General features: G+C 37.3%; 2 protein-coding genes across 2 annotated transcripts; one reads left to right on the top strand and one right to left on the bottom strand.

Moving 5' to 3' along the window:
- The first annotated feature begins 4,722 nt into the window (after positions 1-4,722).
- On the top strand, positions 4,723-23,773 carry LOC140166387 (GSK3-beta interaction protein-like). The gene is made up of 2 exons (XM_072189838.1): positions 4,723-4,946; positions 22,631-23,773. The coding sequence occupies exons 1-2, from the start codon at positions 4,731-4,733 to the stop codon at positions 22,820-22,822; spliced, it is 408 nt and encodes a 135-aa protein (XP_072045939.1). The 5' UTR covers positions 4,723-4,730; the 3' UTR covers positions 22,823-23,773.
- A 10,178-nt stretch (positions 23,774-33,951) lies between these two features.
- On the bottom strand, positions 33,952-39,473 carry LOC140166386 (uncharacterized). The gene is given in 2 exon segments (XM_072189837.1): positions 33,952-36,902; positions 36,904-39,473. Coding segments are annotated over 2 exon segments (2,592 nt in total). The 5' UTR covers positions 39,260-39,473; the 3' UTR covers positions 33,952-36,666.
- Positions 39,474-53,297: the final 13,824 nt, after the last annotated feature.

The following is a 53,297-nucleotide window of genomic DNA, read 5'->3' as shown; positions in this document are numbered from 1 at the left end:
TTGCCGCCCCTTCCTCAACAGCCCGAAAAGGTTGACCCAATTTTTTTCTCGGTCGTTTGAAAAAGTGAAGAGCAAAAAAAACATTTTTCCCCCTTTTTTATTTACTAATTCTTTTTGCCGCCCCTTTCATTTATGCCGCCCCTGTTTTTGCCGCCCTTTCTTCTTCCGCCGCCCCTTCATTTTGGCCGCCCCTGCTTTTACCCCGAGGGGCTGTCGCCCCAAAAGCCCCCCCCCAAAAAAAATACGCGCATGCAAACATTATCAGAGCGATAGAGCAGAGGAAGGATTGATGGTTGATGGGGGGGTGGAACATCGAAAATTTTTGGTGGATAAGCTCCCCCGGAATTTTGAGGTGATGGGTCCTTGGGACCTGACGGCGTACCGATAAAAGGGAGTTGGCTTTCTGGTTGAAAATCGCCTGAAAAACCTTTCAAAGCTGAAATTATCAAAATCAAGGGTCTTTCGGAGCTCTATTTTGGTTAAATATAGGGGGTCTTTTGGAGCTGCGAAATCCAAAAAGGGGTGCTTTCCAGGGGAACATACACGTACGATATGATTTTTTGTAAGCGCACTTTATGTGACAAATACACTGAGCTTTATATAATTTATTAAGGGATCTAGAATGAGCGTTTATGGCGTTTCGACAGTATTTTTTGTGGGATATGAGAGCACCTCAGACGTATCGAATTGCATTCTGAATACGAAGCATGTCTTTCTGATATCAAATAATTTTCATTTTTGAAATTCACGATATAATACAAATTTTATGACAAATTATTAAAATTTGATATTTTTCAAATTTTGATATAGCAGTCCTCGAAATAAATTTTATAAATCTAATGATATATTCTTAAAGTGTATAGCTGGAAGGAAAAGCCGACGATCAATTGAAAATTTTGACCTTTTATATTGAAGATATGGATTTTTTTCCCCAAAAGACCTTTTTTGTTGGTGTTTTGGGGAAAAAAATCCATATCTTCAATACGAAAGGTCAAAATTTTCATTGATCGTCGGCATGCATCCCACCTACATACACTTTAAGTATAAATCATCAGATTTATAAAGTTTACTTCAAGTACTGTTAAATATCAAAAATATCAATTTTTAATGATTTGCCATCAAATGTGTATTACATTGCGAATTTCAAAAAATCAAAATTATTTGATATCAGAAGGACATTCTTCGTATTCATGTGCAATTCGATATTTCTGATGTGCTCTAATGTCCCACAATAAATACTGTCCAAACGTGCATACCCCTTCCCTTAAGCTCCATTGACAAATATAAGAGTTCAAATTCCTTATTATTTTCTTTATTTTTAATACCTATTTTCTTATCTTTTAGGCCTATATGTGAGCTTCCGACAACTGCCGTGTTACGATGTGATGGGTCACATTTGTAAGCGTTTTTAAGCATTGTTCATCGAATTTACAGCTAGCCTAGCCTATGACAAAACAGGCGAATATAGTAAACTTTTCACACAATATTTGGCCATTGCTCATTGAAATTAATCTAGTATATGGACAATGTAAGTGTGGGGCTTTTTAAACTTGCTGCTTTCTTTACGTTGTCAACGTTTTTTTGGTGGATATCTTTATGAAATATATACACACACCCCGGGACACACACTATGATTGGGGGTAGCCGTTCTTCGACAATGGGATTATCTAAATTTTCATAGGCCTACGTGCCCCCGTGTCGAAAAGGTTTGGCTACAAAACGATTCTCATTATGCATCTACGCACATTTTCCACTTTTCCACCCGAGTACACAGATTTTTCCAAGCACAGTGAGTAGGCCCCTATAGCCTCTACAAAGTCTGTGTTTATACTACACGGTTGGGCGCATAGCATCATAAGAGCTGCCGTGATCTAGCTGGAGACTAGTGGAAATACGGTATCTGTGATTGTTTTTTGTCAAAACCCCGAATGTTCCCTTCACCCAATCAGAAAAGTTTTTTATAACATAGTTACGAAAGCTAGCCTAACACTTCACGCTAAAAACACTATTTTTCATTCCGTCAACAGATGACGCAATTCAACGTTCATAGCAACGCGAATGTGAAATATCTGCTGAATGAAAACGACCCATTGAAGCCTATTTTTGACCAAGATGTACCGTAAAATGGGGTAACTTTGGGCACTTTTCAGAGTTTTTAAACCACTGCTTCCAAACAAAACCAATTATATTTCTAATTAACTTTTTTTTATGACAATAGGGTTCCCCTCTTCACTTTGAAGTTGAAAAAGATTTGTTAATAATTTTGTAAGGGTGCCCTAGGGGTTAAAAATAGCATGACCAAAGTTACCCCGCATTTGGGGCAACTTCGGTCAGAGTTACATTCCATGAAGGAAAAAAAATCAGAAAAATTGATCATCGCGCGCTGTATATGGGCAAGTTTTTTTTGTTGTGACATTTGATCCCTTGTAAAATTAATCAAGCACACATCCTGGCTCACAATAACGATTTTTATTTTTTCTGAAAAAAAAGTAAAAAAATGCTCATTTTTGGTCAAAAATTGAGGTATTTCAGTAGCCGTTTTGATGTTAGAAGTATAGGGGCTACTAAAAACTTGAAAAAACATGTTTCGCGACAGCCCATAGAACGGTACCGGTATATGTGTGGTATATACCACAAATGAGGACGAGGCTGTTACTTTTTCATAACATCTAAACAGAATATTTTTAGGCCTAAAATTTCACCGGGATTATGAGAAAAATATTATGAGCTTTCTTCTGATGCCCCGAAATCTCCATTTGATAGGAAAAAAAGGGGGGGTGATGCTGTCGATCAGGTCACCCATCTTTAAATCCGTGGTAGGATTTTGGTATGAGAGGGGGGGGGGGGGCAGAGCGCCAAATTTTCGTCTCCATTTTTGGGGAAAAGCTAAATTTTCGTCCTCACTTGTTAATTTTGGGTCCCACGTTACTCTTTCACGTCACTAATTATTTTTCATCCCTGAAAATTTCCCCCAGCCGGCTACGCCATAGGTTAGAAACCGAGGACAGATTGGTGTTTACTCTTTCATTTCGCGGAGGGGGGAGGGAGTCATACCTTCTTGGTGATATTTCGAGATATGTCCATTCAGACCAAAAGGTTAGTCAGTAAGTAAGGTTTAGTAAAATAAGTAACATAAAATTATACCGTATTGTTTGATGCCATGGCATACCGGTATACATATTACAAAGCAAAGTTGAACACGGATGGCGCTATTTCTGAAATCTGTTGCATCTTTACTGAAGGTGTAAAATGAGTAACATAGCAAAAAAATGGTCAAGCTATACTTTTGAAACTGAATAGAAGGCCCTGTTAACAATTAACATAATGATGTTAATTTGAACATAAAGCTATTACACTAATACTATAGAATGAACCGTAGGCCTACATGTAAATATAGGCCTACAAAGTTTCGCGAAAAGAGTGCAGTGACAAAAAAATGAGAGAAAAAGTGCCCCTCTGATTAAAAAATGAAAGAGAAAATCAGGAGGGCAAAGGAAAAGAAAAAGGGCAAGGAGCCCCTTTTCTAGCACATTGTAACAATGGGCGAAAATCAATATACCATTTTTTTTGCGCTACGTGCGCACAGGCCCTTTTCTGGAAGCTCGAAGACATACAGTCTCTATGTATTGTATGATGCAACTGCAATTTTTTTCGTCTGTGCCCCCAAAATTCAGTATTTTGCCCCCCCCCCCCTGACCAAGAAAGCTGGCTACGCCCCTGACTCAGGTGCACGACAGTGGAATGGCGAGGTGACCTGTTAGCGATTGGTGGAAGATGGTGACTCTTGTAGCTTTCCTGCGAGTTTCTAACAGGTCCCAGTCTAGGCTTTCTTCATGATGTTACACTACTCAGCCTTAGTCAGTCACTAGGCCTACATACAAATCTTGCACTTCTGTTTTGCACTGCTTCTATCTTTTGTGTGAGTTCTTTAGGATCCCAAACTGACCCACAATACTCTAGACGTGTCGTAGGCCTATAGGCCTACTAGAGATTTATATGCGGGTTCTTAATTTCTTTTTCTTTTCTTAATTCCTCGTGTGTGTCAAGTGTGTCGTGTGTCTTCTCAAGTTTCACAAAAAAGAAATTGCCAAGTGCAACTCCCGGGGGGGGGGGGGGAGCACTCACATGTTAAGGTGGTATGGGTATGTGCGGCGGTCAAGGGTCCCTTTTTCAGGCTCTCCGGCAGTTCCTTAAGCCCCACATTTGAATCTGCTCAAGTTCTTTGAGCCTCTGACAATTGTAGCTCTTTAAGCTCAAATTTGGAAAAAAATTAGAAATTTTTAGCTCAACAGCCTATAATTTGGCCCAAATTTCAGTTCTTCAAGCCCCTATTTTGCCCGAAAATCAGTTCTTAGTTCCCAAAGTTCGGCGCTCGCGCCGCACACCCCTACCAAAATTTAAGTTGAGTGCCCCCCCCCCGGGGTGCAACTCTACTAGGGGCCTACTAGTCTTATTACAAGACTGCCCTACCCCAACCCTAAACCCTCAAACTCCGTAAACGAGGACTGGACTCAAGTCTAGCAAGTTGCACCCTATTCGGTAATTGTACCAGAAAGAAAGAAACAATGAGTTAAAAAAAAAAAAAAAAACGATTTTGCTTGGTTGGAGCCGGGGGTTGGAGACTATAGGTATATTAGGCAGCCAGGGATATTAGCCGACACCCTAGCCGACACCCTGTGACCGTAAATATAACTTAAATAGCGCCACCACCCGACTTGTCAACATACAAAATGGCAGCAGACGACGGAGGTAACATGGATTCTAATTTTAGTGAAGAAAAACTCATGAAAATTGAGGCTCAAGCCGCTGTAAGAGAAATCAGTTTTGCTGTAGAGTTTGTAGAGATATCGACGAAGCTACCAAACACAGATGAACGTGCCTACATGAACATAAGAACGAAAGAAGGGACCAAGTTTTGTGTCGAATTGACTGTACAAGGATATCGGGTAAGCTTAAATTTTATACTGGTCGCATGTCACAAATAGGGGCATTCCTTTAGTCCTTTACTTCAGGGTTTTTTATTTTTACATGTAAATGATGTAATAGCTGCCTTCTGCACTGGTTAGGGTTAGGGTTATAACACTGTACTTCCACAAGGCAGCTATAACATAAATAAAATAAAATTAGAAACTCCCAAATAGGTCACCCAAAAAATGGAGGATCCGTAACATGAAAACGCTTTCTTCACACTTCAAGTTTGGTTTATTCCAAAAGTATAATACCTATTGTAGAAAGTTTGGTGTCATTTTGTTGATAATTATGTTCTTTGTCAAATACAAAAAAAACCAAGCCAAGTCAATTGAAATTGGACATATACTTTGAGATTTATACTTCAATGTAAGATGTGTCAATGGAGGAGGATCCGGGGCGGGAGAGCATTGTGAAAATATGGCCAACTTTAAACCGTTGTATCTTAAAAAGTACAAGTAGCATGGACCACAAATTGCACATATCATCCTGGATTGTAGATCTACCTCATAGTAGATCAAATGTAACAACAGATGTAACTAGTTAAAACACATTTGCTAGTCAGCCAAATTACATAGATATTTAAAAGAACAGGCAGGTCAAGGAAACCTACATAAATATGTTGTCTATACTTCACTTGACCCCAATATATGATTTTTTATGGTGATGAGAGTGAGACACTCGCACATGGAATTTTAGAGGGGTTTTGATAGCAGTTCCACATAGAAAAGCTGCTATCATCTTGAGACTAAGATCTAGAAACACCACCGAAATGCTGTTTTGTTCTAGCTGAATCTTTTTGATGAAAGTCAATCTTTGACAAGATGTAACTTTGCTACAGAAAGTGCTATGACAAAAAGGTTTTCAGTTTTGGCTTTCTTTACTAGTCAAGGGCTTTAATTTGATATATAAAATGATGCAGTTTGATGGCATATTTGAATTCACCTGGCATAGGCCTACCTATAATAAATTGCTTAATTTTTGCTAATTAAGACAGTTTTCCCTAGTATATGTTACTCTACAAAGTGTGCACGTAACGCTCCGACATTTCTAAGTGGCTTAGAGACCGTTCACAAACACTTGTAAGGGGGGCCTGATGCAAAAAAATATTATCACGAAAATTTTTCGGGGCCCCCTTTACAGACCTCAGAAATTTCAGGGCCCCCCCTTTTTGACATGAAAATTATCGGTCAACCCCATAGAAAAGCATATAAACTCAATTTTCCCAGAAAAATTTGTGGTCATTTTTTTCAAGGCCCCCTTAGGAGGGTCAAAATTTTCAGGGCCCCCTTTTTGCATCAGCCCCCCCCCTTAACAAGTGAACGGTCCCTTATTATTGAATAAATAAAATATTTAACTATTTTTAATGATATTCATTATGACAATAATAAATTAATTACGGTAATAATGATTACTGCAATTTCCCCGATATGTCAGAGGTCTTGAAAGTGTCCCAAAACTGCTCTCAAAAACCGGAAGTTACAATGGCGATTGGGCTTATTTAAAAATAAGACAACAAATAAACACAAATCCCGACAGGCACAAATATACTAGTATACTGTTTAAAAGTAATTATCTTGTCTATTTTGGGTAGTTTGAAATGGTTTACAAAACATATAGCACTGCCATATGATATTTTGGCTATTACACTGAACTTTTAAACTTTTACTTTGAGAGTGGAATCGGTGGAAAATTAGTATGAGATTTAAAAAGTGCCTGCACATCAGCCCTCGAATTAACCCACGGTACCCATGGCATTTTGCCGTGGATGCCCATCCCCACTGCCGTAATGCCCTCAAAATATGTCCTTCACCCAAGGCAGTGACTTGCCGTGCCCTCTAATGAAGTTGCCGTCGGTACCCCAGCCCTGCCCCTTCATTATAAAATCATCTATCAGACTGTTTTGTGTGTGTTTTCTTCACTTTTGAGAAATTGCCTTGGTGCCCTTCTCAAATTTCCAACAGTTGCCATGATGCCCTCTTGAAATATTACAAACTGCTGTGCTGCCTTGCCTTGCCTTTTCAGTGAAAATCCAAGAAATCCAAGGCAATTATCAACTTGCCCTATAAAAAAAGTTGCCATGCCCCTTCAGATCCTTAATTTGAGGGCTGCTGCACCCCGTGCTGCACATTAAAAGTTTTGTAAAATGAGTGCTTGTCCTTTAGGTGAGAATATACAAAAAAAAAGCTCATTTACTAGACATGTTATACACTATACCATGACCTAATAGAACTGGTTCCAGTTCCTCAAAAGGGGGGAGGTGCATGCAAAGCGTGCAAAATTTTGTAATGTCAGAAGGGCTTGACACGGTCCCTCCACATTGAACAAGTGCTACCATGACCCAGTACCATGATGAGCAAGTATTGAGTCCTGCCCTACTTGTTTTTTCCTATATTCCCAACTTAAAGCCATAATAAGTGATTTGCTTCACGGCATTTCTTGAATTTCTATTTTTTCATGATTGTAATACCCAACGGTGTACTAAACTACCATGTGAAACTGAAAGAGTAAAATTTTAAGTTCTTTAAATCTAGAGCTCTCCATTTTTATTCCGACTTCAACGATCGAGTGATGGCTAAATACATCGCGTGCATGTGTATCATTGAATCAGTAATAAACTGTATGAATATCGCTATTTGTCTTACGACTTGACATATTACTTGCCATGGAAAACTTGTTAAATAACAAGTATATATTTGTTGCACAGAAGCAGTCTGTTGTGAACACTTGTCATATCATGTCATTTTCTGATCTTCACAAGGTGCTCTGATTTACTTGTGTTCAGTCCGGGTGTTCAGCTGATTAAAAATAATTCACACATGCAATGGATACAGTCATCCAAATGTTTAACTGCCTTCAATTTGGTTTCAGAAATTGTTTGGCCAGGGATGTTGCATGAGTCATTTGATTGGGGGAGGAGAGGGGCACTGAGCTTGATTGATGGATCACCGTCGGCAGTTTTTCTGCAATTTTCAATGGGATTTTTCAAAATGTTCACTTTGATGGGGGAGGGGGCATGTCAGTGCCACTATGAGTCATAGTATGACATTATACACACTGTGGGAATTAATCCTTTTTTGTCTAATTGTTGATTGGCAAAATCCATGAAAATACAGCTACTGGAAAATAGTATGAGAAGTATTCATAGTCTTGGATCCATAGAACTTTTGCTCTCGGAATGTGGTAATTACTGTGACGTCTTGCTATAGAAGCTGCCTGCCCATCAGGCAATTAGTATAAAATATGAATATCATCTCACAGCCATGACAGCTGTGATCTTGATAGGCACAGCACCCATGGACATTAAAGCGACAATAAAGAGTTATCGTATTCATAACCAGTAAAATGTCATTCTATATAATATGTATATGTGTTAGAATTCCTTGTGTTGATTTGCAAACTGCTCTAGTTTCTGGCAAAACCTGGCGGTGGTGCCACAAGGTCCAGGCACAGGCCACAGGGTGTGTCCTGGGTGGGTGGGTGTCATTTCTCTCCTAAACCTGGGCTTTGCCGTCCAGTTATCTAACAAAGGGTTAGAAAAATCACACTACATGTAGTATTTTGGGCAAAATTGTGCCAAATATTTAAAAGGCAAATTTCTGATTTTTGCCCCATCATATTTCACTTCTGGCCTCCCGTTCCCACCCCATGGAAATACTTAGTATCTCTGGTGCCTTCACTGGCAAAACCACCAGCCCAAATACTACCTTTATCATGATCATTGTTGTTGTTGTTGTTGTTCTTTTTTTTTGTTATTGTCATCATCCCCTCCGCAGGCTTGGAAGTTCACTAAGAAACTTACCCGAGTAGATATTTTACTTGGCCTGCTCTTTGCACACATTTATTCTAATATGGTAGGTACCCAACAAACACAAAGTGTTTTCGACATCATCAGGACTGCCTTTTGAAAATGAGAGAAAAGCTGTAGAATGCTCTTCTGGTCTCTTCAAGAAGAGCTTTTAGAAGAGTTGTTTGCACATGTGGCCATTAGGCCCCGTATCCATAGGCTGTTCCCTTGTGGCATGTGCCCTTGTTCCATGTTCACTTGTTCCCATGTGACCTTCCACACAGACAACGTTTTGTTTTGTAGCGGCCACTAAGCAAAACAAAGGTTCAGTTGTCTGTGTGGCAGGTCACATGCATAGCGTAGATCCCGGGGGGATGGGGGATTTATCCCCCCCCCCAATATTTTGTCAGGGGGGATGGTCCATACAATCATCCCCCCCCCAATGTTGACGCCTAATAATGGGTTTCTGACCAAATTAACCTCATATTTGCCCATTTTAGCCCCCAAAGTGCAAATTTTGCGTGCTTCATGCACGCATTTATTCCACTTTTACACCATATTTCATCAGTTTAGCTTCAAAATAGCAAAATTTTTCGCACGCTTCGCGCGCATTTGTACAATAAGCTTATGTCGCCAAAAGATGCTACATTTACAATACTTTCAGAATTTTTTCCAACTCCATCCCCCCCAATGTCAAAAAGAAATCTACGCCACTGGTCACATGGGAAAAAGTGAACATGGAACAAGGGCACACGCCACAGGGGAACAGCCTATGGATACAAGGCCTTAGAGCATTTAAGAATTATCTACAGGAGCTATAAATCACTCTTGCAAAGGCAACTTAGACGAGTGAACGCTCTCACTCTTCTCAAAAGGCAGTCCCTGCATGATGATCATTTGTAAAAGATTAGAAAAGGTTGCTAGAAAACATATAAAGGGTATATAAAGGGTATAAAACGTTTTCATATCAATTACATTTACATTGAACACTTACAGCAAAATATTCTAACAAGTCATAACATTATTTTTAAAAGCGTTGAATAACATTTGGACATTTTAAAAATGTTGTTGTAGTGTGTTTTCATACAAAACATTTAAAAACGTTTTCATAACCTTTATATAACCCAACATTTAATGTTAACAAAATGTTTTTACCAAAACCAAAACCCAAAATATAACCCATTTAAAATGTTTTGTGTTTGCTGGGTAGTCACTCACCAGGGGGTATTTCCTTTTGAGGGACACATTTTGAGTTTATTCATCATTTTTCGCCAGCCCATCGGGCTGGTACCTATTTCTGGGATGGTGTTTGTATGCTCAAGAGATTATTTTTATTGGTATTGGAATGACTTTTGTTTAAAACTTTTTGTGGTTGAATTTTTTTAAAAATATTTTAATTCGATTTGTAAGGAAAAGTAAGTATGTTTTGCCGTTTCAATGAATGAAAACGAGTGAGTATTACCAAAGTTATGTTTGAACTAATTATGACTTTAAAAGTTCTAGGTATAGGCCTAAATGTAACAATAATAGTTAATATATAGCATCATATGGTCAGCAGAAGAAAATCTGACATCACCTATGATGTCATATCAGTGTCCTTGACCGGGGTCCTTACTCCACCACCACCGACCCGCGTGCCCTCCTCTTCACACCAGCTCTCTCCAACCAATAACCTCAGTCTATCCCCGGATCATATCACAGATTCTCAACAATCTGTGATCTGATCATATGGACCATATTGATGTGAAAGTAGTTATCTATCATATCCTGTGTCGTTTTATGGATAAAAATGACTCAAATGGTTGCTATCATAAACATCAGTTTTGTCTTTTCAACGGGAAAAATCCGATGCAAAATAAAGTTTTTAGGGCCTAGCTATAATATGGGCATAATTTATGCATGTAGGCCTATTGAACAATGTACCCCATTTGACATGCACTTATAGATAAATAAATTGTCTTACTTTATTAATTTAATAACTTCTTTATTATAAATAAAATGACACATAACTATTTGATTCATAAAATTACATTCAACAAAATGATTGAAGAGAAAACACACAAGGCACTATAGGCAGACTGTTTTAGAATGGAGTATGTAAGATGCCATGTCCATAGCTTCGCAGGAGTTTCCGATTAGCAATCAACATGATCAGCACATTCAGAAAAACACAGTTTAAGGGGGTACTACACCCCTGCCCAATTGTGTGCCTATTTTGCATTTTTCTCAAAAATTATAGCGCATTGGGGACAAGTAAGATATGTATATTATAGGGGCAAGGACTAAAACTACTGCACTGGAAATTTTATTTCAGCACAGACAACAGTTGTGGAGTTACAGTCAAAAATGAGGGAAAACCAATATTTGATCAATAAATCAAACTACTTGCTTTGAGTTGCTGAATTTTCAGTACAGTAGTTGCAGTCCTTGCCCCTATAATATACATATCTTACTTGTCACCAATGTGCTATCATTTTTGAGAAAATGCAAAAATATGCACAAATTGGCCAGGGTGTAGTACACCTTAAGAGTGAAGATTGTAGTGAGTAACCAGTCCTTTATAAATGTGCTGGCCACTATCTATTATAATATAGTAGGCTTAAACTATACATTGCTAATTAATTAAGTTATTTTAAAATAAAATGTACATGTAAGTTAACTCAAAAAAAACCAACAACAACAACAACAAAAAACAAAAAAAACAGACCAGAACAATTTGGAGTAATGAATTAAAAGAGTTGACATGAGATTAGGAATTAATGTTTTCTGCTGTTTCAGTGTGCTTGTTCTCATCGTTGATGGTTTGGTGGACTGTCATGTAGATGTAAGCGTGATCCTAAAAATGCCTTTCACATTGACCAAAACTAATTACAAGACCTCTTCTACATTGAGGCTGGCTTTCCCTTTTAAAGGGAATTTTATTTAATCTACTTGCCTGGCAGGCAGACATGTCAGTGTTTGTGGTTACCCAACATCCAGTTTTGGTTCAGTCTCGGTTTGCTAGGCAAGGGATTCTGCAATGCATGTCCTCCTCCTCAACATCTGAAGCAGAGGTGTAATTACCCCCCCCACACTGCAAAAACGTCGGTGTTAAAAGTAACACCGGGTGGTGTTCTGAGAGGTCCACACTTTTCGGTGTTAATGAAATACTGCTAAGTGTTATTTTGACACTACGAAGTGTTATTTTGACACTGTATCCTGGTGTTAATTTGATCCTTTTTCCGGTGTTAATTTCATATTCAACACAGCTGGGTGTTGATTTGATCCTTTTGCCTGAATTTCTTATCAACACCACTGTGGTGTAAATTTAATACTATTTGGTGTTGATTGAACATATTTAACACTGCGGCGGTGTTCTGAGAGGTCCATACTCTTTGGTGTAGAAGTGACACTGATACGGGTGTTGAAATTATCATCTTTAATCATTGTTAACATCTTAATCAATGAGCGTGAATTGTTTCTGTTGGTTTCCACTCAAATAATAGATCACTTAGATCTACAAAAAAGTGCCCGGGATGCAGTGCACATTTAAGATTTTGTATTAACACCACCGTGGTGTTATTAATCTAACACCGTAAACTAACACCAGAAGCTTCAACACCAGCTAGGTGTTGCATATTCAACACCAGCGTTTTTGCAGTGCATCAGCCCCTAAAATGAGTTGATGTGTTGGATGCTCGGTTGGATGCAGTGTTCGAAATATGCCTCAAAAAGTTACAGGCCAGCCGGGCTTGACCTTAAAAAGTTACTGGCCAGCCGGGCGCGCCAGCAACTAGATGCCAGTCAGAAAAGTTACCGGCCAGGCCAAAAAGTTACAGGCCAATGGCCGGCTGACCGGCCCTATTTCGAACGCTGGTTGGATGTATGTAATGTATATGTTTCATGTAAGATCAGTATATATTTCAGGCCCCTCCAACCTCCCCCCTGACTGTTCCATCAATTGCAAAAGTCTACTTACTAGGCCTGCACAACTAAGTCGCCAATAGTCGAGGTCGGGACTATTTGACGAGAGTTGTAACTACAAATAATGATTGCCAATTGGCGACTATTCCTGAAAGTTCAACAAGCAACAAAATTGAAGTAAAATTGAGTTCTAAAAGTCAGTGCTCAAAATTATTGTCTAAGAACTTGTGCTACCTACCGCCTTGAAAATCTTTGAGAAAGCTAGTTATAAATTTACCTATTACAGTGGCGTGCATGGTGGCGCCCCAACCCGGGGGCTGAAGAAAATTCAATTTTGCCGCCCTTCCTCAACAGCCCGAAAAGGTTGACCCAATTTTTTCTCGGTCGTTTGAAAAAGTGAAGAGCAAAAAAACAATTTTCCCCCTTTTTTATTTACTAATTCTTTTTGCCGCCCCTTTCATTTATGCCGCCCCTGTTTTTGCCGCCCTTTCTTCTTCCGCCGCCCTTCCTGTTGGCCGCCCCCTTCTTTTACCCCGAGGGCCTGCGGCCCCAAAATCCCCCCCCCCCAAAAAAATACGCGCATGCAAACATTATCAGAGCGATAGAGCAGAGGAAGGATTGATGGTTGATGGGGGGGTGGAACATCGAAAATTTTTGGTGGATAAGCTCCCGAATTTTGAGGTGATGGGTCCTTGGGACCTGACGGCGCATACCGATAAAAGGGAGTTGGCTTTCTGGTTGAAAATCGCCTGAAAAACCTTTCAAAGCTGAAATTATCAAAATCAAGGGTCTTTCGGAGCTCTATTTTGGTTAAATATAGGGGTCTTTTGAGCTGCGAAATCCAAAAGGGTGCTTTCAGGGAACATACACGCACGATATGATTTTTTTGTAAGCGCACTTTATGTGACAAATACACTGAGCTTTATATAATTTATTAAGGGATCTAGAATGAGCGTTTATGGCGTCCCTACATGTTGGTTGCTATGGCAACGGCGGCCATCTTGGATTTTGAAAGGATGTAGTTTGACGCAGTTTTTCAACACCTTAACTTGATTAATGTTAAAAATGAAAAAACGGATAGCTAAAGAGGGTCGCGGTTAGAGGTCATCAAACCGAGGTCACCCTGGGTTCAAGGTCATGTGGGTTAAACGGGGTCAAACATTATCTATAAAATTATAGAAAACACATGTCGCAACTATCTAATAAGTTAAGCTAACTATTCAAACCAGTGGCGCATCGTGGCGCTTCAACCCGGGGCTGAAGAAGAAACAATTTTGCCGCCCTTCTTTAACAGCCGAAAAGGTTGACCCAATTTTTTTCACGGTCGTTTGAAAAGTGAAGAGCAAAAAAAAAAAAAAAAAAAAAAAAATTTCAGGCGCTAGCGCCCTAAAAGCAACCGTTCTTACAAATTTTATATATGCTTTTTCAATTTTTTGCGCCCTTTATTATTTGCTAATTGTTTTACCGCCCCCTTCGTTTTTCGCCACCCCTGTTTTTGCCGCCCTTCTTCTTCCGCGCCCTTCGCTTTTTGCCGCCCCTACTTTGACCCGGGGCTGGCGCCCAAAGCCCCCCAAAATACGTGCATGTATTACTCCTTCCTGTGTAAATTTGTCCTGTAATCGGTCAACTGTCTACTGCACAAAGAGTGTATGTTTTCACTTGTGAACAAAAAAAGTAAGCTTGAACTTCCAAGCAAATTTTGACCTTTGATAGTCACCAATAGTCTATTTGTGTGGCAATTAGTTGACTACTAAAAAACCCTATGTCGTGCAGCCCTACAACTTACAATCCTTTGTATTGGTAGACTAAAGATCAAATTCAAAGTGAATATCTCACAATGCCCTGAAGTTTATCTTTCATAATATCTCTGTGTCTTGACATGTTCAACATTCCATTCATGAGCTTCCAATTATCTTCTGAACTAAATATGCCCTATAAATATGTACATGTTTCCATATTTATCGAAGAAAGATGACATACACACGTGCAGTTATGTTGATCATTTGAAAGCTGTAAATTATGCTCTATTAGTGGTGAGAGAGAACACTTACTATATTGACATATTAAATGGGCAGGTTCAAATGTTTGATATAGTTTCATTTGAAACTTATTCATTGCATCTCTACATCCATACTGCATTTATGGCTCAGTGGACACAACATTAGTGCTTGGGAAGCTTTGGGAGCACTGCAGTTTTATGATGACAAATAAAACATAACATTCAGATTTTTTTCCTCATGAAAACTTCAAAGAGGAAGCCCTACCAGCAGTTCTATGGGGTGAACCAAAACCTGCCTGGTTATCAAATTAATCAGTGACAATGTTATCTTTGAATTTGACAGGTGCTAATTGATACAATAACATTAAGACATCAATTACCACCTGTCAAATTTAGAGATAACCTTGTCACTGATTAATTTGATAACCAGGCAGGTTTGCTTCACCCCAGAACTACGTTGAAGGCATGATTTTTGTAGGGAAAGGCAAGTTTCAAGGGGGAAAATTTGACAAAATTGACAAAACAGGTTTAAAAATCCAAAATATAATGATACCCAGATGTCCTGTTGCGTTACTGAGAACCACTTTTTGGCGACTATTTTTCTTCAGAGTTCTGCCTATAGAATTTGGTTTACCTCAAGTTTAGTAGTGACGTCAATGCTTGTGATTTTGCCACAAGTGTGCTGAAAACCCACCCCTGTATGTGTGCGTGACATGTACACTCATTGCATTTAACTTTATTTAGGCTTGCGATTTTATACTACGGCAAGCAAAATACGCACATACAGGGTCAGAATTTCGTTTCACAGTGCGAGAATCAATCTTGATTCTTGCAGAATATATTTGCGGGAATCATTTGATTCTTGCAGATCAACTTCTGTGTAAACTATAAAAGTTTGTGAGAATCAACTCTGATTCAGGCAAATCTGTTTATGAGAATCTTTGCGAGAATCAATTTGCGGATTCTCGCCGAAAATTCTGACCCTGACATACCTCACTACCGAACTTGAGGTGAACCAAATTATAGAGTTATTATATCATTAGCATGCCTGTATCTCTATAAGGCCAAAAAAAATTGTTTGGTTGCTTTTCCGAGACAAAAATTTGGAAGGTCGGTAGGTCGATCCTTTTTTTGTTTTTGTTTCATGGACTCTTCCTTGATTTTTCCTTCATTTTGAAAAGGTGGCAATTGACAAATGCTTGATCATTTTATGGTAAAACCAAATTTTGTGTTTTTGGACTGGATTTAAATGGATATTCTTCTTGTTTTACAATAAAATATGCATTTAATAAATAAAATGAGTCAATAACAAATATGAAAGTCCTTGATTCTGTCCAAATTTAAGGTTTCTTCTAAAAAAGTGATTGAAAATTTTTTTTTAAAAACGACCCAAGATTTCCAATTTTTTGGGTCGGTCGGTTGAGGGCATCCAAACATATTTTGTTAAAGCCTAATGCAACCTTGAATATTGTCACAGCCTTGTATTTTTAGTATGAGAATATTGCAAATAATAATTTTGCTTTTTAAACATATTTTGTATTAACGATCAAGTTTCCACAGGCTCCCAGTATGACTTTACTGGGTCAAGTGCAATTTTGCAATTTTAATGCTAAAGTGGGTCAAAATGGGGTTCCCTGACCAATACGATTGTATCTGCACTTTAATGCACAGAGATCTATTTTTTTTTTGGTAAGTCCCATAACCCCTGTGTGTCCCCCAAAAGGGTCGCGACCCAAAGTTTGGAAATCGCTGATCTAGGTGGTGCTTAACTGGTGTCCCCTAAGGTGCCCAGGGCATGTGCCCTCCCTTTCCTCGTAGGAAGCAGAAGCAGGGGGACACTGCATCCCCTAAACATGCTAAAACATTGCAAAGATGTCTCTCCCTGAAAATCAAAACAAACGAAAAAATAAAGCAATAATTGCCCTGTACATTGTAGTCTTTTTTAGTACGTTTTGGGCCCAAATAAGGTTGAATTTCAAATATTGTGCACGTTTCGCAAAATAGCAAAAACACACCTCAATTGAGGATAAATGGTGTGAAATTGAAAATTTTCGCTCTCAGTCAAACTGCAACAAAATATGATCATCCCCTGACCCCCCTAAATTTTAATGCTTCTGCCGCCACTGCCCCTAGCTATGCCATGGCAATTCATGTCATTTGGCAGAACATTCAGTAACATTTGATTGGATGGTGAAATTAGTTTACAAAAAGGGTAATAGTCAACTGGTCAATCTAAAAATCAATTTTATCTCATTCCTATCGTCAACCGTTAAAATATATTTCAATTCAAGAGAGCAGTGTGTATCATTCAAAAACAGGATGAGACTGATGAGTTCATTCCCATTCCTAATTAATAATGATCATGTAGACAACCTTGCCATGATTTCCACATTTATGTCAAAGGAAGAGTAATTAACTACTTTGGACCATTCAATCTGAAAACTTCAGGAGTCTTGAGGAAGGAATCTGAATATTTATTTTTAATTATGAGAGGAAATTATTAAGTTTTAAATGGAGAAAATTGGGAAAACATTGGGGGCCTGGCAAGGGGGTATCTGGAAATTTTGAGGAGACGCCAGGGGGAATGTGGAATTTTGCGTCATTTTTTTTCTTTGTTTCTCCCATTCCCCTGGCGTAAATATTGAATGGTTCCTATACATTAACTAAGAAAACAAAGAAATATTGTTCTTTATAAAGGCACATTGACATTCATTTAGAGTATCATTGACAAATGGGTAATCTATTTCATCCAATATGATGATGAAGACAAACCAAATAAATTATGCACATATGCTGTAATTAAAGTGAAGCTAATTAGAACAAGAGAAGTTAATTTAATCAAAAGTCCTTTGGTTCAATCAGTGTTCAGCAGCGGTGGTCTTTATTCACGTTACTGTAATAAGATTGATGCAAATTATACATTCCAACAAGGTCAAATTGTTCATATGCAAGAAACTATTAACTCTCTTCACGCGGGTGTCGACTGCAAAAGTTTCAAAAATTTTTAAAAATTCAAAAATTTCAGTAATGTAAATTGTCATGACAATATTTAGAATAAGCATGAAAAATGCATTAAAATGAGTACAAACAAAATTTTTAAAAATTCAAAAATTTCAGTAATGTAAATTGTCATGACCATATTTGGAATAAGCATGAAAAATGCATTAAAATGAGTACAAACAAGCCTAGTATTGGTCCAGTAGTTTTTAAGATAGCCCTTGATATTTTGAGAAAATATTTCAAAACTTGAAGCGCATGACTAGCACGCAGAGCATTAAAGATGTTCATCAATACGTCTGTATAGTAATTAAACTATATTTTCATACAGCTTTTTAAAACATGTATGTCACAAATAAAAAATTTTTTACTCTTTACCTAGCTGGGGTTTTCAACCCCCGAGCTAGGTACTATTTTGCTATCCGATTCTTCTTTCTTTCTTCTTCTTCTTCTTCTTCTGGCAACAAACTTCAAAATGCTTCTCCTCCTACATGTTACACCCTACAATTACGTAACTTGCACATATGGGCAATTCCAAGCAAAAGTGGACATGACTCAAAAAAATGAAATTGCCAATATATATTTCTTTTAACTTTTATATTATTCCAAACAGATGTAAGGTTCAAGTTATAAACTTTTTTCGGCATTTTTCTAACATTTTTTTTTTTTTTTTTTTTAGTTTCTTTGGAGAGTGTATTTTAAGTGAAAAACTCCTGTTCAACTTACATATTTTCCAAGTGGGCCTATTTTATTAAACATGGGCACTTTTCTTTTAAATTTGATACATTTTATATCTCTGAAATATGGTCTTCAAGAAAAATCCAACACATTTTAAATAATCCCCCACTATTTTTTTTCTTTCATTGCGTTTTCATAGCACTAAATATGGCGTAGCACGAGTTACCGAAAGATGCATTTTTTATGTATTTTCAAAATGTTGGCAATGTAATTGATGCCACTTATTATTTTCCTTCTACTAGTAGTGCCTTGAGTAAAAATAAGAAATTAATATACAAAACACTATCCATCACATAATAATGACCCATTAAAAACTGTAGCACGAGTTACCAGTAGCACGAGTTACCGATGTAGCACGAGTTACCATAGCCCACTTCCCCCTGTACCAGCAAAGGTAATGCAAAATCTACCACTTGGCAGCAATAGAGGATCTCCCAACTATATGAATATGCATTTATATGTGACCATGGTATTGGTAATGATCTGTTTACCTCCGTTCTTTGCATTCTCATCGCACTCGACGCTCCTCAGCTCGTGTTTCGGAAACATGCTTTAATTTATATATTTTCAAAATGTTGGCAATTTAATTGATGCCACTTATTATTTTCCTTCTACTAGTAGTGCCTTGAGTAAAAATAAGAAATTAATATACAAAACACTATCCATCACATAATAATGACCCATTTAAAACTGTAGCACGAGTTACCAGTAGCACGAGTTACCGATGTAGCACGAGTTACCATAGCCCACTTCCCCCTGTACCAGCAAAGGTAATGCAAAATCTACCACTTGGCAGCAATAGAGGATCTCCCAACTACATGAATATGCATTTATATGTGACCATGATATTGGTAACAGCTTTCTAGCAGCAGTGTAGCCAGTGTGGTGGGGGGGGAAGGGGGGCAGCCTGCCCCATGACAAACTAGAATTATGCAGTTCGTAATTAAGGTGCCCACACACACACACACACAAAAGTGTGTAAATAACAAAGGTTTGTAAATAAAAAATAATATGCAATATGCAAATAAGCTCATTAATATTCATAAATATGCAAATAACATGACACAAAATTATACAGCACATCAGGCCACCATATCCAACCAAACCAAGTTTGAAGTTGATTGGTTATTGTGTTTATAATGCTGCAAAGTGGATTAATGAAAATGTAGGCAAAATTTGTAAATAAGCTCATTAATATTCATAAATATGTAAATAACATAACACAAAACTACACAGCACATCAAGCCACCATTATTCTATCACCATACCGGTACCAAGTTTGCAGTTATTGTGTTGGAGCTGTACAGTGGATTAATGAATTTGCTTCCGCCCGGACAGCCAAACAAAGAAAGAAAGAAACAAACAACCAGGCAACCACACATGTGTGCGGGCCAAAAATTAAAGAGAAAAGTGACCTCCTGTCGCAGGAAAATTAAAGTAAAGATATGGAAGGCAAAGATAGAGATAAGATTCAAGGAGCCAGTTTCCACCCCGATCATGTGCCAAAATAGTGTAAATTTATTTATACCAAATTTTTGCACACACCAATAAAGTCCTTTTTTTTAAGCTCAAAGACTTTACATTGTACAGAAAAAAAAAAAAAACATGCTATTTAGCATATATCCCACTATCAATACCTGGTCAAAATGATGCAACCAAAATTTTAGCCCTCCACCCCTAGGATCTAGCCTAAGAACCAATCAATTAATATGGGCTTCATGGAAGAACAGAGGATACCTTAAAACATCCACTGAATGAGTAACCGAGGCAAAAGAAGAAATAAAACAAACAAAATAGAAACTGGAAATCCTGAGATTAACAGCCACAGTGACATTGTTGATACTGAGATTTGTATAGTTCTGAGATTTGTATTGGAAATTGGTTTGTTGTTGAGTGTAATGAGGCTCATTTTCCAGCTTAGTGAAGTGATTGAAATCGGGCAAACTAGAGTATTTGCACCAAGCAGGAAATGGTCTCAACCAAAAGATGACCAAACATTCTATAACTCAGAAAGCAATTTTTAAAAACTTACAGAGCAAATAACCATGAACATTAAAAGTTTTGTGAGGGAATTTAGAGTCAAATAACATGGAAGTAAAAGTTTTATCAATTGTTGACTGTTCAATTTAACTGTTTAAATTTAAGCCCTAGAATAAAATATCCAAACAGGATCAAGCAAGGCGTATGTAAGGCTGGGATGTTTGTATGTAATGTGTGTGGTACATTGCATGCTGGTACATACACTGAATAGTGTTATTTGTACATAGATGGGTTATTTGGGGGGTTATTTGTACATAGATTGAGTTATTTGATCATTACACCAGTTGTTGAGGAATTGTTATCAAAAAAAATTGACATTTAGATGAACAATACCATTTTATATATGGCGGACAAACTGTAGCACGAGTTACCGTGTACGAGTTACCATGTTTTTTGCCAGTCAATGTAAAACTATGAGGGGCACAACTTTTTAAGGTATACCAAAACAAACCTTATTATAGCAATTACTTATCATATAATCAATAAGGCTTTAGTGTTTTTGTTTTAGCACACCATCAAAATAAAAATGAGTGATTTTTAAGCATGTCCTCTGCTCGTATACGAAGTTACCGATTTTACAGCTGTCCCATACATACAAAAGTTGAATTAGCAATACTATGAGGATCTAGCCTTGAATGTTGGGTATTAAAATACAAAAAATACAGATTCCAATCAAATCAATTTAAAAGCTGGAGCACAAAGTATGTAAAAGGACGCCATAAAGTGTAGCACGAGTTACCGTGGAATTGCCCATATGTATCGGCTATATCCAGTGCCCATAGGTTGCAAACAGAATTGGGATCAAAGGTCATTAAAGGGGCATTTTTGGTATATAACCAAATACCTTCAAAATGCTTCTTCTGCCACATATTACATAGCACAATGACGTCACTTACACATGTGCATCGGCTTTACCCAGCGCCCATCACTTGCACACAGAATTGGGGTCAAAGGTCATTAAGGGTGTAAACTCTTGCAATTGCATTATCTGGACATCTATAACGGGGTATGGGGCTTAAACTCAGTGACAACAAATCTCATGACCAGGGGAACATTTTGCAGGCATCAGGTCAAAGGTCATGCAGAGGTCAAATTTTAGAAATGCATTTGCTGGACATCTGTACGAGGTTCAAACTCGCTGACAACAAACTTAATAACCAAGGGAACATTTTGGAAAATTTTGCGGGAGTCAGGTCAAAGGTTATCTGGGGTCAAACCTTTTAATTTTATTTTCTGGACATCTGTAAGAAGTATGGGGCTCAAACTCAGTGACCACAAATCTCATGACCAGGGGAACATTTTGCAGGGGTCAGGTCAAAGGTCATGCAGAGGTCAAATTTTAGAAATGCATTTTCTCTGGACATCTGTAATGGGTACGGGGCTTAATGCCAAGGGAACATTTTGGAACACTTTGCAGGGGTCAGGTCAAAGGTCACCTGGGGCCAAATCTTAGAATTTCATTATCTGGACATCTGTAAGGAGTACGGGACTCAAACTCGGTGACAACAAACCTCATAACCAGGGGAACATTTTTGGAACATTTTGCAGGGGTCAGATACCTCCACAACACCAACACGCCCAGCTAGGTTTGTGGTCTATGACCACCTTTTGCCACTAGTTTTTATTTATATCACTATGATTATTTGCAATTTTTGAATATCCCATTCCCATCATGGTTTTTGTCAAAATTGTTTTTGAATGTCACCATTGTTTATCACCGACAGGAAGGAAATATCATATCATTGACAGAAAATGTAATATTATTTGTGTTGTGTCAGGAAAAGGCAACTTTGAAGAGGGAAATTTTTTGAAGAATTCTCAAAAATGGGCTAAAAAGCACAAATAGGACCTAAAAATATTAAATATCAGGGCAGCCAGGGGGCGGGGGAGCCTTCTCACAAGGGGGTAGCGATGTGTGCATCAAGTTGAACTCTTGCACAGGGCCTCAATTTCGTGCCAGTTTGCGAGAATCCAAAAACATCCGAGTTACTGCATGATTCAATGAAAGAAGTTGATTCTCGCAACAAATGTTAAGAGAATCATTACGAGAGTCGATTCTGTGATTCTCATCGTATCTGAGGCCCTGCTTGCACCACCACTGCAATACAACCACATAACCACACCCAAGCCTTATTATAATCCACACCCTAAAACAGTATGGAATAATAATATTTTGTGTTCTGTTATCATCCTTACAGATTGTTGGGAGTCAATTTGATAATACAGATGACACCACAGATGTATCAGATTCCATATTCTATGAAACTATCTATGCACTCCTAGACCAACACAGTCCTAAATACCGCCTAACTTTTGGTGAGACGTTAGCAGGAAAACTACAATGTCTTCAACAAGTACAAGGAAATGAAGAAACAACTGAAGTCCAATGATGATTGTGAACTTGGCGGAGATGTGGGTCATTCAGGCAGTGGATGGAGAACTTTTGGGTCAACTCTGTATTCAAGGGTGACATGCACAATTGTTCCCAAAACCCTAAATTTGTTATCAATTTCAAGGACATTTTGACAAGTTTTTACCAAAAGCAAGGAAAAAATAATGTATAAATATTTTTAAAATTCATAATTGAAGACATTTTTATTAAATTACCCCAATTTTAATATTTCATTTTATTATGATGCAGGCAAATTCCAGTCAGTTTTGTAGACAAACGAACGAGTCTGTTGACAAACAAACAAGTCTGCAGACATACTGAAAATGTATCTTTACTCTACCAAGAAAATAGGAATAATCATGCATAGTCAAATAGTCAATGTGAGTTGACTCCAATGTAGCACACCACAGGAAAAGTCCCATGCTTTGTATGCAATGAGAATTCTCGCATCTTCATGAGGGTCTATTCGATTTAACTTGTGCCTTCGTGAACAGAAAATATGTGGTATGTGTGTAGTAGTTTCTTCAGTCATGGAATGATTGGCCCTCATTTACAGAATGATGCTGGAATGTGAACTTTGCCTGTTGGTGAATCGTCTGTAGTTTTATTAGTCTGTGGGTTTAGGGGCTGTGCAATAATTATGAGGTCCGGGGGGAGGGGTAAAATTTCCAAACAGCTCGCCAAAAATCGCTTGCCCACCACGCAGCTTGCCAAAAATCACTTGCCCCCCCCCCTCGACCTGCCAAATATTCTTTGCCCCCCCTTGTGCATGCCAAGCTTTTGTTTGGGATCCCAATTTGCAAACCTTAAATGGTCTAGATACATGTTGCAAGCGCAGTGAGCAGGAAAATTTGCATATTGAAGTGTTTCCGTACTGTTTTCGTAAGCCTTATTAGAGTGTTTTATTTAAAAGGCGCCCCATGAATATGTGCCAAAAATGGCTTCCCCCCCCCCCCCCTCGGCTTGCCAAAAATTGCTTGTCCCTTTTGGCTCGCCAAAAATTTCTTGCCCCCCTCCCAATTTTACCCTTCCCCAGGGCTCATAATTATTGCACAGCCCCTTACCCACTGAGAAACATCTGTTGGGAGAATAGTGTCCATAAAGTGACATTTTATTTAAGGGAGGAACCCAAAAGATTGATGAAGCCTTACATTTTAAATGAAATCAGGGGAGGGTCAAAATAATAGTGATGTTTTTGAGTTTTAAAGAACATCATTATTTTGGCCCACTTTAGACTTGGTTTTTTTTTTGAGGGGTGGGGTGGGGTCAGTTTGTAAAGAAACTTGTTACATTTATAGGGCTTCATCAGGGCCTATATTTCGACGAGAATCACTGAATCGATTCTAGTAATGATTCTTGTAAGATTCGGTTTATACAAGAATCAACGTCTCTCATTGTATCATACAGTAAGAGAGTGACTGTGATGGATTTTGATTCTTGCAAACCAAGATGAAATCTAGGCCAGGGCTCCGCAAATAGCGGCGCGCGCGGCCACATGTGGCGCGCCGTGGCTTCTCGAGTGGCGCGCGGCGCCGTTTAGATTTAAAAATAAATAAATAAACAATGCGATTCCCATGTTATCCTTGTAAAGACAGGCTAAAATAGTACAAAATGTTGCACCAAATGGCGTCATTTGCACCTCAAATTTAAAAAAATCGATAGCTTCACAGGGGGAAACCCCTCTGACTCCCCCTGCGAATTCGCAGCCATTGAGTGGCGCTTTGCAGTTTTTTTTAAATTTCATGTGGCGCTTCAACAAATCTATTTGAGGAAGCCTGATCTAGGCCCTGTTCATCAATCAATCGTTTATTCCCTATAATAGAGAGCTTGCGATTTCCAAACGCCATCATACGCCCACGCATCTATTCAAAATCACTCTCATGTGATGGGATTTTGAATAGATGCACACGCGCTTGATACCATCGCGCGTATTTTGGGGGGCTTTAGCGTAGCCCCCCGGGAAAGAGCAGGGGCAGCCAAAATGAGGGGGGGGGGCGGAAGAAGAAGAAGAAGGGGCGGCAAAAAGAATTAGTAAATAAAAAAGGCGGAAAAATTTAATAAAGCATAAAAAATTTGAAAAAATGGTACTATACATCAAAATGTGCTGCTTTTAGGGCGCTAGCGCCTGAAACCGCTTTTTTTTTTTTTTTTTTTTGCTCTTCACTTTTCAAATGACCGAGAAAAAACCTTTTCGGGTTTTTGAGGAAGGGGCGGCAAAATTGAATTTTCTTCAGCCCCCCGGGGTTGGGGCGGCCACGGTACGCCACTGGATACCTACTTTGAAAATTGCAAGCTCTCTAATAATTATGATGCTGCATATGATAGACCAGGAGCCCAGTGTACTTGCTGGGCGTTTCAATAATGATATTATCCTGTTGACTCATCACTGATTGTTTGAACATTGGATAGTGTTCACTCCGAAGCTGGCTGATAATTATTCACATATGCTGCAAATAAGTCAAACTATACTTTTCTGAATCCTTATGGCCTAATGTATATACTTGGTGGTGGGTCTTCTTTAACAAGATCTGAACAATTTTGTAATTTGACCCCTGTGTGACATTTTCGGAGCAAGGTGCATTTTTGCCACCAAAGTTTTTCTGGTATTTCAAGTTGTTCAGCAAGTCTTAGTTGCAACTTACCCAGGCAACTTACAAGCCGTAACCACAAATGACATAATGTGTGAAAAACATATTATTCATATATTCTGCTTTAAAAACTAATAATATGATTCCACGTTCATATGAAAATTATGCATTATTTATAGTACCAGATTTCAAATGGTTACTAGTAATTCCATTTTAATTCCATTTTGTGCATCAAAACCAGGATCCAAGCACCCAATTTGTTTTTCTATTCATCAGTGCATACTATTTCAGAATGGTGCAGTACTTACTTCTAGTAGTTTATATTTTATTTATTAAAATTAATGTAGTCTTTCTATAAATTGGAATTCAGTTAGGCACCACATCCAATTTGGTCCTATAGAACTATTGGTGCCTGGTTATGGTTAGGTACCGATGACTTTTAACATCACTCCCTGGAAATTGTATCAAGCATAACTGTATGTTGTGCACTGTACAAATGTTCAGGGTACGACAAAAAGTGCCATCGGTACCTCTTCGGGCAACGATAGCGCTATAGGACCAAAAACGATGTTGTGCCTTATGTTACCTATTTATTTTGTGGAGTGGCACTGTGAGATCATTTCATTGTTATCAACATATTTATAAGGTATTTACCAATGTATTCATTTTATAATAGTAATTTAACCTACCCACCTAAATGTGCCTCATTACATTATACTTGATTGTTATTTTGGGGTTTTATACCAAGGGGTCCAAAATTACCTAAACACATCAAAAGAAATAAGTCCCCCTCTGAACATGTCGTCATAACATTGTAAGGTTTCGTTTTGTACCAATAAAACTAACTTTGAAATAATTATATGACTGTTTACTAAGTGCTGTGTGAAAATGAGAGATTTCCATGACTTCAGGGCTGAATGAGCCTAAATTGAAGGCAAAACTGCCCTTTTCAAAAGTCACAAAGTAGGCCTATGCTTGTCACAAAAGTTGATTCATGGCTTGTTACTAATGGAAAACCCCATGTGTTTGAGTGCAGTTTAAAATCCTCACCAAGTGAACATTTACTGTAACGTGTATCGATTCTTGATCATTCAGCCATGCAAATCCCCTTGGTGCAGAATTCAGCACAGTGAGTTGTAAGATGGCCAGTTCCATTCCTTGTCCCAATACGCCTTGCCGTTAACAAGCATAGGCCTACTTTGTGACTTTTGGAAAGGGCAGTTTTTGTCTTCAATTTGGGTTCATTCAGCCATGGACATCTTTTATTTTCACAAAACACTTAGTAAACAATCATATAATTATTTCTAAGTAAGTTTTATTGGTACAAAGTTTTAGTTTACGATGTTATAACGAAATTTTCAGAGGGGGACTTATTTCTTTTGATGTGTTTATTTCAAAATTACGGATCCAAAATTATTGGAATTAAGGGGTTGAAATTACCTTGTAACAACTTGTTAAAACAATGTCTCAGACCTGCCAACTGTCCCTCATTTTGGATTTACCAAAGTGAAAATGAGGGACAGTCCTGTTTTCTGAAAATTTCAGTGATGGCAAATTTAAATGTAAGAAAATGATGAAAATGTCTCTTTAAAATTTGCTATAGCATTCTCTTTAATCTATTGTGATAAATTCAGACCTGCAAAACCTTCTCTCTTCTCAAGTATTTGAATTTGTCGCTACCTGGTTTGTGTACATGTACACGGTTTTGGTCTCAATGTCCCTCATTCTGACTTCGGTAGGTTGGCAGGTCCGATGTCTGCCAAATATAGTCACTGGAAAATTGAGTAATGGGTTCCAGTCAATTCTATTGGCGTTCGCTGGTAAATGTCCCCGCTATTTTCTTTCCTCAAGAATGAAAATACTGGTCAGTTTCCATTGAGTAGAATTAATCTCTTATACATCTTTTTACCGGTGATTGAGTGGGGTATCTCACATCACAGTCCGGGGGGAGTTAAATGTATTAGATCATTAATGTACATAATTACCCCGATTTCATTTTTATGGCCACACATAGGGAGGTCAGATGATATTTTGAAATCCTGTATGTTGCGCTTTCAAATAGGGAGTGAATTAAACACCCAAGGCCTGTATTATGTGTGTGTTTATGAAGTCATAAAAGGTGCCTAAAAGTTTGTCGCAAAAATGTTTTGTACAGTATATTATATTTTATGTTAAAAAACAAAGAAATGCTGACTAGTGTAGAGAGAAAATGCAATACAATTAAATATTTAAATGTACATGTATTTACTATGAAGATCAATGAATTTATTTTAGAAACAAAGGGCTGTGCTATAATTATGAGCCTGAGGGAGTGTAAAATGTGGGGGGGGGGCAGGAAACCTTTGGTAAAGGTAAAGCCACGATTTCTCCGTGATACGGAAAAACAGAGAAATTCACGGAATTCGGGGTTTGCTCACGGAAATTTGAAAATGCCACAAAATAGTGAAAAAACTGTAACTTTTGTGTTGATTTGCAAAGAAAAGTGATTATTTAGCAGTAATCAACCATTAAACAATCCATTCTAGCATTAATTCTAGGCCTACGATGACAATGTTGAAGGGATACTACAGTAAACGGAGCACAAAATACACTTTTAAAACATATTTGTTTTTACTTCTCAGTGCAATCGTCCAATTTGTAACACGGAATTTAAATTTTGTAACACGGAAAAATCGTGGCTTTAGGTAAAGGGGGTGGGTGGTTTTGACAGGTTTTAAGAGTTGGGGAAAGCCTTTTTTGGCAGCCTGTTTTTTACGGTGTTTAACCTCCCCACCCTGGGGCTCATATTTATTGAACATCCTTTAAAATTTGTCCAGGGCAAACTGAAATTACGATCTTTTTTTGAAATGTAGATCTTTAGAAGTTGCAAAGCAGGCTTTAAGAGATTTGTGAACTGGGCTATTCCAGTTGAAATCCATCACTCACCCCCTATGGAAGACATGACTTTAATCGCCCACAGTCATGGTGCAGATTTCAAACTGATATCACCAATTCAGGTATCCCCATGTGTTTAAATATTAGTCTATTCTTCCATAGTGGGTGTATAGATAACAACCGTAATGGGTTGGTACAATTTGTGACCCTACTTCTCATACCCCACTTGACCCGACTTTTTTTCGTTACAATAAATCTGTTTAAATATTTCAATGAATACTAAATAAAGTGCAAATGAAGTCTACCGAATTGACATGGCTAAATCAGTGTGATTAGTGAAAAATTATATATTCAAAGATATTGTTTATAAACCTCGCCCTTCCTCGTTCGCTGCCATAATCTCCAAACCAGTCGTTTGTAAGCTGTCCAGTAGCGTAGGCAGGGGGGGCAGAGTGCCCCCCCTGACAAAAAATGAAAGAAAAAGTGCCCCTCTGATAAAAAATGAAAGAGAAAATCAGGAGGGCAAAGGAAAAGAAAAGGGCATGGAGCCCTTTTCTAGCAAAATTCAGGGCCAAAATAGTGTAAAATACAAAATTTTTCAAGGGCACGCTGCACACTTTTTAACAATAAAGCCCTTTTTAGCCAGATAACGAGCGTAAAATAGTGTAAAATACCATTTTTTTCAGGCTACGCGTGCACATCATCCCAATAAGGCCCTTTTCGGGAAGCTCAAGACATACAGTCTCTATGTATTGTATGATGCAACTGCAATTTTTTTCGTCTGTGCCCCTAAAATTTTATTTTGCCCCCCCTGACCAAGAAAGCTGGCTACGCCCCTGAAGCTGTCGCATTAAGGTGGTATTTGAGGCATTTTGGAAGTGCTCTATGCATGTTAAAAATAATAGACTAAATGAGTAGGGCAAAGAACACTGATCAATACGCCTTACGTTTTAAGCTAATCAGACATATGGTTTTTATAATACACACAATTATATCTTTGCATTGTATTATTTTTTATCAATAATCAATGAACCAATATGACTCGAAAGTGCTCATTAATATTCAACAACATTTTTATTTAATAGAATACTGGTTTCAAACTTGGTCAAAGTGTTCCTAATGACTTCCAGATAATTAATTAGTTAGCTGCTCTACTTTTTTTTTTATATTCAAAAGCTGACAGGGTAGTATTTGCACTTATTGAGAACATTTTGATCAAATTGTTGGTTAAAAGTGATAATATACCTAATTTAAATGAACATATCTAATCAAAATAAAATAGTTACGGGATCAAAAATAGGGATTCTATTCTATTCAGAAAATAAATAGTGTGAAATTAGAGTGAACACTTCTTTAGTTTCTGTTGACTATTTAGAAGCCGACGGGGCAACTATTAAAGTTTAAGCTACTTAGAATATTTGCATTTGAATGAAAACATCCATTAGTTCATTCTGTTGAATGCCAATGAGTCTCCCCCATGTTTCTACCCCGGGTTTCTACTTTTCATGTTACTGTGGTTATTCGTTAACGAAAGTATTTACACCTAAATGATAAAATTCTTTTATTTTGAATGCCAATATAAATGTACCTACCCATGCATTGTGCTTCGAACTTTTATGTCGCTCTGGTTATTAAAAGTACTTTAGTTTCCGTCTTACACTATTAACTCAAAATGAAAATAAAATCTTCAGAAAGTAATAAAATATCTGTATTATAAAGAGTATACTATTAATATTAGGCCTAAAACGAATTAGACCTAGTCAAACAAATCAAACTCAAATAATTTATTTTTAAATTACATACCTAAAAATCTTCTGAAAGTCACAAACGGTTTTGACTCAGCCATTTATTAATTTCTAGAATATGCCTTAAATACCACCTTAAGATCTACGCATGACGACATCATAAACTTATTTTTTATTGTCATTGCATGCAGTAGGCTTATTTAACTATTTTACTGCTAGCAACATTTGGTATTTATTTAACATTGACTTCAACGTATACAGCTGTATAGGGCTACCACCACACCAGGTTCAACCAAGTTTATAGCAGATATTGGGCAACCAGTTACTGACTTCTCCTGGTAATTGGTCGATCAATAAGCAAACACTCATGGTGTGCTCATGGTCTGAGCAAATAAGTCCGGGTGTTTTGTAATTGTACAGGGCTCAAAACTCATCAATGCTAATTATATCTCAATATCGCTGAACGAGGCTTTGAAATTTGCGTTAAAAAATGCTTGAAAATGCTGTTTTTTAATCGATAATAAAGGAAATGTGTCTGGCATTTGTTCAATATTTGATTACCTACTGAATACACTGCGAATATCTCACAAAACGTAAAAAATAAGTCGGGTCAAGTGGGGTATGAGAAGTAGGGTCACAAATTGTACCAACCCAACTGTAATAGCCTAGTGAAGTTACAGGGATGCAACTCAACAACAAACCAACAACGAACAAAACAGCTCATCATTTCTGTCATAGTTGAAAATGTTTATTAGCTACATCATATTTGATTAAACATACAAAATTAATGTTTATACAGCGGAAACTCATTAACACAAAATTCCTGATAACACAAAATGTTATATTAAAGACCGGATAACACAAAATCCTGTTAACGCAAACTAAAATATGAGGCCCTGGCCCAGTGGCGTAGCTGCCGGGGGGATCGCCCCCCTGCCTATTTGGGCCCCACCCCCTAGTGCAAGGGAAAAAGGAGGGAGAGAGGAGGAGAGAGAGGGAAGAGGAGGGAAAGAGAGATATTGGAATACATACGATATGCAATAAGCCTGGCAAAATTAGTCTATTGGGGCCCCCTAGTTTGGCCCCCGCCCCATAGAGGCTTGCCCCCCCCCTGGAAAAAAATCCCAGCTACGCCGCTGCCCTGGCCAGGAGGCACTGACAATTTTATTAACGAGGTTCCAGTGTACCGGTACCAGGGCCTAGATTTCGTCTTGGTTTGCGAGAATCAAAATACATCATAGTCACTGCACTTACTGTATGATACAATGAGAGAAGTTGATTCTCGCAACCGAATCTATTATGATAATCGATTCTGTGATTCTAGTCGAAATCTAGGCCCTGGGTACCCAAACTTATAAAATCAATTTCAATATCAGCAATGTGTCTTGCCATTGTGTGTCAGGGTTAAAATTTTGGTGAGAACATTCTTGCATTTTATATGGTATATTCTCCAAGAAAGTTTTACATGAATCAGTTGATTCTCATTATTTTCAAAGTCTATTCAGTAGGTAGTTTGCAAGAATCAAATTGAGGGTTTCGTGCAAGAAAAGACTTATCTGCAATATCTGCCCTATAGATAATTTGACCATTTCCAGGGGTAGAGCTAGAACAAAACACTCCAGTGTCCACTGGGACCCCTGAACCTAAAAAAGTAGGGGGGTCCGCATCAGAGTTTGGCGAGTCAGAGCTGCACAAATGCAGCATGTCTGCCATAAACTGGGGGTCTGTAGGCACCACTGAACTTGCAGAAAATTTAAAAATATGGGGTCCCAACTGCTACGTATTTTGGTGAGTCCGGGACCCTAAAATGCAGCCTAGCGCTACCCCTGCAGTGCATTCTATAAGAAATCTGGCAGTTATTGCAGATTGACCTTTTCCTGCTCTAAACCCCCGAAATGATTCACATTTCGCTGCTGCAAGAATGAAGATGTTGTGTGTAATAAATGTAGTACCAAGTACTTATTTTTATAGTCAATATAGTTTCAAAATATATACAGAAATAAAACAGTATAACTAGTATCATTTATTGTGTATAGTCTATCCATATGAGGTCCACACCACATAAAGTTCCCATTATTTTATGTGTTCAAAGGTACAGAGGAATTGTAATTTTCTCATAGTTAAAACTTCCTGGTTCATTTAAGGGGTGGGGTATGAACGTTTGGACAGTATTTATTGTGGGACATTTATAGAGCAGGGCCGTAGCAAGCGGGGCGGCCGGGGATGCCATGGCCGCCCCACTTTTTGAGAAATTTGTTATGTTTTTCTTTATGTCTTTATTTCAATTTGGCCATAAATTTGTGATTTGGCCGCCCCACATTTGTGATGGCCGCCCCACATTTTTCAACCTTGCTACGGCCCTGTTATAGAGCACATCAGACATTCTGAATACGAAGAATGTCCTGATATCAAATAATTTTGATTTTTTGAAATTTGCAATGTAATACACATTTTATGGCAAATGATTAAAAATTGATATTTAACAGTAGGGGAGATTGGGGTTAGTTGAAACATTTTTCACAAAATCGTCTTTTTAACGCAAACCGATTACTTTCAAGAAACACTAACCATATCAGTATAAACATATACATACATGCTACAAATACAGCCTTAAACTTTATTGGACCTGCTTATGATTATTCATATAATCCAATTTGAAAATTTGAAAAAAGTGTTTCAACTAACCCCACCCCTGGGGTAAGTTGAAACATAGGGTGGGGTTAGTTGAAACACGGCTTGTAAAAATTTCAAAATAATTATTATTGTGTTGTTAGGGTTATACTTCCCTTGAAGGCACCCTTTAACATACAATCAGTGTGAAAAAATGAATAAATAAATATGTGGGAGTGCGGGTCAATACTTTGGACACAAGGTGACAAGTGTCACCATGGACCAAAATATGAGAAGCCTAAAATATTATAAAATGTTACTTTCTGTGTGCATTTTTTGCTTGTATTATTGCTTTTTAACCATATTAAAGCAATATTGAAGAAATGGTAAACATGTTACAAATTTTTAAAAAGTCAAATTTTTAACCATAGTTTTCTATGCGATTTTCACGTTTCAACTAACCCCACCTCAAAAGTTTCAACTAACCCCGATGCCTATTTTTACATTTCAAAGTTCATTACACAAAATAAGAAATACAATAAAACTTTTATTTAACATTATTCTGGGACTTACTACTAGTGCTTATGATACTCAAAAAATAATCCCCTGAATCTTTAAACAACATGGAGATAACGCATCTTTTCTGAGGGGCATAAAAATTAGTCAGTAAGTCAAAAAACAGATATTCCTTTACCAAGCCAACACTGGTGGGGCATCAGTGCTGTTGCTAATTTGGTGGATGACCCTTACTAATACCTATTACTAGGTGCCAGTATTTTACCAAATAAATTTTTTGTGTCAGAAAAAAATACAATGTTTCAACTTACCCCGCGTTCCAACTAACCCCAATCTCCCCTACTCGAAGATTTATACTTAAAGTGTATGTAGGTGGGATGAAAAGCCGACGATCAATTGAAAATTTTGACCTTTCGTATTGAAGATATGGATTTTTTTCCCCAAAACACAAAAAAAAAAATAGGTCTTTTTGGGAAAAAAATCCATATCTTCAATATAAAAGGTCAAAATTTTCAATTGATCGTCGGCTTTTCATCCCACCTACATACACTTTAAGTATAAATCTTCGAGTACTGTTAAATATCAATTTTTAATCATTTGCCATAAAATGTGTATTACATTGCAAATTTCAAAAAAAATCAATTGTCGGCTTTTCCTCCCAGCTACATACACTTTAAGAATATATCATTAGATTTATAAAATTTACTTCGAGTACTGTTATATCAAAAATGTGAAAAATATCAACTTTTAATAATTTGTCATAAAATTTGTATTATATTGTGAATTTCAAAAAATGGAAATTATTTGATATCAGAAAGACATCTTCGTATTCAGAATGCAATTCGATATGTCTGATGTGCTCTCATGTCCCACAAAAAATACTGTCGAAATGCTCAAAACGATCATTCCAGATCCCTTAAAACACCATTTTGCTCCAATCTATTGATCTTACAGCAAACCACTTGTACTTTTTGTAGTTAGACCAAATAAAAAAATAAACATGTTTCACATCCGCTCCCGCTTCCTTTTTTGAAGTTTCTTCAATTTTATTTTTATTTTGTGAAAGTCAGTTATAACTTTTCACAAAAAATGTCTACATGTAGGAAGTACAGATGCTTTCTATAGTCTTGCTAATATACAAGAAACACTTTGGATGGTTTTGAGATAATTAGAGGGGGCCTACCTCTCAGAACAACAAATAAAAAGAGGCCTCCTCCTTTTTCCAGGCATTATTGTGTACGCTAAAACAGCTCTAATTATGGGTATTTACACCGATTTTGCGATAAAAAATAAAAAGCCCCCTCCTCCTCCTTTTTTTTCAAAAACCCGGACGTGAAACATGTTTTTTATTTTACTTGGCCTTATGTCATCTGGTGGTGTGGAACCAAAAATAAGCCTCAAATTTCAGAATTTTAACAAATGCAATCTGAGTAAACTATCCACAAGACCACAAATTACAGCTATCATAAAAAACAGGCACATCAGCCTTCTTTTCCAACTTAGTTCCCCCATTAAATCAAACAGACCAGTTTTAAGTCTGGAGATAATAAATACTACCATAATTAACCCCTTGAGCACTACCTGCCAATCTAACATGGCTTCTGATGATATCTTCATTTTAATCGCCAATCAGAATGGAGTTTTGCAAATAATTCACTCCAATTTTTTTGTGTGGTGAAATTATTCTAACAATGATGCTGATTGGCCCAATTGATAATGAAAACTCCTTTTTGACCAATAGGCAGGTAGTTCTCATGGGGTTAAACAGAGCTGATGCTTGTCCTTGGAGGATGTGCTGCATGTGCAAAAGTGCCTCGGTCCTCAAAAATGACATCGGTGCTAGTAATAAACCATGGCTGTCTAGTGTCTACAGCTTTGGTGCGGTTCTCAGAATGAAAACACTTTTTTTTGCTACCCATTAAACTCTGACCCAATTTTGTGATCTGAAATCTGAAATTTTGTTGTAAAATTCACTTTAAACTTCTCTTTTAGAATAAATGCTTTCACGTGTCTTATGCTTCAAGTAACATAACTGTATGATTTTGTGGCAAAATATACATTTAAAAGGCTTCTCTGTAGTATGAACATGTTCATGTGCCTTCAAGGAACCGGAGTGTGTGAAGGTTCTATTGCAAAATATTTATAATGTAAGAATTACAAAATTCTGTTCCAAATTAGACCAGCCTTTAGACCTGATCTCTTTCTCTTCATTAAGAAAAGTTTTGTCTTTTTGAATGTTGGGGTTTTAACTCATGTATTTATTTGTTTTTGCCCCCATTGGATGTTTGTTTTTTACAATTTATGCTGAAATGGCTTCCTTTTTGTATGAATATGTTCATGTCTCAAGTCACCTGACTGTGTGAAGTATTTGTTGCAAAATTTACACTACAGGGCTTCACTTATAGTCCCGCTTATACAATGTAGTATGAATGTGTGACTTGACTGTATGAAGCCTTATTGCAAAGTTAACACTTGGAAGGGAAATTTTTAGCATGAAAATGTATGTGTGACTGCCTTCAAAGAAACTGGATGTGCGTCATTTGCACTTAAAGGGTTTGCACAACATGTGTCTTCAAGTTACTTAAATTTGTGAAGGCGTTATTGCAAATTTTTAAAATGGCTTCATGTGTTTTCAAAATATTCGAACATGGAAACCTTTTGTGGCAAAATTTACATTTGAAAGAGAACTCATTGGTATGAAAAGGTTCATGTGCCTTCAAAGAAACTGTGAAACTTTTGTTGCAAAATTGCCACTTGCCACTTCTCTTTATGAATATGTTCACTTCAAGTTACTTGATGTTGTGATGGCTTTGTTGCCAATTTTACATTTAAATGGCTTCACTTAAGGCACCAGAGTCAAGTTTGTCCAATCTTTGGATCGACCGTTGATGCTGCTGCAATGCTTGTTATCAGTGTTCGAAATTTTGGTTGTCCGTTTGCCCGGGACAACCAAAGATCTGCAGCCAAAAGTCACTTTTTCAGCATGTCAGTTTGCTCAAACCTGACACAACTGATGAATTGTTAAAGATTTAAGAGTAATTGTTCATAAATTGACTACACTCACTCCACTTTATTGGTCACATGTAGTTGTTTCAGATTGTGGCAGCTTACGGACAACTAAAAACTTTGGCGGACAACCAGAAATTACAACTGGGTTGTCCGTGGGACAACCCTTTTTATTTCCTTAATTCGGACACTGCTTGTTATTAATGAACTATCAACTAATTCATCAGAAGTAACGGTAAAATTGTATTGGACAAGGACAATATATTACCTACAAAGATTAAATGTCATAACAATTCATAATAGCTTATTAAATGATAATAATAGAGATCGACCAAGCATCAAACTCGATCAAAAGATCAAACTCATTTGGTTCTATTGACTTAGTATGAATGCATTCATGTATGAAGCTTTTATTGCAAAATTTACGTTGAAATGGCTTCTCTTTAGTATGTTTGCGCTCATGTTTTTCAAGTTACTTGAATCTGAAGTTTTTGTGGCAAATTTTACACTAGTCTCTTACGTATGAACACGTTCATTTTACTTGATGTTGTGAAGCCTTTGTTGCAAAATTTACAATGAAAAGGCTTCTCTTTCGAATGAATGAGTTGATTTGTCTTCAAATTACCCGACTGTGTGAAGCCTTTGTTGCAAGATTTACACTTGAAAGGGAAATCATTAGTATGAATAGACTCATGCGTCTTCAGGTGACCTGACTGTGTGAAGTTTTTATTGCAAAATTTACATTGTAGGCTTCTCTTTAGTATGAATGCCCTCATGCCTTTGCAAGTTACCTGACGTTGTGAAGCTTTTGTTACAAATTTTACACTTAAAGGGCTTCTCTTTTGTGTGAATACGTTCATGAGTCTTCAAGGAACCTGAATGGGCGAAGCTTTTGTTGCAATATTTACAATTAAAAGGTCTCTCTTTAGAATGAATGCGTTGATGCGTCTTCAAGTCACCTGCTCGTGTAAAGCCTTTGTGGCAAAATGTACACTTGAAAGGGAAATCACCAGTATGAATAAACTCATGTGCCTTCAAGTGACCTGACTGTGTGAAGCTTTTGTTGCAAATGTTACACTTAAAAGGCTTCTCTTTAGCGTGAATGCGCTCATGTGACTTTAAGTTATGTGACCCTCTGAAGCCTTTGTTACAAAATTTACACTTGAAATGGAAATCATTAGTATGAATAGACTGATGAGTCTTCAAGTGATGTGGTTGTGTGAAGCATTTGTTGCAAATTTTACACTGAAAAGGCTTCTCTTTATTGTGAATACGCTCATGTGTCTTCAAGTTACCTGAATGGGTGAATCCTTTGTTGCAAACTTTACACTTAAAGGGCTTCTCTTTAGAATGAATGCGTTGATGTGTCTTCAAGTTACCTGTCTGTGTGAAGCCTTTGTGACAAAATTTACACTTGAAAGGGAAATCACCAGTATGAACAAACTCATGTGCCTTCAAAGAACTTGAATGGGTGAAGCTTTTGTTGCAAATGTTACACTTAAAAGGCTTCTCTTTAGCGTGAATACGCTCATGTGACTTCAAGTTACTTAACGTTGTGAAGCTTTTGTTGCAAAATTTACACATAAATGGCTTCTCTTTAGTGTGAATGCGCTCATGTGACTTCAAGTCATATGACCCTTTGAAGCCTTTGTTACAAAATTTACACTTGAAAGGGAAATCACCAGTATGAATAAATTCATGTGACTTCAAGTTACTTAACGTTGTGAAGCTTTTGTTGCAAATGTTACACTTAAAAGGCTTCTCTTTAGTGTGAATGCGCTCATGTGCCTTCAAGGTATATGACCCTCTGAAGCCTTTGTTACAAAATTTACACTTGAAACAGAAAACATTAGTATGGATAGACTCATGAGTCTTCAAGTTACTTGGATGTGTGAAGCTTTTATTGCAAATTTTACACTTAAAAGGCTTCACTTTAGTATGAATAGACTCATGTCTCTTCAAGTGAACTGACTGTCTGAAACCTTTGTTGCAAAATTGACATATAAATGTTTTTTCGTTTGTATGAATATACTCATGTGTCTTCAAGTTACTTGGATCAGTGAAGGCTTTGTTGCAAAATTTACATTTATATGGCTTCACTTTAGTATGAATACGCTCATGTCTCTGCAAGTGAGTTGAACGTTTGAAGCCTTTGTTACAAAATCTACACTTGAAAGGGACATCATTAGTATGAATAGGTTCATGTGCTTTCAAAGAACCTGACTGTGCGAAGCTTTTATTGCAAATTTTACACTGAAAAGGCTTCTCTTTAGTGTGGATACGCTCATGTCTCTGCAAGTTAACTGAACTTGTGAAACCTTTGTTACAAAATCTACATTTAAAACAAAACTCTTTGGTGTGAAACCTTTCATGTTGTTTGACATAACCTGAAGAACTGAATTTCTTAAGACAGAATTGACATTGAAAATTCTTGACACATTTCTCATGCTCTACATTAGCACTGATGTAACTGCCTTCTGGATATATGGAAGAAGTCTCTGAAGGAATGGAAGATCCAGAAGCTTCCTCAGATGTGGAACTAGTAGATGCACGTTTTTTGCTGCCACGTTGCTTAGCATTCTCCGTGCCACAGGCAAGCTGTGTTCTGCGTGTCTTCTGTTTAGAACTGATGTGGGAACTGATGACACTCCCTTTTGTCTTGATCTTTGCTGACTTTTTCTCATCTTCCAATTGTTCCTGAGTAGATACCTTTCCTCTTTCGTCTTCTTTTGCCTGTCTTGATTTCCTCTTTACATATTGCTCTTGCTCTACATTAGCACTGATGTAACTGTCTTCTTGACCTGTGGAAGAAGTCTCCAAAGCAATGACAGATCCAGAAGTTTCCTTGTAAGTGGAACTAGTAGATGCACATTTACTATAACCATGTTGCTGCTTACCATTTCCTATCCCACCCGTTCGCTGACTTCCGCGAGCCGCCTTCTGTTTAGAAAGGATGACACTGCCTTTGCTCTTGATCTTTGGCGACATTTTCCCATCTTGACATATTCTCTTGACCGGTACAGATTGTCCATTAGTAGACACATTTCCTGTTTTGTCATCTTTCTTCTGTCTTGCCTTCCTCATTCTCTCTAGCATCTTTCTCCTACTTCTCTTTGTCTTCTGTATTTTGGGTATGGGCACATATATAACGGTGCTCTTATAGTCATACCAGAAGGGGCGAATCCACATTTCATGGTGGCGAATATGGAACAGATATCTAAATACGTCATTGTAGAATCTTCGTCCACAATATTTACAAACGTGAGGCATTAAATAGTCCCACTCACGTGCAGGTCTCTTTACCATTGTTCTGTAATGAAAATAAAGGTAGAAAACTTAAATTATTATTACTTTTAGGAGAAAATACGGATGGTGGTTCCATAAGGCGCGTGAAAGTCGATTCCGAGTTTATCGTCCCCCGCGCGCGTCACGTTCCATAAGGTGCGTGAAAGTCGATTCCGAGTTTATCGTCCCCCGCGCGCGTCACTTTTGGAAACCAAAAATACCCGCGTCAAATGTTCAAAAATGCCAAAATAATTCATTATTTTCAAAGTATCATTGTTTTCACCAGTTTTAGCAATTGGAAACATATATTTCTATTTGTAAAACATATATTCATAACTTGGAAACAAAACCAGGCTCTTGTCTAGCCCTTACCCATATAAAAAACATGTTTATAAATCACATGTATGAGTTTGGCATCAACACACATTTTAGGTCAATAATGAAATTTGATGAAATAATGAAAAAAGAAAAAGTCACCTCACCAACATGGAAAAAAAAGTGACGATAAACTCGGAATTGACTTTCATGGGCCTAATATTATGGTCATTTGGTTTTTAATGTATAATTATTTTCAATTTTTTTATGCAATGTTAATCGAAAGTTGTAGCCAGTTGCTATCAATTGATAAAAGCGCGCAGGGCTTATATGGTGTTAAAATTTGTCTACACACTCATCTTTTTATTTCTGCTGACTTTTTCATTTCTGGAAAGTGATGTGAGTTACGATACTTAGGTTAAATGCATTTTTTCCATTTTTGACAAAGTTTTACCCAAAAATGTCAATACAGCTATCACTCTGACTTCATTTGCTGTGCATAAATATCACATGGATATGGTAATTTTCATGGTAAAGGGTGTAACTTTGGATTTTTAACATTTTGATCTGTATGGTCTAATAAATAATTCTTTGTTATTTCTTCATTTCTTCTTGATTCAAAACAGTTGATAACTGGACTTGAAATGGGTAACACAAATTAGCTGATTTGTAAGCGTTTAAATTTTTGATAAAATCTTGACTTCAAAGAGCAGATTTTCCGTTAACTCTTTTGAAGCCTCCGAAACAAACTGTTCAGCTAGCTTGTGCAAATATAAATAAAAGAGCTCATCCAATATCTATTTATCAAAATGTAGCAAAGTAGATCCTCAAGTCACTTGTTTTTAAACATCACTGTTTGAAAATGGGACCCAATACAAACTTTCTGTTAACACTTGAAGCCTCCAAAACAAATGAAGTCTCCGAAACAACAATAAGATTAATTATCATCTTTGCACATCTAAATTGGTGTTTCATACTGATATCTGCATTGTAATTATTACTTGATATGTGCAGAATGTCATAAATTTAAACAAGTGTTGATATTATGGTTAAAGGGGCATTTTGTGATCCACAGCCTCATCCCCCACTTTTCTCAAAAAAGTTGAGATTTTTATATCACTGGAATACTCTGGCTACATAATGTTTATGTACAAAATATTTCTTGCAGATTAATTCGTTTAGCAAAGATATCGTGAAATTTGAATTTCGTTCTGGTGCACCAGAACGAAATTACAACGTATTGTCTATGGAGCAGTGTAATACACATAATCATGCATAACTCGCAAACGCAAAATCGGAATCAACTGAAATTTTGGGAATATGCTTTTTCGTGGATATGTACTGAAAAATGTCATAAAAAGAGGATGCTAGGATCACGAAATACTCCTTTAATGGTTGAAAAATATACTGATACCAAAGAAAGCCTGTTTCGGAGGCTTCACATGCAAATTAACACATACCAGGTACTTAACAAATGGGTGAAAAAATTAAAGTGATAAATCTACAATATCTGCCGCATAAATCATTGATTCAATACACACAAGAAAATAACAGCTTAGATGATCCCAACAGTGTTCTTTTCAAAAAAACTACTTCTACAATGTTTAACCATTGTTAACATGAAGCCTCCGAAACAAACAAAAAACCAAGTTTCATGGCCATATGACTATTTTTGCTAATTTGACCTCAGATGACCCCTGCATGACCTCAGGAGACCTTGACCCACTAACCAATATAAACTTGTTCTGTCTGGGGTCAAGATGCACCCACCCACCAAGTTTGAGGAACGTATGACACCCCAGTCTCCGAGAAAAGAGGTAAATAAGGAAAATGGGCCCTCTGACCTCAAATGTGACACGATCTGGTCCATGGGGGCCAAAGGAGGCATTTTTGAAAATTGAGTTACTATAATTATTACATTATACATACAATAGGCTATCATTTACTGAAAACACCAAAGGTCTAGCATACTTGGTTCTAAAGTTATGAAGTTTTTTGATGTCTATTTTCTTATGTATTTTATTGTTTTTTACTCCATATTTTTACCTTTATCTCAGTTTCAAATTTGCCGCCTTTGGCCCCCATGGACCAGATCGTGTCACAAATGACCTTTTACCTCAGTATATGACCTTGAACCTCACCCAAAAAAAAAGTAGCCAGAGTTTTTGACCATGACCCACCTATCCTGAAAATATGAAGTCAATCCGGCCATCCATGCCCGAGATATCGCATCCGGACGGAAGCACGGACATTGCAAAAACAGTATGCCTCGTCGCGGTGGAGGCATAAAAAAATAATCGATTATTTTCGATTAATCTAAATATCGCCCAAGCCTGAGATATCCACGAAAAAAAGCTTATTTCCAAAATTTCAGTTGATTACGATTTTGCGTTGACGAGTTATGCATGATTGATAGGCCACTGTTGTAATTTCGAAATTCAAATTTGATGATATTTTTGCTAAACGAATTAATCTGCAAGAAATTTTTGGTACATACATGTAAGCATTATGAAGCCAGGTTTCTAGTGGTATAAGGTCATGTTTTTTAAGTTGGGACCCCAAATATGGTGGTTTTGTGACATGCAAGACAAAATTTCTCACTTTAGATGGTGATATTTTTATAGTGCTACATCACAGAGACCTGGTGGTCTTATTTTGTTTACAAGCAATTTAGTAGGCTAAAAGAATCAGAAGAGAAAACTAAAACAATTCACTTTGACTAATTTAGTGAAGCTCGTTAAGTGGAATTAGGGAGGGGTGGTTGAGGTGGCGGAGCTGAGGTGGCGGAGCAGGAGGTGGAGCAGGACAATGCTGTACAATGGTGATTTAGTACGGTACACATTGTCTCAATAAACATTATTGATGGGTTTCTACTTGTTTCTGTACTTGATATCAGCCAAGTGATACTACTTTTAGCATTCACTGCCTCAGAATTTGTTAATTGGACAACTGAAAATTACTTATTACTTGTTGCTACATGAATAAAGTTCACTGACCTCTGTGTATTAAAAATAGGGATTTCATGTAGGGAATATTGAAATGGGTGCTACGGTTGAACGAAACATGATAAAAGCCTCAAATTGTGTAAGCAGACCTTGGTTGTGATCCTTGTTACTTTGGTAAACTAATATTTATTAAAATCTGAAAGAGCGCCCTCACGCTCTAATTTGATCCGAAAAGTCATTTTTTACGAAAACGCTTTGTCAAATTTTCTTTTACCTTTTAAAATTGGATTGTTGAGCTTATTTTACATCTAGTACACACATCAATCATGAAAATTTGCATATCCAGTGCCAGATAAGGGGTTTTGAAGAAATTCATATAAATATTGATAGATATTTGACCACCCTGTATTTACATAAATAAGTACTTGACCGGTAAAAGTTCCATATGGCTGGCTGGGCAATTAAGTTAGATATATCAAACATGTGTCAAAACTTTACATTATCAATGCATGTTCAGGTGTGACCCCCATAACTGAATCAATATTTTTGACCTAATTTTGTTTGTTACACCCTATATTATTATGAGTCACCCTGTATAATGACTCTCATTGTATCGTTTCTGAAATCATCTGAGTATATGCTCTCAGAATATATATACTTTTATTGGGTTCTAGTGTAAACTTAGGGAGTTATAGCACCAAACCTGTAAAAGCATGTGATTTGCTTGAAAAATTCATATGTCACGCTTGTTTTGGTACCCAGTATAAAAAACATGACCACAAAAATTTCAATTTTCTTTGAGAAAAGTGGGGTGATCAGGCTTTGTATCACAAAATGCCCTTTTAAATAAAACGTTCTAAAAAGGCTTCTAAAAGAAAACAGCACAGAAATGCTTTTAAAGTATGCAAATTTTCCTTGTCGCTGAGCTTGCAACATCTAGCCCCGTATCTAGCCCATTGACAATATTGTGCATGTTGTGGCAGTTTTGATATTGTTGCCCTTTTTGGCCCCAAATAAAAACCTCTTCAGCATAAATATAGTTTAAAATCCCACAAACATTTTATTGCAATTTGTTGAGCAGGTACTTCAATTCTATTTTTACTGTACAAGTACAGCTCAACTTACCGTACTTTGCCTAACCAGACAGTCCATGCCAAAATTGTTACTACATCTTTACATTTCATCGAATCTCTTTTTGATGTCTGTCATTTTGAACATCACACTTGAAAGATGTATGCTATGTAGAAAACTAGAAACTTTATTTTGCAATTTCATAATTTGCATATTATTAGCATTTGCAAGAAAAAACATGAAAATCAATAAATACCTATATTTTTCACAATTTCAATATTTTATTAAAAATTAAGCATGTAGGCCGTTTGTTATGACTTGATGAATGAAGCTGTTAAAGCAGATTTTGATATTTTTGCTTATTTGTCCTTTTTTGCCCCAAAATGTGTAAAAATCAACATTTTTGGATGACCTATATTTTCTTTGAATATTTATCAAATTTCTTAATTTAGGTATAATACAGTGCAGAAAAAGATTTCCAATAAATTGTTCCATTTTCCATTTTGGGTTAAATACTCAATTTTCATGCTGGGATATTTGAAACATAAAATGAAAACATGTCCATTGCACTTTTTCCTCGAGATGTACTATAATATCAAGGTTACGGATATATTATAATCCCTTCTTATCTTCGCTGATCCATCAGATACCTATTGTTATGAATGATCAATGAAAAGGTTCAGAACTGGACTACTAATGGTGTGTCAAGTATCTATAGTTATTTTCATGACTGTGTCAACTCAAAAATCATGCAAGGTCGAATGTAGGAAAAGTATGATCAGTTGAGCTGTACCATCAAAATTTACTGTAAAAGTAGACATTTTCGTGAGGTTTTTATTTTCGCGAATTTCGCGAGTGGACATAAAATCGCGAAAATAAACACTCGCGAGAATAACCTTTTGCATTAGGTTTCTATTGTATCAATATCAAAACCGCGAAATTTAATTCTCGCGCAATTGACAAAATGTTCAAAATCGCCAAAATATCTTCTCGCGAAAATATTGACTTTTACAGTATCAAACTAGAGAACATGTAGCTGTGAGAGTTCCAGCAGCATGATACCAATTACTGTTTGACCTCTGATGAGCTTCTTTGAATTCTTGACACATTCCCCTCATATTGAGGATTCGTTTTACCAAGTGTAAGCCCAATCTGGCAATAGACGGGGACCTACCCCAACAGCAGGGGCGTAGCCAGCTTTGTTGGTGGGGGGGGGGGCAAAATAAAATTTTTGGGGCACTGAAAAAAAAAATGGCAGTTGCATCATACAATACATAGAGAATGTATGTCTTTGACCTGGGGGGATCACTCGCATTCCAAAGTGGTATGCATGCTCGTCCCAGCACCTCAAAAATGGACCCTAAATGGCGTAATCAGTGTGGAAAGATTTCACCCCTTATTGGCGTAAGACTCTGTAAATCTTACCCCTAATATATGGCATCATTCGGCGTAAGAAACTAAAATGGACCCCTAAATGGCGTAAATTCTAAAACAAACCCACTGAATTTGAAAAAATATACCCTAAACGTCGAAACTTACCCGAAAAGCACCCTTTTTTCTAAAAACGGCGAGCCGCCACAAGGCCAAAAATCAACCCTTTTTCGACGTTTTTGGGGACGAGCATGCGTACCACTTTGGTATGCGAGTGACTCGGTCTTTGAGCTTCGAAAAGGGGCTTATTGGGATGATGTGCAGAAAGCTAAAAAATGATATTTTACACTATTTTCGCCCATTATCCGCTAAAAAGGGCTTTATTGTTATAATGTGCGCGCGTAACGCGGAAAAATTTTCTATTTTGGCCCTGAATTTTGCTAGAAATCGGGCTCCTTGCCCTTTTTCTTTTCCTTTGCCCTCCTGATTTTCTCTTTCATTTTTTGTCTGAGTGGCACTTTTTCTTTCATTTTTTTGTCAGGGGGCCACTCTGACCCCCCCTTAACAGGCAAATTATATTAAAATGTTCCTTTTTCTACCAATCTTCAACCACTACTATTATACAGGAAAATGGCAGGTTGCACTTTTGCCTCACAAGTTTAACATTTTTCCAAAAAGGCCTTGACCTTGATACGAAAGTTTGATAAATTAGTAGTTTTGACCCCCGGCCCCCCAACTCAACACAAAAGTTGGCAACCATGAGAGTTACCAAAAAGCGCGGAAAAGGGGTAATTTTTTTACCAGTAGCAAGGACCGCAAAATTGGCAAAATAGGGGTATTTAATTTGCACTGTCCGCGAAATTTGGGTAAAAGGGGTACTTAAGAAAATCTAGTAATTTTTTGGCAGTATTTAGTGTCATTGAAAAAGGGTTGTTTGAAATTCTAGTCATTTAAAATGGGTGTTGGAAATTCTAGTCATTGAAAACCACAAAAAAAGGGGTTGTTTTTGACCCAATTTTGTCCTCGATTTTGTATGAAAAAGGGGGTAATTAAATTTGATGAAAAATCATTGCAAAAGGGGGTGTTTGAAAGATTTGGTAACTCTCATGGTTGGGTTGGGGGGCCGGGTTTTGACCTATAGATACATTGTACATGTAGCTCGGGTGGTTCGCCATAGCAGCCATACGGATGACACCAGACCGCACCGCCGGGGGCACTTAACTTTACAAGTGACAGGTATGTAGGGGCTTATTGGTTACAAAACGCCAAAGGGGCCATTGTGTACAAACAAAATGAAAAAGGGGGTCATTGGGTATAAAATTTTGAAAAAAGGGGGTCATTAGGTATATACGTAAGATTTCAAAAAAGGGTTCATCGGGTAGAAAATTTCAAAAAATGAAGCAAAATTCTGTTTTCTGGTTCCAAATTTTCAATACAAATTTGTTGAAATAAGAGAATTTGAAAGTTTCGGCATTATTTTGTGGCATTTTGATGATGCTTTTCTAGGAAAAAAGGGGGTCATTGGGTAACCCCAAAAATAAAGGGGTCATTGGGTAGCCACAACTAAAAAAGAAGAGGGGTCATCGGGTATGATTTTTTTTAAAAGGGGGTCATCGGGTATAGTCGATTTCAAAAGAGGGGGCCTATTGACAGGCACATACCGTCACTTCCAAAGTTAGGCTTAAATTGAATATATTCCATGTAAACGGAAATACACAAAATTTGTGTCTAATTACCTTTATAAATCATGCTCAGTGTGTTCAAATGCAGCGACTATACCCAAAACACACCTTCTGCCCAGCAATCCCTCTTTTGTCGGAAACTGCTGTAGCTTCCTCGTCGAGTCAGAAAAGTAAAATCAAAATTTTGAGATTTTCTTAAAAATTGTTAAATTTATTAAAAAAATGCAGAAATCCAATATGCTAGTTGGATTTGCATCATTTCTTTTCTAAAAATGTATACTTTTATATACTTTTCATCATTACATTTTATACAATAAATTTATAAAAACAGAATATATCTAAACTGCTGACTCCAAGGGTAGCGCTAAGTTGCTTTTTGGGGTCCCGGACCCACCAAAATAGAGTTGGGACCCCCTGTTTTTAAATTTTCTGCAAGTTCAGGGGTCCCTGCAGACCCCCAGTTTTTCAATCTAGCGCTATTGCAGACATACTATTTATGCTGCATTTGTGCAACTGGGACTCGCCAAATTCTACTCCGGACCCCCTACTTTTTAATTTTTTGCAAGTTCGGGGGTCCCTGCGGACACTCGAGTGTTTAGTTCTAGCGCTACCCCTGGCTGACTCGTGAGAAAGGTAAAGGCCACAGACTCTACTTCAGCACAGATCATAGGTGTAGATCCGTGGGGGATTTGTCCCCCCAATATTTTACCAGGGGAAGCTCCATACAATCGTTCCCCCCCCCCCAATGTTGATGCCTGAATATAGGTTTCTGACCAATTTAACCTCATATTTGCCCATTTTAGCCCCAAAAGTGCAAATTTTCACGCGCTTCACGTGCATTTATTCCACTTTTGCACCATATTTCATCAGTTTAGCAGCTTCAAAATAGCAAAATTTCATATGGAAACCTTTTTAGTGAAAAGGGCCCTATCAAAATTGGCCTGAACGCACAGGTCACGCATAGTGAACACAGATCGATACTGTCAATGAAGCACTGAAACCTAGTATGACACTATCGGTCAAATTTGTTATTTTGACATGACTCGTTTATCGCTATAAACCACTTTATATTCTGTTTTATTGCAAACAAATACACACCTTTATTCTGTATTACTTACTTTACAATACTGTGGTTAGGCCCTTCGCACTTGATTATTAGTTTTAGTTTCCTGTTTACCGCCCACGTCCAAAATTGAAAATCTCAAAATAATTAGTTATTTTATTTTTATTTCTAATTTTCTCCTTTAAATTAACTTTCAACTACTTCTACATTGTACTTGCCATTTACTGACTTTAATAATATCAACAATAATGATGAATGAACAAAGAGTACAACTCCACCTTCACTTATTTATAAAATCAAATATTGTTGTGAAATAATTAAATGCCGCTCTAGTCAAAATGAGTTGAAGGTCGCTTTTAATACAATGTAGTTCAAACTAAATAAAGAAAATAAAAGATAATTAATAATTAAAACTCACCTCATCCCTTTTTCAAAATCTTTAACAGGAAACTAATAATCAAATGCGAAGGGCCTTACAGAATAATAAAAAAAATAAAAAATTTAATTACAATTTGACCACAAATACGATAGAATCAACACAAACTTTGCGAAGAAGCTTGTCCATGTTATGCACAATAGCTCACTTAACCTCTTCAGCGGGTTGTTTGTTTACTTTCTGATCGACTGGCTTTGCGCATTCAGTGCATCGAAATAAAGGTCTGTGCAAAAGACTAGGATATGACGGCCTGATGACAAGATTTCAGTCAGACTTCGAATTCACGATGTTTTCTTTCTTGAACACACGCGAGTCTTAATCTGAAGCCACCAAAATGAATGTTACATCAATGGAAAGCGGTCACTTTGAAGAAATTTTTACTCAAGAGATCCAATCCAAGTGATTAGACGGCGCTGTTTATTTTTCTGGTGAATAGAAGCTGACTAGAAGCTCCCAGTTTTTCAAGAAACGCGAAATTTACACTGAAATTTTCGTGATTTTTGACTAAAAATAAAAAGTTTACACCTAGATACGCGAGTCTAAACAAGTTGTGTGCATGTTTATTTTTGAAAAGATCACAGTATTAGCTCCATGTAACTAGCAGCTCCATGTAACTAGTAGATCCAGGTTTATATATTGATCACTACAAATTATGTTTCGGTGGCAAGAGATGTAAAAAAAGACCTGATTTTAGCCCGTGTTTCTATAGGATTAGGAGTTCAAGCGTGGAATAGCTCGGAAAATCTTATTTCTCCAAAGGTTTCGATATGTTCGCGCACATTTGTAACATAAACTTATTCTGTCGTCTAAAGGTGCTGGATTCACTATACTTCAGTTCAAGAAATTTTTCCAACCCCATTCCCCCCAATAAAAAAAAATGTCAAAAAGAAATCTACGCCACTGGCATGGCACGGATACATCATTAACATGATAAAACACAAGTCTTCAAATAAATAGTCTGATCAAAATGGCCAACAGATAAATAACGGACCCCCGGGAACGGACCATCAACTTCACAAGTGACACGTGTATCATTGAAAATGAGTTCTACAGTGAGATTGTTCGAAATATGCTCTAACGCATATCGCATCCGTGAGCAAATTCGTAGCTAGTGTCTCGAGCAACGAGAATGCTGCATGCCACGTGTGACAATCAATGTAAGCTTACCGTTTTGCGGCCTGTTACTAATACATAGGGGTCACTCCATATCAAATCAAGGAGGCGCCCACCTGACCCCCTCAGATTTGCTTTATATTTTAGTCATATGTTGTACCTGTAAAAATATTAAAAACCTGCAAATTTGAGGTCTGTAGCTCTTACGGATTTTCTGTGGCAGCCATTTAAAGTTGGAGTAGGGAGGTCTAAATTTGGACCCAAAAGTTGCCCTTTAAATAAATTTCATCTTTGGGCGTTTGTGCCTTCTTTATAAAAAGAAAGAGAGGTCTGAAACTTTGCATACACACTAACTGCATGCCCAATTTGTCAAAAAATAAAAAATAAAAAAAATTCTGTAATTGCGCGTTGTGTCACGGGCTCATTAAATATGCAAGAAAAAATGTAATGTTTTGTAAACTGGCAAGTTTAGCCCCCCTAAATTCACATTTTTTTCAGATTAATTATTTTTGTTGTCACCGATGCTATATATAGGATAAATACAATGCATACCCAAAAAATTGGGGTCACAACTCATTTACATTTCGAACAGCGCCCTCACAAAGATGGAATTTATTGCACATTCAACATTTTCAGGGGGCCCAAAGTCGATGTGGTCCACCTTCAAAGTTTATAAAACATCACTTTTATATAACTACAAGTCTTAAATTACAACTTTGCTAAGTCCCAGTAATTGTATAGGTTGACTTCATATAAAATGACAAGCCCAAAGTTAACCGTTTTCTTATGATTGCATGTAGTGCAAAAAGGGTGCAAATGTGCCGAATTCGGAAGGTTGAAAGTCAAATTGACCCCAATATTGAAAATAAAATGGAAATAAAAGTAAATAGGGCCAATAACTATGCATCTAGTCATTTATTTTCAATATTGTGGCCATTTTGACTTTTAAACCTTCCGAATTCGGCACATTTGCAGTACATGCAATCATAAGAAAATGGTCAACTTTAGGCTTGTCGTTTTATATGAAGTCAATCTATAAAATTAATGGGATTGAGCAAAGTTGCAATTTAAGACTAGTAGTCATATAAAAGTGATGTTTTATAAATTTTGAAGGTTGACCACATCGACTTTGGGCCCCATGAAAATGTTGAATTTGCAATAAATTTCATCTTCGTGAGGGCGCTGTTCGAAATGTAAATGAGTTGTGACCCCAATTTTTTGGGTATGCATTGTATTTATCCTATATATAGCATCGGTGACAACAAAAAATAATTAATCTGACAAAAAATGTGAATTTAGGGGGGCTAAACTTGCCAGTTTACAAAACATCTTCGTGAGGGCGCTGCACTCCAACTTTAAATGGCTACCATAGAAAATCTGTATATATTGAAAACGAAATGGAAATACAAGTAAATAGGGCCAATAACTACTCATCTAATCATTTATTTTTAATATTGTGGCCAATTTGACTTTCAAGCCTTCCGAATTCGGCACATTTGCACTACATGCAATCATAAGAAAATGGTCAACTTTGGGCTTGTCATTTTATATGAAGTCAACCTATACAATTACTGGGACTTAGCAAAGTTGTAATTTAAGACTAGTAGTTATATAAAAGTGATGTTTTATCAATTTTGAAGGTGGACCACATCGACTTTGGGCCCCTGAAAATGTTGAATTTGCAATAAATTTCATCTTCGTGAGGGCGCTGTTCGAAATGTAAATGAGTTGTGACCCCAATTTTTGGGTATGCATTGTATTTATCCTATATATAGCATCGGTGAAAACAAAAATAATTAATCTGACAAAAATGTGAATTTAGGGGGCTAAACTTGCCAGTTTACAAAACATTACATTTTTTCTTGCATATTTAATGACCCCGTGACACAACGCGCAATTACAGAATTTTTTTATTTTTTTTTTTTTTTTAATTTTTCATGCAGTTAGTGTGTATGCAAAGTTTCATACCTCTCTTTCTTTTTATAAAGAAGGCACAGACTCCCAAAGATGAAATTTATTTAAGGGGTAACTTTTGGGTCCAAATTTAGACCTCCCTACTCCAACTTTAAATGCCTGCCACAGAAAATCCGTAAGAGCTACAGACCTCAAATTTGCATGTTTTTAATATTTTTACAGGTACAACATATGACTAAAATATAAAGCAAATCTGAGGGGGTCAGGTGGGGCGCCTCCTTGATTTGATATGGAGTGACCCATGTACATGTCCGAGGTGCTCTGACGACAACACTCCGATCGCCAGGCAATCTACGTTTAGGACAACGAAACCGCTACATTTCATGAAAATATCAAGTCAGGCATGTCAGGTTGTTTTCAGCTTTTGCTACGGTCATGACGGTAAAGTATTATTCAGATTCAAAAACAACGTACACAAAATTGGATACACGGTGCAGACAATAACAAACCAAGAAACAATGTCAGCCCTGTGGACAATACGAATGGAACAAGAACTGTCTTTAAAAACGACAACGCACAGGTTAGGGGCTGTGTAAATAATACGAGCCCTGGCACACCCATAGACATACCACCTAGACCTATTACTGCCCATCCCTTACCACAGCGGGAGGTGAAGCCCCGTATCCAAGGTGATATTGACGAATTGACGGGGTTACTAGGCGCGGAGAAATATTGCGTACATTCTGACGCGCTCGTTTGCGAATTGCGTGGTAGCCCCTGCGCGGTTATCGCCCGCGTCAAATGCAGCATGTTCCGTAGACGCGAACACGCCTGCTTATTTGCGTCTGGGTTGCGTCCTTGTCAAAATTGTTGCTATGCAGTGTTGACTTCACTACGCGAAGCAAAGTCATAGGTCTAGGTACTTGTTTGTCTGGGGGGCACACCGACATCGCCTGGCTATTCGCCACTTGCACGGTTCCGCCATTATGCACTATGTGCGGGGAGAGCCTCGAACTGGCAGCATACATGAATGGGAATTGAACCAGTCATATAACATTCTGTGTAAGGTTACGTAATTCTTCCTTTCATGTATGCTGCCATTTGGGTTAATCGCGACCTTCCATAATATACCAGGTTCAACAGCAACTTAACCGAAGGACGACCTTGCTACCATTTACCATCCATTCAGACTAGCTCAGACTGTACCATTATTCACACGAGTAGGTGGTTAGCATTTACAAAGAGTAGACAAATAGGCCTATATAGTTTTTAGGCGCTGAAATGTTAAGTGTAGTAACTGATATGTTTTCTGTAGTTCATCCAAAGACAAATATAAGTAAGAGTAATCATTATTTATTAAAGTAAACAAAAAAGCAGCATATAAAATCATGCCACATAGTGAAAAATTATAAAATCATACCCGCTGAAAACTGCAACCAACCAAAATATCCTATGTGGAGAACAGCATTCAATAACCTTGAGTGAACGTGATCTGACAAGCACAGATATTTTGACCTGAAAACTTACTGAAATATTTGACCGTTATCAATTTGAAACTGATGGTCGGGGCTTATAGTTTACTTATTGAAGTAAACTAGGGTAAATTTAGTTAATATAAACCGTTAACTAGGTTCAGAAACCTTAGCATATTTGCTGCGACGCTGTAGTACTTTTCCAGGGCAGTTTTTCTGCAGAGACCTGCTGGTGCATTGCGAGACTAGCTCAGTCCTATGCAAGGTCGCGTGTTTTGTGGTATGGATGATTTTGTCGTATTTTTTATACAAAAAAAATCGGGCGGTGTGTATAACAGCCATCAAAATTCACGAAAAAAAACACAAAGTGTAGGCCTACAAATGTATATGAAATCCATATACACCTTAGCATAAATTGTGACTATTACAATTTTCCCGATTTTAACACTAAACCGCCGACGGCTGTT

This window comes from Amphiura filiformis, chromosome 12, assembly GCF_039555335.1.
Source record: "Amphiura filiformis chromosome 12, Afil_fr2py, whole genome shotgun sequence".
Classification (NCBI taxonomy): Eukaryota; Metazoa; Echinodermata; class Ophiuroidea; order Amphilepidida; family Amphiuridae; genus Amphiura; species Amphiura filiformis.
The sequence above is the reverse complement of the archived record's forward strand: the minus strand, read 5'-3'. Positions and strand labels throughout refer to the sequence as shown.

What these genes read in the sequence shown, in the direction of transcription:
- LOC140166387 (XM_072189838.1), top strand. Translation starts at nt 4,731, where the DNA reads ATGGCAGCAGACGACGGAGGTAACATGGATTCTAATTTTAGTGAAGAA. An exon ending in TGACTGTACAAGGATATCGG is followed by an intron (nt 4,947 to 22,630) that starts GTAAGCTTAAAT and finishes TCATCCTTACAG; the next exon opens with ATTGTTGGGAGTCAATTTGA.